The sequence below is a fragment of the Vulpes vulpes genome, chromosome 4 (genome assembly GCF_048418805.1).
Source record: "Vulpes vulpes isolate BD-2025 chromosome 4, VulVul3, whole genome shotgun sequence".
Taxonomy (NCBI): Eukaryota; Metazoa; Chordata; class Mammalia; order Carnivora; family Canidae; genus Vulpes; species Vulpes vulpes.
The window spans coordinates 3,587,223-3,645,396 of NC_132783.1; the positions used below are offsets into that span (position 1 = coordinate 3,587,223).

General features: G+C 49.5%; 1 protein-coding gene across 2 annotated transcripts; it reads left to right on the plus strand.

The window, feature by feature from the left end:
* Positions 1 to 1,350: 1,350 nt before the first annotated feature.
* Positions 1,351 to 57,853, plus strand: SETD7 (SET domain containing 7, histone lysine methyltransferase). 2 transcript variants are annotated; one of them, XM_072755201.1, is made up of 9 exons: positions 1,368 to 1,548; positions 9,749 to 9,878; positions 23,268 to 23,469; positions 27,451 to 27,640; positions 34,012 to 34,093; positions 36,731 to 36,848; positions 40,289 to 40,446; positions 56,196 to 56,317; positions 57,706 to 57,853. In XM_072755201.1, exons 1-8 carry the CDS (start codon positions 1,509 to 1,511, stop codon positions 56,275 to 56,277), a joined length of 1,002 nt encoding a protein of 333 aa, XP_072611302.1. In that variant the 5' UTR covers positions 1,368 to 1,508; the 3' UTR covers positions 56,278 to 56,317; positions 57,706 to 57,853. The 2 variants fall into 2 exon arrangements, with proteins under 2 accessions (XP_072611303.1, XP_072611302.1); XM_072755202.1 differs by lacking the exons at positions 56,196 to 56,317; positions 57,706 to 57,853 and adding an exon at positions 44,781 to 50,378 and having other exon boundaries at positions 1,351 to 1,548.
* The last annotated feature ends 321 nt before the right edge of the window (positions 57,854 to 58,174 follow it).

The window sequence follows — 58,174 nt, forward strand, 5'->3', positions numbered from 1 at the left end:
GGCCACGAGGCACCTGCCGGGCCTTCGAGCGGCTTCTCCTGCCTGGTAACGGGCCCGCTGCCATTTGGATTTGCTGAGTTTCTGCATCACCCGAGCCGCCTGACAGTCCCGAGGAGGGTGGGAGCCCCGGGCCCGGCGGAACCGGCTGGAGGTCCCCCCGCCCCCGCCCCCGCCCCGCCGCCTCGGGTCTGGGGGACCTGCTCAGGGATGTGATGCGGCGACGCAGGCCACCTGGGCACCTGCGTGCCGCCCCCGTGCAGCTGCGGGTGGCAAACCGGGCGAAGCGGGGCGAGAGGACGTCGAGGCCGGGGTCGGGGCCGCTGCCCTGCTCTTCCGAGGCCGACCCGAGGCGGGGCGGGGGGCGGGCGCCGCGGGCTTCCAAGCTGCCCCCGCACAGCTGGAGCTCGGGGTCCTGGGCCCCCTCCAGGGCGGTCCCCCGGCGGCCCAGGGTCCCTGAGCTGCCCCCGCACAGCTGGAGGTCGGGGTCCTGCCCCCACCCCCCGAGGACGGTCACCCGGGGGTCCCCCGAGCTGCCCCCGCACAGCTGGAGGTCGGGGTCCTGCGCCCCCCCCCCCCCGGGTCACGGAGGTCCCGGGTCCCCCAGAGGCCCCCGCACAGCTGGAGGTCGGGGCCCTGCCCCCACCCCCCCGAGGACGGTCACCCGGGGGTCCCCCGAGCTGCCCCCGCACAGCTGGAGGTCGGGGTCCTGCCCCCACCCCCCGGATCACGGCGGTCCCTGAGCCCCCGAGCTGCCCCCGCACAGCTGGAGCTCGGGGTCCTGCCCCCACCCCCCGAGGACGGTCACCCGGGGGTCCCCCGAGCTGCCCCCGCACAGCTGGAGCTCGGGGTCCTGCCCCCACCCCCCGAGGACGGTCACCCGGGGGTCCCCCGAGCTGCCCCCGCACAGCTGGAGGTCGGGGTCCCCCCCCCCCCGGTCACGGCGGCCCCCGCGGTCCCGGCCCCCGCGAGGCGCGCTCGGAGCGCAGCCCCCAGCAGAAGCGAAGGGAGGGCGGGGGGAGGTTGGGGGTCGGGCGGGCCCGGGAGCCGCAGTCCGGGGAGGGCCGGGAGGGCCGGAGCCGTCAGTCAGCCGCGGGGGGCGCTCCGACTCGGGCCGGGGCCGGGGCCGGGGCCGGGTGATGTCAGCGGCCCGCGGCTCCCTAACAAAGAGGGCGCCTCTCCGGGGAAGCGGCGGCGGCGGCGGCGGCCCCGGGGCCGGGGGCTGGGCGGGGGGGGCGCTGCGGCAGCGGCTTGGGGCCGAGCGCCTGCCAGGGCTGTAGGGGGAGGCAGCGCGCCCGCCCGCCCGCCCCTCCTCTTCCTCCTCCTCCTCCCCCCCCCCCTCCCCCGGAGTCTCCGGGCTCAGCCCCAGCGCTCGCTCCGCCGCCGGCAGCACCGGCTCGGACGGGAGGCGGCGCGCGGCCCGGAGCAGGCGCGGCCCGGAGCAGGCGCGGCCCGGAGCAGGCGCGGCCCGGAGCAGGCGCGGCCCGGAGCAGGCACGGCCCGCAGGCGCCATGGACAGCGACGACGAGATGGTGGAGGAGGCGGTGGAAGGTACGCGAGGCCCCGGCCCCGGGCAGCCCCGGGAGCGCGCACCGCCGGGCGAGGCGCAGGCCGGGCCCCGGGCGCCGGGGCGGGGAGGGGGAGCGGGCGGGGGAGGGGACACGGCGCCGCGGCCCGGGGTCCTGCGTGCGCCCTCGGGCTGGCGAGCGCGGCCTCCGCGGGGCCGGGGGCAGGGGGCAGGTGGCGCCGCGCAGGAGCATCCCCGCCCCCCCCGCCCCCCCCCGGCTTCCGCCCGCCGCCGCGACCTGCGGTGACCGCGGCCGCCCCGGGCGCGCCTCCCTGCGGGCGGCCCCGGCGCAGCGCTCGGGCCGAGCCGGGCACGTGGCAGCCGCGCTCCCCGGGCCGAGCCCCCTGCAGGCGGCGGGTCGCGCCCCCAAGCCCGGGCCTGCGCGCGCCCCCGCCCCGCCCCTCCCCCGCCCCGGGCCGCCCGGTGACACTTAACTTTCCGGAGCCCCCGCCCGGGGCCGCGTTCCCGCCCCTTCCCCCCGGCGCCCCTCCCCCGACGCTCCCCGCCACTTTGTTTTGCTGACTTTCTCCACCTCTTTTTTGTCTTTCCCCCCTTCTCCCCCTGCTAGTTCCAAAAAGCGAGGTGGGGACGTTATACAATGTAGCTGTTTTAGCAGCTTTTGCAACAGCGAGGCCTGGGAACCCCTCGCCCTAGCGCGTTCCCCTCCTGATGCCCCCACCCCCACCCCCACCCCACCCCCACCCCCACCCCAGACGGGCTGCGGCGCCCTGGGATCCCGGGGTGTTTTACACCCAAGCGACCAAGCCGGTCAGGTGAAGCTTCGGGTGCAGTCTGGCCTCTCACTCGTGTGCCCGAGTTGTGCCAGGGCCCAGGAAAACAGGCAGCGCTGTACTAGGAAGGCGTAAGGGCCCCGAGTTGTCGCTGCCTTGGGGGAAGAAATCGATTTTTATGGTTTCATAAAGCGTGATTGACCCCTTTTGCGGTGATCTCGAGGTCTTAACGGTGAGATTAAGTATGACAATCATGATTCCGAGTTCTCTGAAAGATGCCCATCCTGATGGAACTGCTGGAACTTACTTCTTCACGCGGCTTCCGACAGTTGTGGTCTTATTTTCACAATGTTGTGAATTCACCAAACTCTCCAGGAGTTAAAGCCGACCTTGGGGGCTTATGGAGACATTGGCGGAGAGAGGGTCTGTTGGAAGCCTTGGTTTGATTGAAATGATTGACCTGTTGTTGTTCTTTCATGTCATGAAAAGGTCAGTGAAAAATGTGAAATGTCCTCTTTTCAAACCCTTAGAGCCTGTTCTCAATCTTCAGAGTTTACTTTTATTTGTAAAAAAACTCAGTGCAAGCCCTCGCTCACGGGCGGCGCTCCCCAGGTTAGACCACAGTCCTTTTTTGAAGCTGTTGAGAAATACAAGGCCCACTTGTCCGAGGTCCCCGGATTCCTTGCAGAACGTGAAGAGGCAGCTGGAGACCTGCATCTGCTCTTGTCGAGGTCGGCCGCTGGGTAGTTCTTTACACAAACGAGGAGGCATCTGCTCGGTAGGACGAGCCGTGTATACTATGGTCCCAAATCAGAATATGCTTGTGAGTGAGAGGGGCCATTGCTAATACTGCTGCTGGAACAACTAGGTTAAGCCTCGAGTGTTTGGGGCAATCCAGGACACTTGTCACTCGGTTGTACCCGACAGTAAACAGTTAGTGTAGCGCAGAACCTTGTAGAGTCCTTACAAGCATCCAAGGCTCCAACTCCGTGTCTGGAGCGTGTGTGTGCACACGAGGGGAAGTGTACCAGTGGGCTTTTCTCCAGCCAGTGTGGGCCTTTGTGGTGTCATCTGTGGCGGTCTTTACTTATCACCTCCCAAGTGCCCGGGGCTGGTAAAAGGCTAGTCTGAACATCTTGGTGCTGAAGGCACCCCCCCTGCCTCTCTCCGTAAACAGAGCCTCTGGCCTCCGCAGTTCAGCTGTCTTCACTGTTGTTACCATCGCTGCTCTAGTTGTGTAGTTCCTGTGTTCAGGCTCTACGCCCAGTGCTTCACACACACACACATTATCCACTCAGTCTTATGAGACGGGGCACTGCTATTGGCCTGATTTTACAGAGGAGGAAACTGAGGCACCGAAGAGTTAAGAATGAACTCAGGGACACTCCTCGAGGTAGGAGACAGGCTTAGCCCTCCAGAACCTCGCTCCACCCTACCTGTCTCTCTACATTTTTCCTATTTTTTTATTTTTATTTTTTTATTTTTATTTTTTTAAAGATTTGTGTATTTATTTATTCATGATAGACATAAAGAGAGAGAGGCAGAGACATAGGTAGAGGGAGAAGCAGGCTCCATGCCGGGAGCCCAATGCAGGATTCGATCCTGGGGCTCCAGGATCGGCCCTAGGCCAAAGGCAGGCGCTAAACCACTGAGCCACTCAGAGATTCCCATATTTTTTTTTTATTTTTAATGAGTCAGTCAAATAGACAAAGTCCTTGGTAACTGAGTTTGGAAGCAACGGCTCAGTATGATGTCACCCTGTATCACTCCAGAGCTCGGTTCTGACAGAGTTCAGGGACTGACTTTCAGAGGAATGTATTTGGGGAAAGAGAATCCAACTTGCAGCCTCTCCAACAGGCACCCTTTTTCCTCTTTTTCTTGCTCCTTAACAATTTACCCTGGAGAAGAAGTTGGACTCTGCAGGTCTAGAGCTTCAGTGTTGGTTCTGTGTCAGGGTAGAACTGTGGCCTGGGTGAGGTTCTCGCCTCTGAGCCATGGATCCCGAGGGGAGGTGGGCGGTGGAGGGAGGATCTGTTTACTCCCGCTGGCTGGCCCGGAAGACAGCAGGCCCCAGGCCTCAGAGGGCCCGAGACAGCCACCTGAGATCCTGCTGTGGCTTCTTAAAATCTCTCCCAGGCTTATTGGTTCGGTAGGAAGTGGTGTTTATTGCTAGATTTATTTCTTTGACTACCCATAGATAACAAAGATGAATACAGTGTGGCCCCTAATATAATTTTAAATAAGTGTATCATATCCAAACAGTTGAACTGTGCCGGGTGAGAGGAAGTAAAAAATTATTTCCAGCCTGGGGAAGTAGATGGAGGCAGATTTCCCAGAAGAGGTGGTGCGGAGTTGATTCTAGTTGAGAGGGGACCTCGGGGAGTGACCAGGTTGGCACCCGGTAGTTAGGGAGGCGCGTCTGGTTGCTGGTCCTCCGGCTCTGCCGTAACAGGGACTAGGAGAAAAGTGGACGGTAAGACAGGGCAAGAGCCTGTGTCACTGGCTAAAAAAGAGGATTGTGTGCTGAAAGCGATGGAAGGCCACGGTGGCCTTGTAGAGCTGGAAACGACAGGATCAGAGCTCTGCTCTGGGAGGATGAACCAGCAATGGTGAGCAGGAGAAGGGATCACCTAGAAGGTTCTTTGAAGGAATCCAGATCCGTGGTTAAGCGGGCAGGACAAAACGGAAAGGCTTGGAAAAACAGCAGCCACTGAGGAAGAATACTCAAAGAGAGGAAATATCAGAATTTCCAGAACAAAGGAGCCAGAACGAAAACAAGCAAATCGGTGTTCCGCTGCCGCAACCTCCTCAAAATATTAAAAATAATTTTAGGGCAGCCCGGGTGGCTCAGCGGTTTAGCACCACCTTTGGCTCAGGGCATGATCCTGGAGGCCTGGGATCGAATCCCATTGCGGGCTCCCTGCGTGGGGCCTGCTTCTCCCTCTGCCTGTGTCTCTGCCTCTCTCTCTCTGTGTCTCTCATGAATAAATAAATAAAATCTTTAAAAAATATATTTTTAAGTCCCTCTAATATCTTATCCTGCCCATCTCTAATAAAGCTGGCTGGTGCCCTGCACTTAGGACAGATAGGTGCTAAGTGCACTGATAGCACCCGTCCCCGTGTCCACGCGGTCAAATTCTGACCCTCGCAACTAATAGTTGGGCTCTGACAAAGAACTACCCTCAAAAATCAAAGTATGTTTTTAACCACCAGTGTAAGTGCATCATCATGAGGGCATGTTCCTTGCACTGAAGAGAGTAAGTTTGCCTTTTGCTAGTAGTACTTTTTAAACGCAGTTCTCTTCTACAAAACCAACAAGGCGTGGAAAGGTCTCTTGTTGCGAAGGAAACACACTACACACACACACACGCACACACACACACACGTGCATGTGTGCACACACGCCCTACTCTCCGATCTCCTGTGGTAAGCCTGAGGCCTGAGCAGCCAGGCGGCTGACCCAGAGGGAGGGAGTTTCCTTGCTGAGATGTACCACCAGCGCACAGAATACAGGCCTGGCTCTCATCAGGTCAGGAAAAAGGCTCAGAGGTAACTGGACGGGGAAATGTTAACTTTCCGTCTGTTCAGTAGAGAATGATCCTTAGCACAAAGTGAAAAAGTAAAGGTATGAGACTGTTACCTTTTTTTCTCTAATCTCTGTAGATACTTAAAATCATGTTGTGGACAGATCGATGGCACACGAGCTGGGACAGCATTGTCAACACGGAACAGCCATTCACGTGAATTTTCCTGTTGTTTGAGTCTGGGGTTCAACCTCTGTGGAGGGGGATCTGGCCCTGACGGCTGTTGGCTGACGTGGAGCATTTTACAGATTGACCTCAATCAGAGCGAGGAGGACTAGGGTTTCTTTTTGAGTTAGGTAACGCTTGGAAGGGATAGGAATTTGCACCCACGACATGCTATTGAAGTTCCTGGTGTTTTTTGTTTTTGTTTTGTTTTTGTTTTTTTTTTAGAACTATCTTAACTCCAAAGGCTTCTCCTACTTCTCCTCCTGGGTCCCCAAGATGCCTGCCTCTTGGGCAATACCTGCTTCCACCAGCAGCAGGGAAGAAAGGGCATGCTGCTAGCTTGCCCTTATCTGGAGAGAACAAGACGGAAAGAATTGGGGCAGGGGCTTTTGATATTCATTAGCACATTCAGAGTGGTTCATGTGTTTCTTGAGTGCGCAGCATGGGCTTCCTCAGATGAGGAAATAAGCTTGGAATGTGGGACATTGTTGTGAGGTCTAGTTGCTCACAGGAAAGGACGTCAGCAGTGCCAGATGCCTAGTAGGTATGCACACTTCTCTCTTCTCTCCGTAGCAGCATCCCTCTCCATTAAGTGACTAATCCTGCCCAGACAACTATTCCATGATGCTGTTATCCAAATGGTGTTTGAACAAGAGCCGTACCAGACTTGCCCTAGAAGCACGTGAATGTTGAAAGGAGACGTGAGCGCATAACAACCCGGTCTCTTCTCTTCCCTGCGTTTCTTTCTCTTGAAAGTCTCTTTGTTGTTGTTATTGTTTGGGTTGTGTTAGACACAAAGCTCCACCTCTTAGGAAAACCACTCTGGGCTGTTAGAGATTCAGGGTGGAATTCTCGAAGGATCACAGCCTTGAATTTCCAGCTCCTCTTTAATTGATCCCATTAATTGATAACATCGTCCTCCTTTTGGAAAGAGGAGAGGAAAACAGAACCACCACGCCAGCAGGAGGGTCCTGCTGCGGACTCAGGGAGGGAGAGGGAAGAGCACAGGCCCACATCTTTCCGAGCACTCGGTGTGGCCCAAGACAGGGCTCACATTCTCTATTCCTCTCGCATCCAGAGACCCAGAAGGGGATGAGACGCCTCTTCATGGCCTGTTGAAAGACACATTGACACAAGCATCCTTCATGGAGTGGGATTGATGTTTTTGCTTTTATCTCCATTGGGATTAGGGCTGTCCCTCAAGTGCTTTTAGCATGTTACACGACACTTTAGATTTTTCTCTAATTTTCCACCGATGGGGATGCACCTGTGAGGCTTTATTCCAAAATAGGACAGGTGGGGATCCCTGGGTGGTGCAGCGGTTTGGCGCCTGCCTTTGGCCCAGGGCGCGATCCTGGAGATCCAGGATCGAATCCCGCGTCGGGCTCCCGGTGCATGGAGCCTGCTTCTCCCTCTGCCTGTGTCTCTGCCTCTCTCTCTCTCTCTCTCTCTGTGACTATCATAAATAAATAAAAATTAAAAAAAAATTAAAAAAAAAAAACAAAATAGGACAGGTGAATAGGTGGTGAATGAGGGAAGGTGGAAATCAGTCTTTACACCGGATTCCCCCACACACACACCCCGTCCCCTTAGTGCTCATGTTTATCATAATCATTCTCTTCATCTAAAGTAGAACAACAAATTTCATCAAACGTTAACTTTTTAAAGTCTGAAATGTGTGAACTGCTTTCTGTGGGGAAAACATTTTCAACTAATTAGTAAACACTTCGATGTAAGGCTAACATGATTCTGATAGTTATACCTAAATCATAATAAGTAAGATACTAGATTCATAGAAATGTTAATCCCAACATTTCATAAGAGAAAGCTTTTAGCTCTACACGGAGTGTTTTTTTATTAAAAGAAAAAAGTGTAATTTATTTCAATGAGAGAAATGTCATCAGTACATAGTTAGAAAATAATTGTCCAAATTATTTCATACGACTTGAGTATCACTGAATATGTCATGTATAGTTAGTTTTTGAGGGAGAAGAAAGCAATTATGGCCTAGTTGCTTTCTAACCATTAATTTCCTGCCCTTTGTAGAAATAATTTGTGTTAAGAGGAAAGGAGCCATATCGATTGTGATTTATTTGTCGTGTTTTGTTGTAATATTCTAGGTAATTCATTCTATACAGAGTCAGATGTCGCAGTAAGACAGTGTATTTGTTCATTGTTATTTTATGTTTGTGTAATCAATAACAAATTAAGAGCTTTTTTGTTCTTCATAACATTTACTTAACCTCGTCTAAGGGATGACTTTTTTTTTTTTTTTTTATCCTGTTAGAAGGAGTCATTTTAGGAGACTAAAGCGTTCATTGTGGTGATATGGCTTGTGTTCTCTTTTATGTCTGTGAGCCCTCTGGAAGTCCCATGTAAGTGTTAATGTCCCTGCATTGCACACCGTGTTTAATGCTTTCCTACCTTTTTCATCCACGACCCAGGTTGTTAACCCAGGAAAAAGCCAGGAGATTAACTACTGCCTTCATTCTCACCCACCTCCATAAAATTAGCTCACCAGAATAATTGGGGAGACACCAACGAGGTGACGTCTGGGTTTTGTGAATTATGTAGATCATGATAAAAGCCTAGATATTGACTGTAAGTATAAATAGTGGAATAGAATATACCAGTCTGTGACCCAGGAAGGACCAGCAAGTTAAGGCTCACAGTGTAATAAGAGCTGCGGATGTTCAAAATCACTGTTTAGACGGCCCTGCGGATACTGCTAGCTGCGTTTAAAGCATCACCCCTCTGAACATCGTGGTACGGGGTATACGACAAGGTTATCACTGAACACTCAAAGCTGAAAGACACTAAAGGAAAGCAGTAGGTTCAAGGCTAAGCTCTAGTTCAGGCTTAGAGGGACTCTGAGTTCACGTGTTAGTACAACCAGGTGTATAAACACTACGGCAGTTTCAGAGACGTGGCCGTGTCCCTTGTTCTTTGAGTGTAACAAACAGCAAGCAGTAAGGGTTTTCTTTTTTCTTTTTTTTTTTTTTTTAAGATTTTTACTTATTTATTCATGAGAGACAGACACAGAGAGAGAGAAGCAGAGACACAGGCAGAGGGAGAAGCAGGCTCCATGCAGGGAAGCCGACGTGGGACTCGATCCCGGGACTCTGGGGTCACGGCCTGGGCCGGAGGCAGGTGCTCAACCTCTGAGCCACCCAGGGGCCCCGCAGTTAGGGTTGTCAAAGGTCGCCCAGCTAGCGGTCCCCCACATGCTCCTGTAGATGAGACGTATGGTCGTGTTGTACTTCCCACCATTAGAAAACTTAGTGCAAAGACCGCGCACCTTACAGGAGATGATCGAAGGCGCCACCCGAGTCACATTGCAGTTAAGCAGGAGAGTTTGAGGGCATCAACTGCAGATTTGAGCACTGCTATGTTGGGAAGTTCTTGGTAAGTTGAAGCATGCAGGTGGCATTACCCGGAGGCCCTGTAGGCCCTGGGAAACGGCAAGCTTATTTTTGGCTCCTCGTCTACAGCGTGCTCTCGTCCGTCTGCCGTGGCCCCCATCTGTTCACAAAGTGTGCGCAGCAGACACGTTGATCCTGCTGATGCAGGCGGAGAACCGGGGGCAGTCACCCTCCCCCAAGGCAGGGAGGGGGCCTGCGGCTGCCCGGGGATCTTGCTGGAAGGATCCGGGCGCGGGAGTGCATTGAAGTGCTGAGGTGTGCCTTCTGCTTCCCTTTCTCCAGGGCACCTGGATGACGATGGATTGCCACATGGGTTCTGCACGGTCACCTACTCCTCCACGGACAGATTCGAGGGGAGCTTTGTTCACGGAGAGAAAAACGGACGGGGCAAGTTCTTCTTCTTTGACGGCAGGTAGCACTCACAGTTTTGTCTTGTCCTGTCTTGTTTGGGGCAGGGCCGGCTCACTTTACTTGCAGGGATGATGCCGATGAAAGGATTTAGGTGGAGGTTTTGGTACAACTTCTAGAAAAGGCAGAAGCAACCCCAGCAGGTCTGCACTGCTTGGGGGCCTAAGGAAGTCGCTCGCCCTGCTGTGGGGAAGCCACCCTGAGGCTTGGGCCCCCTGGGCTGCCCTTGACCCCGCTGCTGGGTCGTGCCGCCTTCAGGGAGCTCCCATCACGCATGGGGTGGTGGCTCAGCTCACCCAGCCTGGTGGCCGTCTCACCTGCTGGCTCAGGGGATGAGTCTCCATGAGGTCACTGCACAGAGCCCAATTTGGACAGTTCGGGTAGTGATGATTTCCCCCTTTCTTTCGAGTCTCCGCCGTGCAGTCCCTCTCCCTCCCTGATGTCCGCTCCTGGTTCCATCGTACCCTGAAGGACCAGGGGGCCACCTCGTGGGTTCTGCAGCTTCACCATTATCCCAGCTTGTTCCCTATCCTCGAGAGATGGGCCAAGAAAACGGTCAGCAGGGCTCTTGAAAGCCGCATCATCCCAGTTCCAGCAGTGAGGCCGAGGCGCCTTGCAGGTGGGGAGCGACAGTAGAAGGGACTCTCTCTTGCAGAAATAGGTGGGCCTGTCCTGGCGCAGCTTTCCAACCAGGACTCTTAAGCTGTGTCTGCTTCAGAAACAGAGAGCCACCGGCGGCGATTTATTTCTCTAGATTTAGAGGAATTCGGAGCCCTGGGAGGCCTGCTTCCTCTCTGCCCGCCTCCCTGGGGAATATGGAAATGCAGTTGGCTGAAGCAGGTTCTAGGATTCTGCAGGGATCAGCTCTGCTTCTGAGCTCTGGGTGTTGGTGAGAAGCCAAAGCTTCCTCAACCACTGAATTCCTTTGGGAAAAAGAATGTCTAAGCTGACAGTTCAAGGGGGATCCAGGAGCGGGCCTGGGCCCCGGAATAGATGGGTCATTCTATAGAATCATCATTCTGTAAATGAAGTGGGTTGTTTTTAAAGTTTTTAACAGTCCTTTAGGCTCTCCATTATCTGATAAAAGGAGGAAGAAAGCGCTACTAACCCCCCATAGAACTTGTGTAAAAGTTCATTTTCGTTATTGATCCCTACCTTCTCTCTCCCATTTGCTCCACCTCCACACTGCATCTCTTACTAGCAGAGCTTTGCTTACAACCTATACATTTTTTTAAAAGACTTCATTTTTATTAAGCACTCTCTATACCCACCGCGAGGCTCGAACTCACAACCCCGAAATTAGGAGTCACACGCTCCACCGACTGAGCCAGCCAGCTGCCCCACAAACTGCACATCTTAAATGGCCAGATACTTCCCTGCACTGCCTTTCCTTTGCCCTGCTGTGGATATTCGGTTGACACCTGAGTCCCACACAGGACTCTTTCAAGATTTGGTATCAGTGCTTTCTTTTCTCAAGATTTTTTTTTAAAGATTTTTTTATTTATTTATTTGAATAAGAGATTGAAGAAGGGAGAGGGAGCACAAGCAGGGGGAGCGGCAGAGGGAGAGGGAGAAGCAGGCTCCCCCACTGAGCAGGGAGCCCAATGGGGGACTCGATCCCGGCACCCTGGGATCCTGACCTGAGCCAAAGGCAGATGCCCAACCGACTGAGCCACCCACGTGCCCCTACTCTCTCACGATCCCTTTAACCTGTCCAGAGGGAAACTTTTCTTGCCTCATTTTCAGAGCAGTTTATTTATACCTTTTTTCTGGGAAGTGTTCCTCCTTACCTCATGCTGCAGTTATTCTTTTATTCACTCAACAAATGTACACTTATGTAAATATCTTATTTCCTCAATAGGACAGAGGTTTCCTTGAGGATCGAATCTCTGTCGTCTGTTAGGCTTCCTGGCACTTTCCCTTAATTTGATACTTAAAAAAAAAATGTCTATAGCTAAGTGAGTGTGAGAGCTGAGAAAAGGTGGCGTTCACCCAGAACACCCATTCCACTCCCACCACACACACACACACACACACACACACACTCATGCTTTAAATCTGGTAGTTTGATGATCATACCCGGTGATTGACTGACTCTGGAGAAACAGTCCAGCAGGTTGGGTTGATTTTATTTATTTTTTTATTTTTTTATTTTTATTTTTTTAGGTTGGGTTGATTTTATTTTTTTTTATTTTTTTTTTTAATTTTATTTTATTTATTTATGATAGGCACACAGTGAGAGAGAGAGAGGCAGAGACACAGGCAGAGGGAGAAGCAGGCTCCATGCACCGGGAGCCTGACGTGGGATTCTATCCTGAGTCTCCAGGATCGCGCCCTGGGCCAAAGGCAGGCGCCAAACCGCTGCGCCACCCAGGGATCCCGGTTGGGTTGATTTTAATGTTGGGTTCCCAGACCTGACACACAGTGTTGAAGGGCCAAACTGATCTCGTGCACCAGTATGGTACAAATGAGCTCTGTTAGCCCCAGGATACTGATCCTGTTGGCCCTGGGGGAGCTGAGTGGGGCCTGACGCTTTCCGAGCCACTCCCCATGTCGGGGCAGTCACTTCTGGCTGCAAGTAGCTTTCTCCATTTCCCCCTGCAGCCAGGTGCATATGCATCACAACATGAAAGAGCTGAAGCACCAGGTCAGGTTGAAACATGAGGCCAGTGACCATCAGTGGAATAGAAATACATCCATTGGGTTTTTTTGTTTTCTTTTTGAGGCACTAATTCACTAGTTTTCACATGTACCACTCAAACATCTGTAGAGACTTAGGTCAGATAGTAGAATCAAACAGTGATAGTATCAGCAAGGACCCCAAGAGGTGACCTTTGTTAACCTCCTTCAGATAGACTGGGGTTAAGACTCTGAGGAGAGAGTCAGTACCCCTGCTCTTATGACATGTGATGTAGCGGTATGGTGACGGGTTCTCAAAAGGTCACTGTCACCCATTTTCTTTTTCTTTTCTAATTTTTTAAAAGATTTTATTTATTTATCCATGAGAAACACAGAGAGAGAGGCAGAGACACGGGCAGAGGGAGAAGCAGGCTCCCTGAAGGGAGCCCAATGTGGGACTCGATCCCAGGACACCTGGGTCATGACCTGAGCCAAAGGCAGATGCTTAACTGCCGTGCTACCCAGGCGCCCCTCACCTATTTTCTTAAGCCCAAATACTGATAATATTATGAGACATCTGCTGAAAGGATGTACCATCAACATTAGTGAGATAATCTTATGACTGACAAAAGGCCATGGAATCCACTAGGTCTTTTTAAGGAGGGTGCAAGATGTGATCATGGAGAAGTCAGCTCTTTCTCCATGGAACAGTACTTTAATTTACATTTGTCTATTAATTTTCCCCCTGTTACTGCTCCCCATTTTTAGGGTCTGATGTTTTGGGTAAAACAAAGTGGGTCCCTATGCTTTCACTGCCAGACAGGAGGGTTTAGTCTGCAAACCCCCCCCCCCCCTCCAAAAGGCTGAAATCAAGATCTTAAAATAACAGATGAGGAAACAAAAAGTTTCTGTTAGGGTTTTTAAAAGCTGTCCAAACCTGTAATGCTGGCTTATGTTCCCATAACATAACATGGTTTGTTTGGAATCGCCAGAACTTGTTCTCATAATTGCAAAGTGTAGGATAGAAAATCTGGCCTGGTGCATTCTAATCTTATATGACACCTGCCCCTGGGTGTGGGATTTTTGTAACCCACTTTGCTGAGGTACAATTCACATACAAAAAGCCCTACACACCTAATATACGCAATTTGATGAATTTGGAGGTAAGCATATACTCGTGAAACCATTACCACAATCTGTGCCATAAGCTGGGTATATTAATTTTTAAGAGGGTTTTAAACATATAAATTTATATCAGGGCAATTCTAGAGTCACTTTTCTACTCTACATAGCATATGATAATCCTGAATAAGAATTTTAAATATTGAGGGTGGCTCGGCGGTTTGGCACCTGCCTTTGACCCAGGATGTGATGTTGGAGACCCTGGATCGAGTCCCACATCGGGCTCCCTGCATGGAGCCTGCTTCTCCCTCTGCCTGTGTCTCTCTCTGCCTCTTGCATGAATAAATAAATAAATAAATAAAATCTTTAAAAAAAAAAAAGAATTTTAAATATTGAGATCATCAGGAAAAAATGGCCCTGGTAAATTGTTTAACCAAGTTCCTAGACAGAAGCAGACTATTTTTAAATCGCACATGTAGCAAAATACTTGGTAGGATAACAAACTTTAAGAACTACACTAATGTAAAATGTGAACATGCCTCCCCCTTTTTTATACCGCTACCACCTACATCACCAAGGTGACCACCGTTGGCAGAGAATTTAAGCATCTTAATTAAACATATTCAAGGTAAAATAAGGAAATAGCTCTCTATTTCTAAATCAGTTTAAATAGCCAAAATGAATATGGTACGTTACTATTATCTCAGCCTCAAAATGCTTGCTAGTTTTGAGATCTTCATCAACAGTTGACCTCTCCTTTATTAATATGTTGAAATATAGAACAGAAAAATTTATTAAAACCAGCTTATCAGAACCTAGATTCTGATAGATAGGTTATTTACCAAATAATTTATCTCACAACCTAGGAATGAATGGGAAAACTGACCTTATTTTTTAAATTGTCTTTTCAAGCAGTTCTGTTTTTCCATTTTCAGCCCCCTTTGTAAAGAAATGAGGAAACTGTCCTAAGCCTAAGATTGGGTCATTGGGACTTAACGTCTGCTCTGGTCCTGAGATGAAAGCATTGATACAGGGAGGAGAAAGGGATCTGGAGGCTTGGCTGCTGTGGCTCTGGAGTCTGTCTGGCACCACTGGACCCGCTGGAGTACTGGGAGGGTTGGGGCTGGGGAATACATATTATGAGAATATTTAGTATGCAGAGTATTTTGATGTACACACCTCTAATTTTTATACTAATTCCCAATTCTGGGTGTTCATTTTAATGCACTTCTTCCTTAATTGTTCTCGTTTCAACCAAGATTTATGGATGTAAAGGCAATTTTATAGAACTTCTAGAAATTTTACAATGGTAACAAGAGAGAGGCATTTCAATGCAGCTTGGCTATGGGCTGGGTAATATTAGGGAACTGTGTGAGTTTTAGCCTGACTGTGAGATAAAGGTGAGTTTATTCATTTAAGGTTTTTTGAATTATTATTATTGATGCTTCCCCTTGATGTGCCAATTAGATTTCAAAGTATTATTTACTACTCCTGGTGTTGATTTTCTACACTGATGTATCTAGTTAGGGCTTTTCTAACATATCATTGGCCAAATTAATCTAAGCAAGGCTGACCATTTGATGAGTCACTGAGAAAGGCCGACATTTCCCAGGCCACAGGCCCATGCACGATTTCTTGCGTTTGGGTTTTTCTTTTTCTTTTCTTTTTTTTTTTTTTTTAAACATTTTATTTGTTTATTTGACAAAGAGAGAGAGAACACACAAGCAGGGGGAGCAGCAGGGAGAGGGAGAAGCAGACTCCCTAGAGAGCAGAGAGCCCAACTGGGGCCTTGATCCCAGGACCCGATTATCACGACCTGAGCCAAAGGCAGATGCCCAACCAACTGAGCCACCCAGGTGCCCCATTGTGTTTGGTTTTTTGAAAGTACTTGGTCACAGTTCAGGGAAACTAGAGTCGGAATGGACTTCTGAAGTCATGTATTCCAGCCTCCCACACAAGGCAAAAGTCCTTTCTATGTTCCCAGTAGTCATCCAGCTTCTGCTGGAACCAGGCCCAACAAAGATATTTGTCTGTATTCTAACAAACTGTTCTGATTAAGACAAAATTTTTTGTGACTTGCACAAAGGAAAAGGAGTGGGGGGAAAATGGATATTTTTGAATACCTGTCATTTGTTCAATGCTGGACACGTTCCCTTCTCCCTTCACAAGAAGTGAAATAGGCTGTAGCATCCTATTTTACGAATGAAGAAACTAAGGCACAGAGTGGTTAAATAACTTGCCCAAGGTCACCTACTCCATCACCTCGGGGCGTAGAGCTGAGATTCCAGGGAAGGTGAGCTCAATTCCAGAGCCCTCCTCTTCTCACTGCACCTACCACTCCCCTCTAACAAGACCAAGGAAATAGCTCTGACTCTGGCTTGCTTGAAGTTTACTTGAAGTCACTCATTAGCTAGAATTATGAACAGTTCAAAGGAGTGCTGGGGTGAATGAATTTACTTTCTTTGTAGGAGTTTGAACAACTTTGGTAGGAGCTTGGCAAACTGATGGAAAGTCAACCTGAAGACTCAAGTCAGAAGAGCTCTGATCTAGTGAACTTGTTTCCTCATCTGTAAAGTGGGGATAATTAGACTGACTTCTCCACGTTGTTGTGAAGATTGAATGAGAAAACCTGTAAAGACCTTGCAGAGTAGAGGGTACCTAGGTGGCACATATGGGGAAACATGGATTTTTTTTTTGTATAGCTCTGTATCTACATTTTTTCCAGCTTTGTTGCGATACCGACATACGATATGTGTAAGTGTAAGGTATACGACATGATGATTTGATACATTTATGTAGTGAAATGATGACCACGATAAGGTTAGTTAACACCTCCGTGCTCTAACATAATTACCTTTTTTAAATGGTGATAATATTTAAGATCTACTCTCAACAACTTTTAAGTACACGATATGGTATTGCTAATTATAGTCATCAGGCTGTACGTGAGATCCTCAGAACTTACTCATCTTACAGCTTGAAGTTTGTCTGCTTTGAAGAACACCTCTTCAGCCCCCAGCCCCAGCCACCACCATTCTACTCTGTTTCTATGAGTTAGGCTTCTTTAGACTCCACATACAAAGGAGGACATAACAATTTTTGTCTTTGTCTGACTTATTTCACATAGCATCATGCCTTCAAGCTCAAGGACGGATTATTATTATTATTATTTCTCCCTTGCTGTTATTATTCATTGATAACAATGGCTAGCAGCTTTTCTTAGGATTATTTATTCATTTATTTATTTATTTATGTTTAGACAAGGAGAGAGGGGAAGGGGGAGAGAGAGAGAGAGAGAGGCAGAGGGAGAGAGAGCCCCCGGCAGACTCCCCACTGAGCACAGAGCCCAACAAGGGGCTCCATCTCACAACCCAGAGATCATGACCTGAGCCCAAATCAAGAGTCAGATGCTGAACCGGCTGAGCCACCCAGGCGCCCCTTAGGATTTCTTTTTAGAGAGAAAAACTGAATTTCACTAATTGCTCCTCAAAAATTTTACTATCTTGAGCCTTTATAATAATCAGATCCTACAGACTCACAGATCTCCTAAAGGATAAAAAAAAAACCTCTAAAGATAGACAAGACACTGTATTACATGGAAGCATGATAGTGCTTCATTCAGCTTGCTTATCACACCTTGCAAGAAGGTGAAGTTTCTCTCAGATAAAGCCTGAGCAGATGGTTTGGGTTTGTTGTGGATGTTCTTCTTCTTTATGGTTCCTTAGTTTTCAGTATTTTAAGAGATAATATAGGATACAATACTATATGTCAGTTGCATCTCAGTTTTTTAAAAAGATAATATATATTGTCATATAAAATAATGGCTCAAATGTTTTAATATTAAGAGTCACACTTTAATGTGGTTAGAAATGGCAGAATTAAGAATTAATTGGTAGAGGGATCCCTGGGTGGCGCAGCGGTTTAGCGCCTGCCTTTGGCCCAGGGCGCGATCCTGGAGACCCGGGATCGAATCCCACGTCGGGCTCCCGGTGCATGGAGCCTGCTTCTCCCTCTGCCTATGTCTCTGCCTCTCTCTCTCTCTCTCTCTCTGTGTGACTATCATAAATAAATAAAAATTGAAAAAAAAAAGAATTAATTGATAGAATTAAGATTCATTTAAAATTTCCCTCTTGGTTCTTCTATTATAACAGCCGACAAAAGGAAGGGAACACAGTAGAGGAAGGGAGCAGAGTTCATGCCTCATGAGGCGAAAAGCCTGAAACATTCTAGGCCCCAGAGTACCGAGGAAAAGCCAAAGCTGTCAAATCTCCTAAGAGGACTTTGGTGTATTCAGATATTAAAGAGAATCTTAAAATGATGTTACAGTAATGTTTGAGTAAAATTGAGATTCATCAGTTTAGGTAAATAATTATAAAAATTCCCCATTTCTTTTTGAGTTAGATTTCCTAATTTAATTTATTACTGGAATTTTAACTACAAGAGCTTTGATAAAACAGGTAACAATAGTCTGTATGTATATGTACAGAAAGAATTTTAATTAAAATTTATGTTTTAATTTTCTCTACATTTTCTGGTTACTTGACTCAGATGCTGGTGCCAGAAAAATCTAACAGTCGAAAGATCATTTTTGAAGTTTCTTAACATACTAAAGAACCTGCCAAGATGTTGAAAGAGACTTCAGGAAATACCAGTCAAGAGGACTGTATATAGAATGATCCCATTTTTATTAAAACAGCAACAACAGAGGTGGGAAAGTGCATGATACATAAATGGGGAAAAAAGCTTTAAGTGGTATATGCTAAACTGAACAAGAGGAGTGGGAATTTCTACTTTCTACATCTTTATAGTACTTGGTTTGGTTTTTGTTTGTTTTAACAACCAATACATGTTACTTTTTTCACTTAAAGAAGCACATTTATTCCATCCTTGTGCCACACAATGGGTCATTTCATAAGTTATTCCAGACCGAGGAATCTTCCTTGCCCCTTTTTTTTTAAGTAGATTTAAAGCAGTTTTGGTAAATTTCTTTGACTATTCTGGTATCTCCTAACTATTCCCCTGATGCTTTTTTAAGCCCAGTTTCTCAGTAGAAAGCTCACCATCATACCCATGAGTACTCATGCATAATCATAACTTTTACTTATGGGAGCAAACACTATGTCCCAGAAAAAAGAAAGTACTCCCTGCACTTGAGTAACATTGTTACCGTTGTTATGTTCCCTCTCAGTCTTCTCTTCTCAAAGCAAACCAGCCCAGTTTTCATTTCGGTTCTTTCATTTAGGAAGTGCCACTTGAAGTATGTTAGGGGAGGGATGCATGGATGGATAATGCCTAATTTGTTCCAACAAAGAGCTTACAATCAGGGCACCTGGGTGGCTCAGTGGTTGAGTGGCTGCCTTTGGCCCAGGGCATGATCCCGGAGTCCCAGGATCGAGTCCCACGTGGGACTCCCTGCAGGGGATCTGCTTCTCCCTCTACCTAGGTCTCTGCCTCTCTCTGTGTGTCTCTCATGAATAAATAAAATAAAATCTTTAAAAGGGGGGGGGGCTTACAGTCTAGTTAGTGAAATAGGACATATAAATTGACCATCAGTAAAGACATGGAAAGTCCTGTGATGGGTCATGATGAGGCTCTGATGAGAAATATGGACTGGTTGGGGAGGTCAGGGCAGACTCTGGGGAAAGCAGGGCTCCACGCCGGGGGGTGGTCAGGAAGGTTGGGTAGGCTCTAGTCAAGCCAGTAAGAGCAGACTTCCTCCAAAATGTACCCCTCAATCCGATTTCAGCAAGGATTAGAAAGCTACTTGCATGCAGCTACTTCTCAAATAATCTCACATGTTAACAATGTAGTGGTCACAAAACAGCGCCTTTATGTCAGTTCCTTTTTTGAATAGAAAAATGCCAGGGGCTTGAGAATATTCATTACTATCACAAGGTTATTTTTGTTTTGAATTTAAAAAAAAAAAAAGGAAAGAAAATGTGACCTCAGGGATTTAAAACATTTGGTTACATACATTTTAAAGGAAAAAACAAGAATCACATAGTGTGGGAGCTAAAATATAAAGAGGTGTGCCCTGTGGGTCCAGTGAATAAATTCATGTGAGCAGGCAGTTCTAGAACGGGAGCTCCCCGAACAGGGGGCACTAGAAGGGGAGCCCGCAGGGGGCTCTAGAAGGGGAGCCCTGTGAGCAGGGGGCTCTAGAAGGGGAGCCCGGCGAGCAGGGGGCTCTAGAAGGGGAGCCCATGTGAGCAGGGGGCTCTAGAAGGGGAGCCCTGGAGCAGGGGGTTCTAGAAGGGGAGGCCTGTGAGCAGGGGGCTCTAGAAGGGGAACCCGTGTGAGCAGGGGGCTCTAGAAGGGGAGCCCTGCGAGCAGGGGGCTCTAGAAGGGGAGGCCTGTGAGCAGGGGGCTCTAGAAGGGGAGCCCATGTGAGCAGGGGGTTCTAGAAGGGGAGGCCTGTGAGCAGGGGGTTCTAGAAGGGGAGCCCTGCGAGCAGGGGGCTCTAGATCAGGAGCCCTGCGAGCAGGGGGCTCTAGAAGGGGAACCCATGTGAGCAGGGGGCTCTAGAAGGGGAGGCCTCTGAGCAGGGGGCTCTAGAAGGGGAGCCCATGTGAGCAGGGGGCTCTAGAAGGGGAGGCCTGTGAGCAGGGGGCTCTAGAAGGGGAGGCCTGTGAGCAGGGGGTTCTAGAAGGGGAGGCCTGTGAGCAGGGGGCTCTAGAAGGGGAGGCCTGTGAGCAGGGGGCTCTAGAAGGGGAGGCCTGTGAGCAGGGGGCTCTAGAAGGGGAGCCCTGCGAGCAGGGGGCTCTAGAAGGGGAGGCCTGTGAGCAGGGGGCTCTAGAAGGGGAGCCCATGTGAGCAGGGGGCTCTAGAAGGGGAGGCCTCTGAGCAGGGGGCTCTAGAAGGGGAGCCCATGTGAGCAGGGGCTCTAGCAGGCCTCTAGAAGGGGAGCCCCAGCAGGCCTCTAAGAGGGGAGCCCCAGCGGGCCTGTGGCGGTCAGTGCAGGCGGAGGCGCGGCCCAGGACGAGGGTGGGCTCCGGGGCGCCGCAGGAGGGAAGCCCCAACGGGCATCCGCACCCTGACAGCCCGAGCAGCTTGTCCGCCTTCCTCGGGGACGGGGGGCTTCCGGGGCTTCCGAGCCTGCCCTCTGCGCTGCCCCGAGGACCCCCCCATCACAGGCGTGGGGGGGCGAGCCGTTGCCTGGAGCAGCCGCGGAGAAGGCCGTGGCCAGCCTTGCCCCGGGGCGCCGAGAGGTTGCACCTGTGCACCTTGGTCACCTGGGCTGGGAGGGAAGCCGCCGTTTGTCCTGTTCTGCGTCGGCGGGTCGACGGGACAGACTGCCGTGGGGGGCTGTGCGCAGTCCAGGGGGACCAGTAAGGTCCAGGGCACCCACTTAAAATGGCATCTCAGGGGATCCCCCGGTGGCCCAGCGGTTGGGCACCTGCCACTGGCCCAGGGCACGACCCCAGGGTCCCGGGATCGAGTCCTGCATCAGGCTCCCTGCAGGGAGCCTGCTTCTCCCTCTGCCTCGGTCTCTGCCTCTCTCTCTCTATGTCTCTCATGAATGAATGAATGAATGAATGAATTAACTTTTTAAAAATGGCATCTCAGATAAGCAACGAAAAGTATTTTAGATTGTAGGCCACTCAGTATTAGGGCCATATTTATACTAAAAAACAACCTGTGGTTTATCTGCACCTGGACCCTGACCTGAGCCTGGCCCTCCCACGGGGAAGACAGGGGAGCACATGGCCGTTTGCACCACTGCACTGTTGGGTCGGTTGATTAGCGGTCCTTCCTCAAGGTCGTTATTATTTTTATTTTTATTTTTATTTTTATTTTTATTTTTATTTTGTGGCCATGCAGGGAGTCCAGTGGCCCTCGAACCGCATGAATTCCAACCTGGCTGATAGAGAATTTGGATTGTTGGTGCAAGGGCTGTGCTAAGGTGCACTTTGTCCTCTTCATGGATTTACTCAGCCTGTTGATCGTCAGTAGTGCAAACAAACCCAAAAGCGAGCTACTCCTCTCCCCGGGGGCGCCCCACAGTGTAATTACGGTGCGATCGGAGGCCACCGTTATGGGGTTGTGCTTCTCATTTAATAATCACGATCATTCTGTCTTCTGTAAGCGAGACCGGACTTGCCGGGCACAGCCCAGTGCAGCCCCCGAGGCCCCATGGCCTCCGTCTCCCTCGGTGCACGGTGTGTGCCCGCCAGCATCACCCCCCTGGGTGCCCCCTCGGGCTCCCCCCTGGTGCTGGCTCCTCAGAGGGCGCCCTGCAACTGCTTGTGGGCGCAGTTCATGATAACCCAGGGAATGCTCTCTGCAGATGTTAAAATAGACTCTTTGTCGCTGAACATTTTAAATTTAAAAAATTATTTGAGGGACACCTGGGTGGCTCAGTGGTTGAGCATCTGCCTTAGGCCCAGGATCCCGGGATTCCGGGATCGAGTCCCACATGGGGCTCCCTGCAGGGAGCCTGCTTCTCCCTCTGCCTGTGTCTCAGCCTCTGTGTGTGTGTCTCTCTCAAGAATGGATACATTAAAAAAAAAAAACTTAAAACATTATTTGAGCTGCTCTTTCCCTTATTCCAAACTGTAGTACACAGAGGGAATCTGGGGGTAAAGATCATTTCATTGGACAGTGGTCCTTGAGAAACCAATACTGAAAACATACTGAAATTCCCAAAGTGTTTTAGGAGGAGGGAGAGAGAGCAGGGCGGCGGGGGGCAGGTTCTTGTGAATTCACCACGAGCAGCACCCCGTGAGCTTTCTTCTGTTGAGCGGAGGGGTCTCCACGCTATCAGGCCACTGGCCATGTTAGCAAGGGTCAGCCTGCAGTCGCCACACTTGCCCCCAATTACCACGATCATGTACATACACACACACGCACACACACACATGCACACATGCATGGACCTAACTAAATCCCCATATATCAGGGCCCCCTGGGTGGCTCAGTGGTTGAGCATCTGCCTTCAGCCCAGGTTGTGATCCCAAGGGTCCCGGGATCGAGTCTCGCATCGGGCTCCCCGCAGGGAGCCTGCTTCTCCCTCTGCCTGTGTCTCTGCCTCTCTCTGTGTGTCTCTCATGAATAAATAAATAAAATCTTTTTTAAATATCCCCATATATCATCCAAAGAAATGGAAGAGACTCTCTTGGCTGGATATCAGTTATAGTTGTCCTCCATAAGTAATACATTCATGCCTTAAATAAATATGTAGATATTTACATTCTGAACCAGTTTTGTATTATTAGAGACCACTGTATACAAGCCATCTGAAAGGGCTTGAAAACCCAATAAAGTCTGGACTTTATTCTCTTGAGAGAGTAAAGCGTGAGTGGTCTCTGTGCAGTGGGCAGGGCCCGGGGTTGTTTGGCATCTTTGCACTGAAAACATAATCAGATGAGGCTTGTGCTCAGTTTCCACCTGTGGCTTTGTTCCTCTCTCTTTCTGCTGGCAGACACAAAGGATTGGTGGGACCTGGGAAGTTAAGAATGAGCTGTCCCTCTGTCCCCAACCCTACCCATATCTTGGGAGTGTTTTTCCTAGCGAGCCAGAGGATTCAGGAGATGCACTGAATACGGGTCAGCATCGAAACAGAGCTGGGCATGCAGTTCCTTGCATGTGATCCTTTCTTCTAAGAGTGGACTCACAGTCTGACTGTTCCCTTTTGTTCTCCCTTCTCTCACAGCACCCTGGAGGGGTATTATGTGGACGACGCCCTGCAGGGCCAGGGAGTGTACACTTATGAGGACGGGGGCGTTCTCCAGGGCACATATGTAGACGGAGAGTTGAACGGGCCCGCCCAGGAGTATGACACGGATGGGAGATTGATCTTCAAGGGGCAATACAAGGATAACATTCGGCATGGAGTCTGCTGGATATACTACCCAGTAAGCCTGGTGACTGTTCGTCTTGCTGGAATGTAACGTGTCTTAACCAATTTTTCAACTCCTCGCAATAAGGAGTGAAATGTGTTCTCTATGTTAGAAAATGTGAAGCTGTGACACCTGAGAGTTACAGGAGCTGGAGCCACTGGCTCACGAGGTGTGCCCCTCGCTGTTACCTCTACGCACTCAGATGGTTGAGCCTCACAGCTACTGCTCATTCCTCTTCAAGGTTGTTTTGGAAAGGAACAAGTAGTCCTGATTCAAGCAAATTGGGACAAAATGGCTTTATTGTGCCACTAATAAAGACAAAAAACATACGCCTTTCAAAAATATTCTTTTAGTATATAGGGTTGCCATTCATTTGGTTCTGGTTCTCATGCAGGAGAACTGATCCAGCGGTCTCCCATCTTCTGGGACTTACCGCACTGTCACTACTTGGTTTTACAGCCCGCCTCCCCACTTTATAAGCGATTTATGGCTTATGTCGCTTAAATTAAGATGATAAAAATGAACTTGCCTTTGAGTATTCGATAACATCTTCCAATATTTCTGGAGTTCACCAGGGCAAAATGATGTGCAAAACCCATTGGGTTGGAAATTAATGCTCTCGTTGTTGTTTGCATTTCAAATATCCCATCTGTCATTAGTGAATTTCCAGAAAATGTCTCAGGAAATAGACCTTAGAAAATATTTTGCCCAAGATTTTATTTTTGACCGGGCACCTAGCTGGTTGAGTCCCTAGAGCATGCAACTCTTGATGTTGGGGTCATGAGTTCGAGCCCTGTGTTGGACGTAGCTCTTACTTGAAAAATAAAACCAAAAAACTAAAACTAATAATAGTAATGTTTTATTTTGTCCAAAGCTTAAGGCAAGATACGATACAATTTTTCTTACTCTGAACCCTATCTTCTTATGAGTAAGAAAATGTTAATAAAAACAAATGATCTAAAAACAAAACAAAACAAAATGATCTATTACATGTGTAACAAGAAAAGTAGCCCCAGCTAAATCTCCTTATTCTCGTTCTTTAAAAAGAAGTTATAAAAAATAATAAAATAAAATAAAAAATAAATAAAATAAAAAGAAGTTATACTCTAGGAACAGGGCTTAAGGAAAGAATACTGGAAAACATTTTTAAAATAATTACCAAAGCAATTACATATGTTCTTGGTAGGCTCTGCAGTAGCTCAGAAGTCCCTTTGGTTACCTGTCAGGTGAGCAGGAGAGGGATGGGTGGAGGCACATAGCAGCTTAGGAAGATTGAGACTTCCGTTGCCTCGTGAGTAGGCCAGTTGAGCATCCTGCGCCCTGGCCCTGGGGATCCGCTGATACAGTGAATCATGAAGTCAGAGAAAGTGGAGCCCTCTGCGGGAGACTGGGTGTAGGAAAGAGGCAACATAGGGACGGCCGGATCCTCCTGTTACCTGTCCTCTTGCCTGTGACTGTGACCAGTTAGCGTCTCTACAAGACACCAAAGATGCGCCAAGGTAAATGGATCCGCATCACTCAGTGTAGTCGCGTCTTGAAACCTGAATGGTACACCTATGTTTTAGCATTTGGTGCTAATTATTACCTTACTAAATACCAAGAGAAGACTCTGCCTTATAAAAGAAGCACCGGGGAGTTTTACACTTTCAAAAATAACTTGGGAGAAGGTGTGCTGTATATAGGGTATCTGTTGGCAGTCGAGGGGGCTAATTGCATCCCTCTTCTCTCTGGATTGAGAATCAGCTAAAACCTGTGTCGGTAGGTGTCAGAGGCCAAAATGTGGGTTTCACTATGGCAGTGTTGGACTGGAGATGTGATGTGGACCCCACGTCACAATGAGCCTCTGTACCTTGCCCCTCTGAACGAAACCCCTGGACCAGCTGCAGCTAGAGAGCTCTAGAAAGTTGCAGATCTTGCCCGGGGAGCATCCCCAAGGACAGGGCAGGGATGGAGATGGGAAGAGTCGCAGCCTGCAGGCACCGACTGCTCCCAGGACAGCACGAGTGAAAATATAGCAGGACCCCTGGGAACCGCAGGGGTCAACCCCCACCCGCTAAAGAGATGGGTGTCAGTGGGTGTCAGAGCCTGCCTTCTGACTAATCAAGTGAGTGATTCCTTCTCCCATGAAGAGGAGCCAGCGAGCAGAGGCGGGAAGGCAGCAGCTTCCTCCCCGACACTCCCTGACACAGCAGACAAGGACGCGTTTGTGACATAGAGTCAAAGCAGGAACAAAGGGAGGAGAAAGAGTGACTCGCCCTCCGGTATTCATCAGCTTGCTCTCAGGACAGCTTATTTCTTTCAAAATTTTATCTTGGAACAGTGATGCTGCCAAACGTTTTCAGTTTGAAATGTCTACCTCCTTTTGGAAATAAAAGCAGGATCTCCGCTTTATCATCCTAGACAAATAAATTCACTGCCTCCCTGACCAAAAGTTTAAAGTATTTGGGGGGGGGGGGGAAATGTGAGAGGCCGGAAAGAGAATTCTGTACAAATAACTAGTAACGTTGGCTAACATTAGTTACGGCAGGTTAGAAGCACAAATGCTAAAAAAAAAAAAAAAAAAAAAAAGAAGCACAAATGCTCTAACACCCTTCAACTCTCATCACCCCTGAAAGTCTAAAGGCAGATCTTGCAAGAAAGTATCATCCACGTTTCTGCTCGCTTATTAAGAATTAACTCTGGGAGGAGAAAGAGCCATAATATAGCTCTAATGCACTTTCTGTCCGTTAAAAATGCTGCCAAGTATTTTTCTTTCTATGAAAGTGCTGTGGTTCATTTTTGAATTTATGACCTGTTTTCTTCAAAGGGCAATTAGACTATGGTGAGCTGTAGAAATCAGGTACCTGATGTTATTTATTCCTGCTGTCTCTCAGTGAGCAGCATTTGGGATCGCTCAGAAGTCACCCTACACCGCCGACTTTGAGTGGCTGTTTCTAGAACCTTTGAGTTGGAGAAATAACCAAGCTTTTAGAGGATGTCATGGCTTTACTGTTGTTATATTGAACCCACAAAGGTCTCAGATTTTCAGTTATACTGTGAAGACCTTCTGCATGGGTGGGGGGGGGAATATCCCTTACACCCTAGATTCAATGGTTTTAAATCATTTATTAGATTATTTTTTGGTATCCCCATTCAATTCAAAAAGTATTTGTGGTTCACCTATCATGTCCCTAGCACTTACCAGGATACAGAATTATACTTTAGGCCTCCGCCCTAAAGTATTTAATGACTCTTAGGAATGAAGGCAAGTGACAGTTAAACAGGAAGCACAGCTGGCTCCTCTCCTGGAAGGCCGCAGAAAGGAGCAGTAAATAAACAAAGAGGGAAGAAAGAGGTGATGGGGAAGGGATGGAATTTAGTTGATTTTTTTATTTTATTTTATTTTTTTACTATTCCTTCTAATGCCGTAAAAAGTGACAGTGTAGGATTCTCAGGCAGTGTCCAGAAGTCCTTTGGCTTATCTTTTAGGAAATGCAGACAACTCTCTTTATTCATGTACACTAAAGTTAATTCTTAAATACATTTGAAGTGAAGATTTTCTTAATCGACCAGAAATCCAAAATCCAACATGGAGAGGTGAGATGGTACGAATAGTCGGTAAAACCATCTTGCCACAGATCCTCATAGCATTTGATATCGGCCCCAAAATAACACTTAGTTACGTTCCCTTTAAGTATTTGTAACTGATACTACAAATACAACCCATTTGCTTCTTAGATAACACACCAAAATAGTGTCAGTAGCTTGTAAGGATTATGAAGTGCAGCTCAGATCAGGCTTCTGTGCTTCTATGTGTAGCTTCTAGCAGTTTACTTGTACAGGCCTGGATGGGGAGGTACGCATCACGTTTTTCTCACCCACGTGAAAGCTCCGGGTTCTTAAACTGTTGCATTAGGGCCACCAATGATGGGAGTGCACAAGAAAAATTCCTTGAAGTCGTGTCCTATAGATAAATACTACATGTAATATTTTCTGGCTTTTGGTTTCTCCCATCAGGATGGAGGCAGCCTTGTGGGAGAAGTAAATGAAGATGGGGAGATGACTGGAGAGAAGATCGCCTATGTGTACCCCGATGAGAGGACTGCACTTTATGGGAAATTCATTGACGGAGAGATGATAGAGGGAAAACTGGCTACCCTAATGTCCACCGAAGAAGGAAGGCCTCACTTTGAGCTGATGCCTGGAAGTAAGTTGGAGCTGCTTCAGATGGTTGCTCTGATTCCAAAGCAGGCTGTTAGGGCATGGTTAAGAGAAATTAATTTCTTTGTCTAGTTCACTTTAATCGTGTATTAATCAGCTTTGCTGCATAACAGACACCTCCACACCTCAAATACGGGTCTGCTGACGAGCTGTACTCCAGCTGGTATAGGCTGGGCTGGGCTGGGCTGGGCTGGGCATGGCTGGACTGAACGCGTCTTATCATTTTACATCTTACACGTCTTAATTCTGGGGCCCAGTCTGAAGGGACTTTGGTGAACTGAGTCAAGATTTTCCCAAGTGGGTCACAGAAAGCCAGGGCATGAGCAGACGCTGTGTTGCTTCTGAAAGCTTAGCTTGTTGACTCAATGTCACTTTTGCCCACTTTTTAAACGTATAACACCCAGTGCTCACCCCATCAAGTGCCTCCTCAGTGCCCGTCACCCAGTCACCCCATTCCCTCAGTCCCTCCCCTTTTGCAACCTTTTGTTTGTTTCCCAGAGTTAGGAGTGTCTCATGGTTTGTCTTCCTCTCTAATTTTTCCCCACTCAGTTTCCCCTCCTTCCCTTATGGTCCCTTTCACTATTTCTCATATTCCCCGTATGAGTGAAACCATATGATGATTGTCCTTCTTCGGTTGATTTACTTCACTCAGCATAATATCCTCCAGCTCCATCCACATTGAAGCAAATGGTGGGTATTCATCCCTTCTGATGACTGAGAAATATTCCATTGTGTATACAGACCACATCTTCTTAATCCATTCATCTGTCGATGGACACCGAGGCTCCTCCCACAGTGTGGCTATTGTGGACATTGCTGCTAGAAACATTGGGGTGCAGGTGTCCTGCCGTTTGACTACATCTGTATCCTTGGGGTAAATCCCCAGCAGGGCAATTGCTGGGACGTAGGGTAGCTCTATTTTTAACTTCTTAGGGAACTTCCATACTATTTTCCAGAGTGGCTGCACCAGCCTGCATTCCCACCAGCAGTGCGAGAGGGTTCCCCTTGCTCCACATCCTCTCCAGCATTTGTGGTTTCCTGCCTTGTTAACCTTAGCCATTCTTACCAGTGTAAAGTGGTATCTCATCGTGGTTTTGATTTGTATTTCCCTGGTGGCCAGTGATGCGGAGCATTGTCTCGTGTGCTTGTTGGCCATGCGTATGTCTTCTCTGGAGAAATGTCTGTTCATGTCTTTTGCCCATTTCATGACTGGATTGTTGTTTCTTGGGTGTTGAGGTTGATAAGTTCTTTATAGAGCTTAGATACCAGCCCTTTATCTGATATGTCATTTGCAAATATTTTCTCCCATTCTGTAGGTTGTCTTTTAGTTTTGTTGACTGCTCCTTTGCTGTGGAGAAGCTTTATATCTTGACTAAGTCCCAATAGTTCATTTTTTTAAAGATTTTATTTATTTATTTTTATTTATTTATTTATTTTTTATTTATGAGAGACACAGAGAGAGAGGCAGAGACACAGGCAGAGGGAGAGGGAGAAGCAGGCTCCATGCAGGGAGCCCAATGCAGGACTCGATCCCGGGTCTCCAGGATCAGACCCTGGGCCGAAGGCAGGCGCTAAACCACTGAGCCACCCCGGGATCCCCTTACTAGTTCATTATTGGTTTTGTATCCCTTGCCTTCATAGATGTTTCTTGCAAGAGGTTGCTGTGGCCAAGTTCAAAAATCAGCCCGTGTTCTCGCACAGGATTTTGATGGATTCTTGTCCCACACTTAGATCTTTCATCCATTTTGAGTTTATCTCTGTGTATGGTGTGAGAGAATGGTCCAGTTTCATTCTTCTTTTGCCTGCTTTTCATCGGTCAAAGCAGGTCACGCAGCCAAGCCAAATAGCAGTGAGATGGGGAAATAGATACCATGTGTTTCAGTAGCAGATGCTAAAAAGTCACTTGATGAAGGCATAACTATGTAATTCTAATACAGGGAAGAAGTGAAGAAATGGCAGCAGTAATCCAATGAATTTCAAAAGGTTAGGTCTCAGAAAAAAACTGAAGTACAGCTTAATGGTACTAAAGGATCAAATTAGGTCGATCTCCAGGTTGATACAAATTGTAAAGTTGATTCAGTCTGAGCTCTGATTGGGACAGATAAATGCGTGTTGGCATCCCCTGCCGTCTTCAGAGCCCAGCATCCTCACGGGACACATACTGGATACATGAGTGAGCCCAGTGGAATCCATGTTAGAAAAAAATCCTGTTTCCTTTAGGAAGTACAGTAGTGCATACTAAACATTTTTTTCTGAGTAGAGAATTATTTATTATAGAAAGTCTGGAAAAAAAAAGGGGGGGGAAACCAAGATTTTGTATTTTGGGTGGCACAGCAAAAGAAAGCTGTTTGAATTGGTCTGATTCCTTGAAAGCAAAATATGCATCTATGTGCACTCTAAGGTTATGCAGAGAAAAAAAAAAGTAGATAAGATAGTAGTAGATAAGTCTATGCAGGAATAGTCCTAAATAATATTTTGCTATTTGTGATCTGAAGGAGAATCTCCAGAGGAGAATGTCCAAAAATAGGAAATCTAGCATTTACACTTAGGTCCAACTTGGTTGTTTTAAATGTCTCAGTTTTTGTTTTTTTAAGTTAAAAATTGAGGCAGCCTAAATGCAACATGGGATTCTGGATCAGATCCTGGAACGGAAAGGAAGCATTAGCGGAAAAGCTGGTGACATCTGAATAGTCTGAAGTTTAGTTAATAGTAACGTAGCTATGTTGGCTTCTTAATTTTGACAAACACACCAGGTAACAGAGGAAGTTAACATCACAAGAAACCATGAGGTTTCTTGGTTTTCTTCCCATGAGTATTGCAGTGCTCTGTTCCATCTTTGCAACTTTTCTGTAAATTTAATATCATCCCAAAATGAAAATTTGGGGTTTTTTTTAATTGAAATTAGTAATCTTTGCACTTCAAATTCTAATATCTGTGCTCTTCGCATATGTCCTGAAAGGAGACGGCCCTACAATGTTTAGAAGGGAGGGGACCTGGGCCAGGGGAGGATCCCAACTGGTGATGCCAATTTTAAAACTTCAGAAGCAGCAGCGTGTTTTAGTGCAAGATCCGTGACCTTGAGCGTCCCCTGATTTGTGCTCCAGCTTCAACATCCACCATAGTGGTCTTGGGCAAGTTATTTATCCCTTTGGAACCTGTTTCTTCATTCTTCATTCTTCATGAATAGACAGAGACTGGCACCTAGTACACAGCACCGTGACCACAGTTGCTGTTGGGCCGCCTGGGTGGTGAGTTGGGTAAGCAGCTGCCTTCGGCTCAGGCCGCGATCCCAGGGCCCTGGGGTGGAGTCGCCCGACGGGCTCCCTGCCCGGGAATCTGCTTCTCCCTCTCCCCTGCCACTCGGCCTGCTGGTGCACTCGCTCGCTCGCTCGCTCTCTGCCAGATAAATAAATAAAATCTTAAAAAAAAAAGAAAAAGAAAAAGAAAGAAAGAAAGAAAGAAAGAAAGAAAGAAAGAAAGAAAGAAAGAAAGACACTGTTATCTTTACATCCTTCTTGGTGTGAGTAAGCAGCAGATTTGGGGAAGTGAGGGGGGAATTTTCAAAGGGTTCGTTTGCTTAGAACTCCAGGTCGTAACCAGCAAGCACCCTCGTCACCTTAGCTTAGGGCTGCAGACAAGGTGGGGAGGAGGCGCAGAACTCCTGCTAAGGTGCCGGGATGCCTTCTAGCTTCAGCACATGTTGAACGGTTTGGGTTTCCCCAGGCTCAGGAGCCCTGGCTGCTTGGGGTGCCTGGGTGCTTCTGGCCCCGCCCCCCCCCCCCCCCCCCCCCCCCCCCCCCGTCACCATGAGCTGGGGCAGGGGCGGGGCCCAGGCCTTCGGGTGTCATGCCTCCATGTGGTCCAGGCTGGGGACAGGGAGGAAAACCGTCATGCACACATGGCACCCAAAGTCCTCCCAGCCTGCCCCCCGCCGACCTCTCCCACCACCCCCTTTCTCCTTATGCTTCTGGAACCGCAGGCCGCTCTGCTTCCCCGCTCGCTGCAGGCCGATCTCCTCGCCAGGGCTCAGGCTGGCTTGCTTCCTGCCTCCTCTCTCCACCTGTCCACGAGGAGCTCCTTCCTGCGGTCATTCCTGTCCCGTCCTTAAGGCTCGGCTGGTCCCTTAGAGCTAACGTCCGTCGAGGGAATGAACGAGCGCTGGGCCAAGGGCTTGTATGCGTCCCCGAGGAGAGGAGAAGTGAGCGTGGGCCCCGTTTGCCCAGGACGCAGGCCAGCGTGGGAGGAACAGGAGGCCCGTGTGTGCTGGAGGAGGTGGCCTCGGCCCCTGAAAGCGGCTTCCCCTCGCCGCCCCCGCCCCGTGCCTGCAGCGGCACTGGCAGCTGGCGCTGGGGACTTCGTGATGGAAGGGTTAGGCCGGGGGGGGGGGGGGGGGGGCACAGATTTTCTGCACAACAGAGCATGTACTTCACAGGAAAGTTTGGTTGGAAAGTGGGTTGCTTCTTCCTTAAACTGACCTCCTTGGGTGGTTTGTGCGTTGGGCCGCTACCTGTTTGCTCTCAGGTGCACCCGTCGCCCTCCTCCCGCCCTGCTTTTGTGGCGGGGGCTGCTGCGTCTTGCAGGCCGCATGGCCCAGGCTCCCGTATAGGTTTGGCCACAGGGAGGCCCTGGCCAGGGGCACGACGACGAGGGAAGGAGTCGGAGTTGCCTCTGTGTGTCCAGCAGCGTCTCCAGCAGTGGCCTCTGTCCTGATGGCATCTCCCGCCATGAAGGCCCCCCCAGCACCCCAGCTTCCATCGGGCGAGCCCAGCTCTAGAGCCCCAGGCACCCCCCCCCCCCCCCCCCGCTCTGTCCCTCTGGCTGAGCGTTATATGGCTTCCAACCCTTGCCAGGCTCTGGGCTCCTCCCGGGCCCCTTGGGCCTCTCAGTTCTTCATGTTCTAGAAAACCAGTTTCCTGAGCGAGATTCTCTTTCAAATACACAAACGGTCTGTTTCCCAGCAGACTGATTTGGATTGCTTCTTCACTTGGTTTGACACATCCATTTGGGTTTTGTGACTATACCCAACAAACCCCAGAAGGAGGACCTCATAACCACAGAGGAGCTGCTTAATGGGATTATCTGTGGTGCCTTGGTGCCTGAAAGAATTTGCAGGAGTAAAGCCCTTTGATTCTAAAATATGTTTCTTGGGGCAGCCCGGGTGGCTCAAGGGTTTAGCACCACCTTTAGCCCGGGGTGTGATCCTGGAGACCTGGGATCGAGTCCCATGTTGGGCTCCCTGCATGGAGCCTGCTTCTCCTTCTGCCTGTGTCTCTGCCTCTCTCTCTCTCTCTCTCTGTGTCTTTCATGAATAAATAAATAAAATATTTTAAAAAATAAAATAAAATATGTTTCTTTACTTATTAGGCGTTGGAGCACCTGACGTCGTCACTGCGCCCTGGGAGGATTCTCGGGGGCTAATCCTTTGCAGAGAACCAGTGTGAATTCTAGAGCGGTTGTATACTTTAGTGGGTAGAATGAATTACTAATTGGCTTCTGAACCACCTTGATAGAAATAAGACGACTTTGTTTTTGCTTTATCAAAAGCAGTTCTGTTCCTAATTCTGGTGAGGCGAGTGTTTATTTTTAGCGAAGGGGACAACTGCCAGGGCTGGATGGCTGGAGTCTACGGACTGCTTCTAGTAGGAAGGAAACCACAAGAGAATTTTATTTTATTTTTATTTTTATTTTTTGAAGATTTTCAAATTTATTTATTCACGAGAGACAGAGAGAAAGAGACGCAGAGACACAGGCAGAGGAAGAAACAGGCTCCATGCAGGGAGCCCGACGTGGGACTCGATCCCGGGTCTCTAGGATCACGCCCTGGGCTGAAGGCAGCGTTAAACTGCTGAGCACCCCCCCACCCCGCCGCCTGCCCACGAGAACATTTTTTTTTTCACTTCAATTTTTTATTTTTATTTTTTTTTTACATTTTTTTCACAAGAACATTTTATTTATTTATTTTTATATATTTATTTTTTTTACAAGAACATTTTAAAACCATCCTCCAACCCGGTCTGACCAGAGAGCTCTCAAAATTTCATGACAAAGCATGTTCTTGATTAAAAACTGTAATCACACGAGCATTTTGTAAACCGCTTGAATAAAGAAAACTCCAAAAGCAAAAATGGGATTTTTGAGGCATAGGTCTGATGGCTGTTCATGAAGACCTAAAAATAAAACTCAAAGGCAAATCTAACAACCATTCGTTTGTATTGAAGAATTTATTCTAGTTGGTGTAACCTGAGTGGCATTTTTCATCACCTAAACTCCTTCTGTGCCAGGAGTACAAAGAGATGCTGTGAAAGCCCTTCCCTAACTGTAATCTCTAGACTGAGATTTGTTCCATTTGCTTTTCAGGCTCCGTGTACCACTTTGATAAATCGACTTCATCTTGCATTTCTACCAGTGTTCTTCTTCCGGACCCATATGAGTCAGAGAGGTAAATTTTTTTTTTCCTTGTGGTTTGAATGGCATTGTTATGGGAAGTCAAATAGCCCGAAAGGTGGAAACTAATTCTCCTCTGTGGCTCTCTGAGCAGAAAAAAAAAAATGTTCATATATCCTGATGAAGAGTGTTTTTATGCTTATTTAGAATCTGTCCCGGTGAGAGTTTCTCCACCTGTAAAGCACAGAGCAGCCAGGTGTCCGTCCCAGAAGGAAACGTCTACGTCTAGAGCGCCGTCGGGCCGGGCAGCCACTAGGCCCGGCCCAGATGTCCCCTTTCTTGGGGGCCCTGGTGCAGCTGAAGCTGCAGCCACATGCTGGCCTCTAGGGGAGCACCTCGGATGTTACTCCGTAAGGCTCTAGCCTGGGCAGGAACCAGGATGCCTCCCTCACCAGCCCAGCTGAGGGGGTCTGGACCACAGCCTTTAGTCACTAAGGGAGAACAGGTGTGAACGAAAGACGGTAAGAAGCCTGAAAACATTCCAGCTCACAAGTGACAGGCTTCTGATTCTATGAGCTGGCTCCCCAAGTGCCCAGGCCCGTTCCATTTCCTCTTCTCCGGACTCCAGGTCTCCGTCCTTGGTCATTGGTATGACTTTCTCTGGTACCCTCCTCCCCTAGCAACTGGCCTGTTCGTGCGGAAGAGTGACACCTGCAGTTGGTTTTCTCTCTGCCTCCTCTTTGTAAGCATGGCTCACAAAGGAGGACTTGCACCTGGGAATCCCTCGGTGGCTCAGCGGTTTAGCACCTGCCTTTAGCCCAGGGCATGATCCTGGAGTCCTGGGATCGAGTCCCACGTTGGGCTCCCTGCGTGGATCCTGCTTCTCCCTCTCTGTCTTTCATGAATAAATAAAATAAAAAGAAGGACTTCCTTCACTTTTTCTTCTGTTTCCACCTGAAAAATAGGCCTCTTCCCTGGTTGAACGGACAGGGCGCACACCACAGCATCCCAGTGAATGCATGCCTTCTTTCCGGATACAAAGCCCTGCTCCATTTACAGAGGGAAGCACAGTAGCACGATTTTCACATTTATCAGTCTTTTTTGCTACTGTTGTTGTGATGATGCTGTACAATGGGACCCTCAAAACTAGCAGTGGTTTAGGGGCACCCGGTGGCTCAGCGGTTGAGCATCTGCCTTAAGCTCAGGGCGTGATCTGGGTCCTGGGATCGAGTCCCGCATCAGGCTCCCCACAGGGAGCCTGCTTCTCCCTCTGCCTGTGCCTCTGCCTCTCTCCCTGTGTCTCTCATGAGTAAATAAATAAAATCTTTAAAAATAAACAAATAAAATAGGCATAGGATCCATGTAATAAAAACTAAGGATGCCCAGTTCCACCAGAGTCATTACATCTTAGTGCCCAAAGAACTGAAATAGTTGTTGATGGGGCATGTGCTGGCCTAGTAAATCCAGTTCGGTGATCATGGAGTGCTGTTTTCTTGTAAACCAGGGATTGGCAAACTTTTTCTGTAAAGAGCCACATTGTAAATATTTCAGGCTCTGTGGGTCTCTACTGCAACTGCTCAGCTCTACTTCTGCAAGCCAAAGCAGCCATAGACACTAAATAAATAGGTGTGGCTGTGTTCCATAAATCTCTATTTACAAAAATGTGCAGCTGCCAGATTTGGCCCAGGGGCCATAGTTGGTAGACCCGTTATGAACTGTTTTGTTGGGAAGTGCTTACTGGGTATGTCTTACTGTTTGTCACTCTTCAATGTGAAAGATTCATCTTCGGGCTTAATTAAAATGGTCCTCCCCTCCTATTTGGCATTGACAGGCTCGGGTACAGCTTTAATTATCTTGGAAATGTTTTACTTGTCCAGGAAGACAGTGAAACTACTCATTAACTAAAAACATAATTTAAAAAAATATAAAACCTTATATCAAACACTGAGTTGCTTTATGAATACAGTGAAACCACGACCCCCTCCCTGGCCCCATGCAGTTGAAAATCCACATTTAACTTTTGATTCCCCAAAAACATAACTACTAAGAGCCTCCTGTTGACTGGAAGCCTCACGAATCACGTAAACGGTTGATTAACACATATTTTGTATGTGATTCGTTTTATACACTGTATTCTTACAATAAAGTCAGCGAGACAAAAGAAAATGTTAAGAAAGTCATGGGGGGAGGGGGTGCCTGTCTGGCTCAGCCAGTAGAGCGCACAACTCTTGATCTTGGGGTTGTGAGTTGGAGACCTGCGTTGGGTAGAGAGATTACTTAAAAATAAAACCTAAAAAAGTAAAATAAAATAAAATAAAATAATAAAATTAAATTAAATCAAATCAAAATAAAACCTTAAAAAAAGAGAGAGAAAAGAAAGTCATAAGACAATGACATTTGAAAAATTGCATCTAAATGGACCCGCACAGTTCACACCCATGCTGTTCTATATAATAATCCCCATATTAGTGAGCAGATTTTAAACACCACTCTGAAAAGATACATGAGTGCTAATTCTTCCATTTTCAGTGCCAAATATTGTGATTTAACTTTTCTTCCTTCCTTCCTTCCTCACGGGATTCCTATGAACTGATGCTTTGGGTTCAGTCGCCTTACTGGTATTTTGGTGGTTGATGTAAAGAGTGACAGATCAAACTAAAAGAACCATTATTTGACTCTTTTTTCTATTTAGGGTTTATGTTGCTGAATCTCTCATTTCCAGCGCCGGAGAAGGACTGTTTTCAAAGGTAGCGGTGGGACCTAATACTGTTATGTCTTTTTATAACGGAGTCCGAATTACACACCAAGAGGTGAGTGGGGTGGAGGTGGAAAATGGATTGGTTAAAGGGCTCGGTTTCAAACACTCCATTTTCCTGTTAGCCCCTTTACTTTCATATTCGCTAGAAGTATGAAGAATAAAGTCTTTTTTTGTAAAATTGATGGGATAATGTCTTATCGCAGTCTTTGCTGTAGCAACATACACTGGGGGCGCCCAGGTGGCTCAGTCGGTTAAGCATCTGCCTTGGGCTCAGGTCGTGATCCCGGGGTCCTGGGATCGAGTCCTGCGTTGGGAATCCCTGCTCCACAAGGAGTCTGCGTCTCCCCCTCCTCTGCCCCTCCCCACCCCCATTTGTGTTCTCTCTCTCTCCCCTCTCCCTCTCTCTCAAAAAAATATATAAAAATCTTAAAAATACACTGGGTGACCTATAAGCAACAGAAATTTATTTCTCACAGTTCTGGAGGCTGGAAGTTCAAGATCAGTGTATCAGCAGAATTGGTATCTGGTCAGAAACCGCTTCCCGGTTCATAAAGGGCTCCCTTCTCATTGCAGCCTCACGTGGCCGGAGGAACAGGGGAACTCTCTGGGGTCTCTTTTAGGTTTCACAGCTATTTTATAGAGAGTGAGAGGCACCCGTCAACGAGACAGCAATTGCTTTGTACTGTCTACACCCAGTGTCTGAAAAAAATGGAGATCCAACCGGACTCTGTCAGTAATTAATCTATGACCTCGCACAGGGTGCTCCCTAGGAAGGCCTCCTACTTCTGTTTGTGCAAAAGTCCTACAGTAGCCTACATCCAGCCAGGAAGGCTTCTATTGCCAAAAAAAAAAGCTAAAAATAAAAAGCTAAGAATCATCACCTCTTGCCTTTAAAATACAATCTTTGTTATGTTTTCCAGAATTCATAGGTGTTTTTTGTTTTCACTTCTTCACGTCACAATTACCTTCCTGACACGTCCGCTTGAGGACAAGAAGGCCGCTGCTTGAGCCTGGCTTGTAGTCCCCATCTGGGCTCACTTGCATTACACATATGGGACCTGGGCATGTTGCTCATATCCCTCAGTCAGGTCCCCCCCTTTTCACTTACTGCTGAGGGATGCTAAGGGGGAAATGCCGTGAAACAATCCAGTTTTTGCCCCTTCAGAGGCATCATACAGACAGAGATGGCTTGGCACCCAAACTCAGTACCCCCTGGTGACGGCCGGGCCTCGGGTCGGCCACCTGGCAGTCAGGTTCAGCGTATGCAAGGTGGCTCAGACTATTGCCATGCGGTCTGTTAATTCTAACATTTCACAGAAGACAAGACGGAAGCCCAGAACGGGTGAGCCACTTGCCCAAGGTCACAAATACGGGAACTAGCAGTGTACAAGCAGGATTCCAAGTAGCAGAATCGGGCTCGGGGTGGAACTCCTGCTGTGCTGTGGATGTGAATGAGGCACCGTCTTTGCCGTCTTTGCCCTCATGGCATTTACATCCCGTTGGGGAGGGACGCCTGGGTGGTGCAGTCAGCTGGACTCCTGTTTGGTGCAGGTCCTGATCTCAGGGTTGTGGAATCGACCCCTGCATCAGGCTCTTTGCTCAGTGGGGAGTCTGCTGGAGACCCTCTCTCTCCTTCTCCCTTTGCCTCTCCCCACCCTCGCTCTCTAACGTAATAAATAAATCTTTAGATCCTGTAAGGATATAATAAAAACACACAGCTAACGGCAACGTAAGGTAGATGGCACCAAGTGCCAAACATCAGTATCCTGTGACAGGCCTGGGATATTAAGACCCAAGAAGATTTTTTTCACTCCCACCCCTGCTGTATCCCCTGCCCCTAGAACAGTGCCTGGAGTATGATAGGCACTCAGCAAATATTTGTTGAATGAATATCAGATACAAGTAAGAGCATCGTTGTCATTTAGGGACAGGAGAGGCAGCTTACCTCTGGGAGTCAACAGTTCTATATAAAAGTGTGATCCGAAAAAAAAATAATAATAATAATAAAATAAATAAATTTTAAAAATAAATAAAAATAAAAGTGTGATCTGAAAAAAATAATGATTAAATAAATAAATAATAATAAATAAAATAAATAAATGAATGAATGAATGAATAAATAAATAAATAAAAATAAATTTGTAATCCGATGGGCGCCCAGGTGGCTCAGTCAGGTAAGCACCCAGCTCTTGGTTCCAGCTGAGGTTGGGATCTCAGGGTCGTGGGATCGAGGCCCGAGTGGGACTCCGTGCTCAGCGCAGGGTTGGCCCGTCCCTCTCCCTCTGCTCTTTCCTCTGCGCTCTCTCTCTCTCAAATAAATACAGTCTTTAAAGAAATTGTTTTTAATGTAATCCTGCTTGCTCCAAAAAACTGCTCTGCTGACATCACCAGGTCCTGGGGTGTGGGCTGGAGTGGGCAAGTGGTTTGGAGAAGGGAAGCCTGTTAGCGCACTGCAGAGTGAGTCCCGTTGTAGCCAAGAAAGCGCCGGTGGTAACTGGTGACGCTGTGGCCTGGTTCCCGTTGATGTTCTTATTTTTGTTTTTCTGTTGCCTCGTCTTCTTCACAAAGGGAGGAGGGTTGAAGGGATTTGGGTGTTGATCTGAGAAGCAGCTACAACCACAGGAGGTAGGAGCACCCCACAGGCTCCCCTGACTCTGGGCAGCAAGAGAGGGGATGACCGCCCTGCCAGAGATGGCACAGGGGCCACCATCCAGAGCAAGAGGGGGGCAGGAGCTCCCAGGAAAGAGGGGGCGCTTGTGCGTCTGAGGGGACCATCCTACAGTGAGGAGTCCCTGGCCCAGAGAGCTCCAAAGGACAGAGGCAGCCTGGGGCCTTTCTGGCACTGGGCTGTATCTAACCTGCTAGCAGATGCCGTCAGGTGTCCCGGGAAAGCAGGCCCTAAGTGGCTGACACTCTGCTTGCTTTGGACTATTTTATTTTATTTTTTACTATTTTTTTTTCAAAGATTGTATTTATTTATTCATGAGACTCACAGAGAGAGACAGAGACACAGGCAGAGGAAGAAGCAGGCTCCATGCAGGGAGCCCGACGTGGGACTCGATCCCAGGACCCCAGGGCCACGCCTTGAACCAAAGGCAGATGCTCAACCACTGAGCCTCCTGGGCATCCCTGCTTGGACTATTTAAAAAACAATCAGACGTGTAAACGTTTGAGTTTGGTGTTGGAGGGCTTTCGAGGTGACAGGCCTTAGCCTGAAGAAAGAAACAACCGAGGGCTACCTGGTTATATTTTCGTGGGTCTTTGTAAGAGACTCTAAGTCCTTTATTTCACGTGAGGGGAGCTGAACTCCGTACCTAGCACGTGGAGCTGGCTGGTGCTCCCCCACCTGGCTCTCCCCATCGACGGCCAGAGGGCTGCCGTGGGTTTTTTCATGTACGTGAAACGGAAGGATAAATGAGTTCGTACTGCTGGTGTTCCCTGAGGTGTGGGGAGAAGGGCCCCCTCTCATGTTTGCTTTCTCGTGTTCTGCAGGTTGACAACAGGGACTGGGCCCTTAATGGAAACACCCTCTCCCTCGATGAAGAAACGGTCATTGATGTGCCTGAGCCCTACAACCACGTGTCCAAGTACTGTGCCTCCTTGGGACACAAGGCAAATCACTCCTTCACTCCTAACTGCATCTACGACATGTGAGTATGACACCGAGCTGCCCAGGCCGGACCTGGGCCCCAACCGCCCGGGCCCTGCGACTGGGGAGGGCATGTCAAAGCTGTGATCCGGCCCCCAGGATGGCCACTCGCTCCGAGTCCCCGAGGCTCCTCTCCTGGGGGGCTTCACGGTTATGACCTGAGACTCAAGAATCCCAACAGCCCCTTCTCTGGCCTTGGTAGGCTCACAGGTGCCAAAGGGCTTAGAAGAGTAGAAATGCTGTGGAAGTAGGACCCTTTGTGGTTGCTGTGTCGTTGGTGCTTTTTTTGTCCCGGTCTCTGGAAAATGAAGGGTGGTGTTATTTGAAATGTTAGAAAAACTAAAATTAAAAAAAAAAAGAAAGAAAAGAAAAACTAAAATTATTCTGCATGAGGGAGATGAGTGAAGTGTTTTACGTGAAAGGAAGGAAGAAAATAAGATGCTAACCTAGAGCATGAGGTCTTGGTGTTGGAAAAGACCGATAAAATCAAGAGTCCCCATTACTCAACAATAAAGAGGAAAGAAATACTGTCACATGCGACAGCGAGGACGAGCCTTGAAAACGTTACGCTGAGTGCAAGACACCAGCCGCCTAAGACCCCACGGTGTATGATCCCGTTGATAGGACTTGCCCGTCACCGCGGGATTCACAGAGACAGGGTGCAGAGCTGTGGTTTCCCCAGGGAAATGGGGCTGATGGCCAACGAGAATGGGGTTTCTTTTGAGGGTGGCGCAGTCTGCTAAAAAGTAGGCAGTGGAGATGGTTGCCCACCTGAACCCCCCTGAACTGTCCACTTCCAGTGGGTGAATCCCAGGGCATATGAATTGCATCTCGACAACGCGGTCATTTTAAAAAGTCCGGTAGTCCTACCTCCTGGAGTGTGAGCCTCCCCTTCCAACTGCTCGCTGATCCCAAACTTGTTGTAAACCTCCATTGATGGGGAGCTTCCTGTTGTGCACGAGGGCGGCTATTGGGACCAACTGAAAGAGGTATCATGAAATTGGCTTTCGGGCTCTGATGGTTAAAGTGTCTTTCCGTGGAGGGAGCCCAAATGGCTTTCCCCGTAACGCCCCTAACATCCTGTGCCCCTGTTATTTCCCTACGCACTCTGCCAATCTGTCTTCCACACAGTGGCCCCACAAGTATTTTAGGAGTTTTCATATATGCCCCCCGGATGGTCTCCTCCCAAAGTCCAGGGTCTGTTCTTGAAGGGTACGGTTGGCATGCCTCGTCCCGTCGTCACCGATCCCCTTAGCTCAGCCCGAAAATGCCAGGCACCCCCAGGCGGCTGCGTGCAACCTTTTCTGCTCGGTTGCAGCCTGCCGTCCCTCCGTCTGTCGCTCGTTAACGGAAGCAGGATCAGATCGTGCGCGGTGAATCTGTAGGAAAATGGCCAGGCTGTGCATGTCCCTCCTCGCGTCCCTGAGACGCCTTGGAGATTGTTCGGGCAGGGAGTTGCTCTCCTCGGCAGCCGGCAGCAAGGACTGAAGCTACGACCTGTTTAAAGGGCAGGTCGAGGTGGCAAAGGACATGTGTCGTGCCAAACGAGACCGACACTGGTCCTAACTCCAAGGCCTTCGTGGCCACCGTGAATTAGGCCAGAGCATCGTTCCAGGCTGCACGCAGCTGACCAACCACCCTTTATTTTATTTTAAGATTTTATTTATTTATTCATGAGAGGCAGAGAGAGAGAGAGAGAGAGAGGCAGAGGGAGAAGCAGGCTCCGTGCAGGGAGCCCGACGGGGGACTCGATCCCGGGACTCCAGGATCATGCCCTGGGCCGAAGGCAGGTGCTGAACCCCTGAGCCTCCCGGGGATCCCCATTACCAACTACCCTTTAAAGCGGTGCTAACAGTGACAAACCTACTTAGACTACTCTTTTCAGCCAGATTAGTTCTATGATTTCATTGCAAGGATCCATTTTTTTCTCACCAAAGAGAAGGGCGCACAAGGAGACGAGGGAGGGGAGCCGTCTGTGCAAAACCAAGTCCCTGCACCCCTCAGGGTTATTTCCTTCCAGCCCAATGAGAACGGTTAGTTATTGGGGAAAAATAGGAAGACTACCCTGAAAACACAGTAAAATGTAAAATTCAGATACCAAGTCATGGCATTCTTTTGCTTGGACCGTCACTGGTGTGATCGTGCGCACTTGGACATCAGCCCAGCGATGTCCCCATAGAAGCTGCCGCCCGGCGCAAAATGCCGAGTGGGCGAGCAGACAGGGACTACCGCCCCAGGTGTGACGGACACGCGGACCTCGCAGCCACGGCGGCCAGGTGTCCCTAGTGGCCGTGCCCTAGGGCCACCGGGGAGAGTGAGCACCCGAGATTGGGTTGTTTCTTTGCACTCTGTCCTTTTTCTACTCTTTGAAGATAATGACGATAAGCAGGAAGCTGCCCGTAAAAGAGGATTATACCAGAAGCACAAGCAGGCTTCTACGGAATTTCGTCAGTATACGAGAAGATTAGCTACAGCCCCATTCAGGGGGATTATCTTTTAATGCAGTATTTTAATTTAGAGGGATCCCTGGGTGGCCCAGCGATTCAGCGCCTGCCTTCAGCCCAGGGCGTGACCCCGGGTCCCGGGATCGAGTCCCACGTTGGGCCCCCTACATGGAGCCTGCTTCTCCCTCTGCCTGTGTCCCTGCCTCTCTCTCTCTCTGTGTCTCTCATGGATAAATAAATAAAATCTTTTTAAAAATTTTTTTAATTTAGAGACAAAGAGCTGTGATTTTTTTTTTTAAGATTTTATTGATTCTCGAGAGGCAGAGAGAGAGGAAGAGGGGAAAGCTGGTTCCCTGCAAGGAACAGGACTGGATCCCAGAACCCCGGGATCACACCCCGAGCCAAAGGCAGAGGCTCAACCACTGAGCCACCCAGGCGCCCTGCAGAATTGTGATTTTTAATTAGGAATTCCCGAATCCCTGATTCGCGGATGTGTGTGATGGAGCACAGCGTGAGGAGTCTGTGCGCATGCCCGCTCGCACACACATGTGCACGCGTGGTCACTAGGAGAAACTGAGTCCTGGCTTCGTGCCAGGGACCGTGTGAGGTGCTTCACCTGTGGGGCCCTGTCTCTCCCAGTGACACCTCTTCCACGACTGGGATTGCTGAAGGAAAGTGAGGAAAGTGAGATTCGGGGAGACGGAAGTGAGCCTTCCCAGACGGGGCGGTCATAGTGCGTGGATCCGGGGTTCACACCAGAGTCTCTGATCCCAAGTCACGTGTCCTTTCCAGGCAAGATGACACCCAAGTGAGGTGGACACAGACGCCCCCTGGGGTGCGGGCGAGCTTGTTTGGTCCTTTGTCCTTAAGCCACAGACAGGCTCCTCCCCCACCACCAACAGTAGGAACCAGCCAGGTACTCAGTGTCACGGCCCATGTGCCGATCTAACTCAGGGCCTGGAAACTTCTCCTGCAGCATCTCGATGTCCTTTGCTCAAAATGTGACTTTATAAATGAATGAGATTGACTTGACCAGATGCATATAGAGATAAAGCGAATTTCTTTCTGGCCATGCCTTACACGGGCCCGTTTCGGGGTTCAGAAGCTGGCAGGTGAGCTAAAGCCGTTGTTCCTCATTTATCTGCTATTCTCCAGGCAGGGGTTGTAGGGGGGAGCCAGGCCGGGAGCCTCTGGCGGAGGAACAGGCCTAGCGCCAGCCCTGCCTCAGGTTCCGGGGTGCTGAGGCTGCTCCCTTCGCAAGGTGCTTCACAGGGAAATATTTAAAAAGCAGCTTGGCAGAGAGGTTAGGTCTAGGCTTCGCTCCTGGAAAGGAATCTTCGTCTACTTTTACGCCAGAGGATGATAAATGCTTCCTCTGTGGGTATAGGGCGGAGCACAGAGTTCTTTGCCTTTGCAAATCCAGGAGGCTCTTCCTTCAACCTCCCAAAGCGCCCTGGTGAAGCCGTGCCCACAGGTGCAGCCCGGTGACCCGATGCTGCGGGCCAGAGGAGCTGGAGTGTGGACCGGCTCTGCTGGATCCAGTCGCTCACGAGGCATAGGTTTCCGTTGTTGCCCGTGCGCTTGGGATCCTAAATACAGAGTGTCCTGTGTGGTCAACGAGGCAGGGGGCACAGTGCGTATGAATCACCCACAGGTGCTGAAGGGCAGACCCCGAGCCAGCAGGTGTGGGGGGGGCCGACCTGCGCCTCGATGGGCAGCGCCCAGGTAGAGCTGGTGCTGGCCCCCCTGCAGGCCACCCTGGACGTGGTGGACGGTGGCGCCCCGGGAAGGGCTCCCGGTGATCCCTCCCCCTCCCCTCCACCCCCCACCCCCGGGCTTTGCCTCTAAGCTCCCCACGGCCCTGCAGTGACCGTGCGCTCTCCATGTCTAGGTTTGTGCACCCTCGTTTCGGGCCCATCAAGTGCATCCGCACACTCCGAGCCGTGGAGGCAGACGAGGAGCTCACGGTTGCCTACGGCTATGACCACAGCCCCCCGGGGAAGAGCGGGCCTGAAGCCCCCGAGTGGTACCAGGTGGAGCTGAAGGCCTTCCAGGCCACCCAGCAGAAGTGAAAGGCTCCGCCCTGGGCTTCGGAGACCCCGACTAGAAACTCGGATCTATGCACTACGTTTTCCGACAACGGGACAACCAGGGACTGCTCGTGCTGTGACATCACATCCTCTCACTCTGCGTTAGCAACGACTTTCTCTCGCATACTAACTAGGTTTGACTGTATTTCTCATGCCAGATTTAAAATTAGCTAGCCTCGCAGCAGCGTCCTCCCGAGAGGTATTGTCGAACACTTGACACAGACGGCGTGATGTTCTTGGGTGGTTCAAGTCTAAATCTGTACCACGCTCAGATGCCAAATGATTAGACTGAAAAAAAAAAAAAAAGGGAAAGGGGGCTTTTCGGTCATTTTTTAGCCGTGGTTTTTCCACGGTGTTCTTTCCCTACGGTCGACGTAAAGTGTGTTTTCACACTTGCGTACGCGCCGTACGGAGGGTAGAGAATTACTACATTTTTACTCTCTAAATGTAGTATAATTCGCCTTTTAACCTTTGATCTGTATCTTGCAATAGAATGGCTTCGTTTTTTTTTTTCCCCCAGCGAACAGAACCCCACTTTTCAACCCGTTTCACCCCTCGGTCCCATTCTCTTAGATCTGTCTTTTACAAGAGAAGAAAAACTTCCAAATGGATTTCGTGTCCGTGCCAGTGTGTAGGTCTCTCTGGCTCTTGCTATGATCATTGTTTCATTATTATGTCCTAATATAAAGAACTGGCTCATAGGGCCGGGTACTATTATAGAACTATTATTCTCGCATGTAAACAAAGATACCTTTGCTTTAAGATGTGAGAAGAGATGAATTTACTTTGCGTGCATTAAGTTATGGGAGAGTTGTAATATATACTTTTAAGAAAGGAGAGAAGGAAATTAGTATTTCTAAGCAGTAACCGTGGCAATTTTGCAATATCTTCAATTAGTGCTAGTAATTTCTTCTCCTCGGGTACACACTAAATGTACATAACCTAGAGCAGTCTGGCTTGTGGCGCAGTGCATTGAATTCAAAAGTCAAATCGCAAGCTAGGATTCTAACGCAGAATTGAAAAGTTGGGGTTGGGGGGGGGTTAATCGCTACTGTTAGGAGAGACATACCGATCACTAGGTGCAAACCAAACCTTACCGCTACCGACTCTTCATTATTGTAATCTCAAAGCACTAACCTGCTTCAAGGCCTCGTGAATTAAGAGCAACACCTGTGTAGTTTGCAAGCAACGGTGTCAATAGCATTTCAGCCCTTTTGCAAGCCATGTGTAATCACAACTGCAAAAATCAGGAGAAAACCCCTGTTTTTTAGTTTAGCTACTTAGGTGTGTGACGTATCTGGGATTGCTCTGAACGGAGTCTGAGAGTCTGGGGCTTCTGTAAGCGCCCTCCCCACGTGCCGTGGCCGTGTCTTCTTCCGAGGCCTTGACAAGGCCGCCGGGAGCTGTGGACAGAGCCAGTCGCTCCCACCCGCAGCTGCCAGGGGTGGCACCTGTCGCCCGAGCCACTTGGGTCTTGAAAGCTAAAGCCTCCCAAGCCGCGGCCGCCGGGGAGCTCTGGCCAAGCGGGGATCGCTTGCTGGGAGCGAGACCAGTAAGGAAACGGGCAGGCAGGAAGTTTGCTGGTTCTGGGCAGGTACACGTCGATCTTCGGAAGACTTTAACCAAAGTGCTTGATCCGGGGCTGCCCCGCTCAGGTGGCCCCTGGGCCCACAGGGCCGCCCTGGAGACCGGGACGCAAGGGGCCCTTCCCTCCTTTGCAGGCCCAGGCTTCCCGGAGCTCCCGTCTTCAGCAGCGACCGCCGCGCAAGGCCAGGCCAAAGGGTGCAGCGGGGGCCGGGGGGAGCCCATGGTTCCCACGTGGGGAGTTGTCAGGGCTGCAGGGGGCACGGGGGGGGGGGGGTTGAGATGGCCGCGCCGCAGGACAGGAGGGCCTCATTCTGGAGAGAGAGACCGGTCCGTGAACTGTGACGGCGGGCCCAGCTCGGGGCTTTCGCTCAAGTGCGTCCCAAGGCGAGTGGCTGAGCGTCTTCAGGAGCAGGACGGCCTCCGGTGGCCCCAGGCCCTTGGCTCGTGAGGCCGGGCAGGTGGTGCTGCCCCAGCGGCGGGGATTCCATTCCTGCCGAGGCTGCAGTGGGGGGTGACTTCCATCCCGGGGGGTGGCTCTGATCACCCCACTCGGATGGAATCCATCCGCCTTTCCTTCTTGTCTTTCTTTGGCTACAAGGGCTCCAGGGGTTGTAGATAGGAGTGAACCAGCCCGTGCGTCTTCAGTTAGACGGTGAAGGACGGCTCTCGGCCTGAACCCCAGCAGTGTGTGTGACCTTCAGACAAGTCGGAGGAGACAGCCCCCTGCCCCCCGCCTCTCTGCTTGTGCCTTCTGGGCTTTTCTTTCTCCCGCCCCATCTCTCTGCCCTCTCCCTCTGGGGGTGACAACGCTGACGTCGTGATGCCCTCCGCCCCCTCCATCCCTGGCCCGAGTGGCTCTCCTCCCCGTGTGGACTCGTGCCTCTGCCCTGTGTCCTCCCCACACACCCTCCCGGGTGGAAGGCCTTGTCACAGACAGGAACCCGGGGTGGGGAGGGGGACCCCGAGAGTCCCCGCATCCCGCAGGTAGGTCAGGACGTCGAGAGGCCCATGAGGTATCAGGGCGAGGAGGGAAGGGCCTTGTTCACTCACCCGGCGGGGAAGGCCTCGGGGTGTCTCATGCGACAGCAGCTTTACGTGGTGGAAGGGAAGGGGTCACGAGCATGGTGACCTGAGCAAGGGCCCTGTGGTAGGGAGTGGAGAGGGAATGGCTGCCCGGGCCAGCCCTGCGAGCCTCGATCTTTCCTGAGCAGCTGCCCTGTGACAACACATTAGCTCGAGTTAGGGTCGGGAAGGGGAAGTCCTCCGTGGGAGCATGTCCCCATAGGGACCCTTGGGTGGCTTCTGGGACAGCGGGGGGGGAGGCCCGGGTTCCTGCCGCAGAGCAGGACGCGGGGAGGCCTGACGTGAAGGGGCCAAGGTGGGGGCCCAAGGTGCGTCGTGGCTGTTCCTGTTCTTCCTTTAACCTTCCTCCTGGTCGCCCCGAGAAATGAGGCCAGAAATTCGTTTTTCAAGACCTCTTTGAACCCCATGGGGGGGGGGGGCTTGTGTTAAATGTACTTGCCCCCCGGGGGTTCTTCACACTTGAAAAAACCGATTTCCTGGTCACCCACAACCTAGAAGGGCCAACGCGGGGGCCGGTGTAACCACTGACGACATGGAACCATTAAAACGGCAGCAAGTGTGAACAGCGAATTCAAGGGTTGGCTTCTCGGTGAGACAGTACGTGGCACTTTAGAAACTTTCCTTTAATACGTAAAATTTTAAGTCACTCACTGCAAAGTGCATTTAAGATCTTCCAAGAAGGTAGACGTTTCCGTTTCGCCTTGTTTTGAAAACCGTTGCCTCAAGTTTGTGTCTTACGAGTAGTGGTTTAGAACCCAGGCCTCTTTTTTTCTTTAAAAAAAAAAACAAAAACAAAAAAAAACAAAAAAAAAAAAAACAAGCAAAACTATGTTGCAAGACTGATCGTTGTGACGTTTCTTTGCCACAGATCAAAGGTTCGCAAAATAATCTTGAATTTACATCTACTTGAGGTCCCTTGACTCGGTGGTTTTCTCTTTGACCTTTCCCTTCCGGAATTTGGAGCCTTGGTGTCACTTTTTTTTTTTTTTTTTAATTTTAAAGATACTAAATTCTACTAGTTTTGTTTTGCCAAATGTGTGCATACATATTCAAAGCAATGAAACGATTTCAAGCCATACAAATACCACAGGGACGGAAACCCTTTTCACAAATTTTAATGTGTTTGTATGTAAATAGATGTTTGTATGAAATATTTTCATGGTAGAATGAATATATTTAAATGAAGTTGAATTATTCCAGTGCTATTTAAACAAATTAACGAAATTTTTGGTGAGAACTCTCTGAGTCTATTGAGATACACAATGCAAGATCAATTGTGATTTTTAAAACTCCAAAAGCCTACCCGTGACTCTGACTCGCGGCAGCCTGCGTGCGTCGTGGCACCCGGCCCGGAGCGAGCTGGTAGGCTTCCCCAGTGCCTCAACCGCTTCCTGGTGGAAGTTAGGTGCTCGTGGAGGTGGGTCCACCTTTACGTGACATCACTCCGGCCTCCGAGGGCCCGCGAGTGAATCAGAGGCATTAGAGACACTGGTGCAGTTATCCGGAGCACAATTTCTTTGCAGGGCAGCAGAATCAGACGCCAGGCGTGGCCGCGTGCACCCGGAGCTGGGTCTGCGGCCGCCCCCACCGCCACCCTTACTGCCTAGCCACACGTGTCAGGGAGGCTGCCCTCGGTGGAGTTGGGGTTCGGACCCCGGGGTGGAACTTCACGGTCTTGCCAGCAGGCCCTGCCTCCTGACCTCCGCCTCACCCAGAGGAAGGGGGACGGCGCGGCTGGCAAGGGGCCCATTTCTCAGCACAGTCCATTTCCTGTCTCAGCTCTGGGAGACTATGCACCGAAGCACCAAACTTCCAACCAGAGAGAGACGTCCTCGGATAACGCAGATCCCTGCTTCCTCTGTCTGTGACTTGACACACTGTTGTTAGAAGTCGTTTTAATATCAAGACCAATCACATCTCTGGGACATACCTCCCAACTCTCCTGACTCTTACGTTACTAGAACACCCCTCTATAATGGTATGCAACTTGACTGGGTTGTTTTGGGGTTTTTTGGGTTTTTTTTTTTTTTTTGGTTTGGTTTGGTTTGGTTTTTTTTTTTTTCCCCCCTCTGCTTTGGTCCTGGATATAATGAAATGATAAATAACGACAAATTTTCACTGTGTATACTAGCAATATGTACACACATGCCAATGTATCTTAACATAGCGACTCGGTTACATTTTGGGTTACTATTAATTAACCTCAGTTCTTGTCTTGGGAAACCACAGGGATGTGTAATGCCTGCTTATCACTGAGGAAATTAGGTTCGTGGTCTGAGCTCCCTCCTTCAAAAGGTTTCCTCCTGGGTTTTCTATGTTCTCTTTTTATCCTGAAATGCATTTATTAGGTTGTGAGGTATGTTTAAGGATTGGACCCTAGGGGTGTGCTTTCAGCATTTATTGCAACCAAAAGTTAACCCCATCACAGTTAACAAAAGATTGGTCTTTCGTGGAATCTGAACTAAATCTATGAGCCTTATTCAATATCTATGATTCTATGATTTTTTTAAATTATGGGAAATTAATGAAAGATGTTTACATGAATAATGTTTGCCCTTACTGTGTTATGAATGAGTTTTTTGTAGTGTGTCTGGGTGCATGTGCAAGAGAGTAGGAAAAATGTTTCTGAAACAAAACTTGACAAATATTTGTAATGAAAAGTAAATTTAAAGATTGCTATAATTGCGCTATAGAAACAATGCAAGTATTAAACAAAATATACAATCATCTGTCGTTGTCTTCCTCTGGTCATTTAGGGCAGAAAGGCAGTGACTTTCTTTTTCTTTTCTTTTTTTTTTTTTTTTTTTTTAAAGGTTTATCTATGTAAGAGAGAGAATGAGCGGGGCCGGGTGGCGGGGAGGGCAGGGGGGGAGGGAGAAGTAGACTCCCCCTGAGTGGGGAGCCTGGCTCAGGGGCTCGATCCCAGGACCCTGAGATCATGATCTGAGCAAAGGCGTCTAGACGCTTAGCCAGCTTAGCCACCCGGGCGCCGCATTATGGCATGTTTACCTTTATGTTTAAATTACTAAGCAAGCTTTACATTTTGAGTTGTTTCAAAATATTATTAGCCATTTACCATTTTCAAAGCAGGAGAAGAGAGGAGGGGTGAGGAGGGGCGGGGTCTGGGATGGCTGGGAGATTTATATTTATTTAGCATGACTCCACATACACCTGTGAATCCAAAAGAATGATCAACATCGGCCCAAAGGGTCTAGTGGATTGCATAAATGTTAAGGGTATTGAATGTAAGTGAAGTGACCGGGGAAAGAGCTGAAGGATGGGAAGCTTCAGCTCATGGTTTAAAGAAGAGAATGGGAATTTTATTAAACGTGGTAGATTTTGGCAATCTTAGGACAGCTTTGAGCAGAGGACACCGGAACTCCTTTATTCCTCCCCAGTTCACAGCTGATGTTCCCAAACTCACCCCTACCACGTTCCCAAAGAAGAGGAGCCCACGACAGATATGTAAAATCGTACTTTGCGACCAGCTGCACCCCGTGCCCAGGGACCCAGAGCGGGGGATCCCAGGAAGCCAGGAGTTGCTAAGGGAGGCACATTTGGGCATCAAGCAGGGGAAGCAGCCGTGGGACCTCCTGCTTTACCCGCCCCTCCCTCCCTCAGTCTTTGATTTTATCACACTTCCTTCCATCCAAGGAAGGAAAGGGAAGCAAGGAAGAGGACTAAATCCAAACTGACGCTGGATCGGCTTCATCACTTGGATGGGGACACATCCGTACGTGGATCTTTAAGGCAGAGCTTTACCTACCGACACACAATATTAGTATTCTTGCTCCCTGAGGGAGATAGAGGGGGGTGAGATTAAAATTTTAATGCAAATGGGGTAAGTCTGAGAAGCTACAGTCTCAAAAGCAAAGCATCTGGCAACTTTTCGGGCCTCAAAACTGGTGTGGAGTCAAGGGGGGTAGGATAAGCTAAGGTGAGGAAGATTGAGACCAAATTATTTTATTTTTAATGATTTTATTTATTCATGAGAGACACACAGAGAGAGGCAGAGACACAGGCAGAGGGAGAAGAGGGACCAGATACAGGACTCGATCCCAGGACCCCGGGGTCATGCCTTGAGCCCAAGGGAGATGCTCAACCACTGAGCCACCCGGGTGCCCCAAGACCGAATTATTTTAGTCTCAGGAATTGTCGCACATATGCCTCTCACTAAATCTCTGTCTTTAGGTATTAATGTTCCAGACTGTTCCACTTCCTGGTTCATCATAAACTCGAAATTATTTCAGTGGCCATCTCCAGAGTTGGAGAAGTCATCCAGAAGGATTTTATGCTGTGCTCAACATTTTTTTCACGATTCTATTTAGAGAATTGTGGAAAAAAAGAAGCACAAGAGGGAGGAGCTTCGGAGGCAGACGAAGAAGCCGGCTCCAGGACTCCATCCCGGGACCCCGGGATCATGGCCTGAGCCGAAGCCATACAGTAAATGACTGAGGCACCCAGCTGCCCCTGTGCCCGACGTCTGACTTCAGCCCAGCATCCGACTGCTGTGCGGTGGTTCAATAAGGAAGCTCTGCCCCAAAGCTATTTTAGAAAACAAGTATTGCCTTTGCCATAAAAGGATAGTGCTAACTCTGCAGCAATGTATTGGTGGTGGATGTTTTTCTTGGCATTTTGTTGCTTTGTGAAAACCTAAAGCCATGGTTTTGACATCAGAGCTTGCTTCTTATCGTGTACATGGAAAAAGATGAAAAAAAATAGAAAAAGATGCATGGATTTCTCTAGCTGGCCACTAGGTCTTTACTTCAAGGTAGCAGAATGCTTCCAGCTTCAGGCCACGAAAACCCAACTCAGTAGGGCCTAAGCACTAAAGATTCATCAGCTCACATAATAAGACCCCCACAGAATGGGACACCGTTGAATGGCCCTGGAGCTGTTGAGGCAGCAGCCCCGCCAGGTCCTTCCATCTCTGGCTCTGCGGTCAGGCTCGCCCCCAGGGGCCGGCCCCCCTCACACTCACAGCATGGCTGCTGCAGTCCGGGACATCACACCCACCATCCGGTACGTGGAGAAGGGGGCTCTCTTCTCTCTACCACTGAGGAAATCTAAGCAAATCACTGGCAAGGGCCGTGGGGTGCCATGACTCTCTGAGGGAGGCACAGGGCTGTGTGGAGAAGCGTGGGTGGCCGGAACCACGCTGGGGCTTTCCCAGCAAGAAGAAAGGAGAAATGACATTTGGGCTGACCCCCCACAGCATGTGCCTCGTCTGCAACCCAGGTTTTTATTTCCTTCAGAAAAGAAAGGAGGTTCGACTCTTTAAATAAATAAGTGGATTTTTAAAAAATTAATTCACATCCATTTAGAGGATTCTCAAGTGGTGGGAGTGGGAGGGCTTCTACGAAGATTCATTTGGGTAGAGTTCACAAGGCGGGTTTAGATATTTAGATGATTTCTTAACAGCTGGGTAATACAGGTGCTGCTATTATCCCATTTTACAGAAGGGGAAACTGAGGCGCAGAGATGTTAAGTGACTTTAGTCTTTTTTTTTAAGATTTTATTTATTAAAAAAAAATATTTTATTTATTTATTCATGAGAGACACAGAGAGACAGAGGGGCAGAGGGAAAAGCAGGCTCCATGCAGGGAGCCCGACGGGGACTCGATCCCAGGACTCCAGGATCAGGCCCTGGGCAGAAGGCAGATGCTAAACCGCTGAGCCACCCGGGGATCCCCAAGTGACTTTAGTCTTAATTGAGTGATAGCCATGGAAGGCGTCCTCCCTTCCCTTGATCATTTGCTTGGCCAACCAGTCCGCTGCGGTCCCCTCCTCCGAGCCAGTCGGTGGGACATCCAGACCTGCTTCCCACCCCTTTCTGCCCAGATCCGGGACTCCCACTTCCGCCTGCCTGGATTTCAGTTGCAGCTTCTCCATCCCGGCTCGTTCCCGACCTCCACCCCATGAAGGCCCATCGGTGACCAGGCTTCACCTTCCTGCCTGGCCTTGGTGGGACCTGGGCAGGGGGCAGGGGGTGGGTTGGGGCATGTGCTGGAAGGCTCTACAGTCAGACCGGTCTTTTGCTTTGTACTTTTGGTTTTTCCTATTTTCCCCCATCCCTTCCCCTCTCCCTTCTGGCAATGACTAGTTTGTTCCCCGTATTTGTGAGTCTGTTTCCATTTTGCTTGTTTGTGTTGGGCATGTGTGTGTGTGTGTGGTCTGGCTTGATTTTTTCGATTCTATACGTAAGTGAAATCATACGGTATTTGTCTCTCTCTGCCTGACTTAGGTCCCTTCACCTAATACCCCCGGGGCCATCCCTGTTGTCACACGTGGCGGGACTCCACTCTTGGTCACGGCCGAGTAGTGTCCCAGTGTGTCCGCATCCCTCTCTCCGTCGTCCATTCAGCAACCTGTGAGCACGTCGGGGTTTCCGCATCCTGGCTCTGGCAAACGATGCTGGAATGAGCAGGGGGGTGCATACGTCTTTTCTTCTTTTTTTTTTTTTTTCATGTGTCTTTTCAAATTAGCGTTTTGGTTTTCTTCGGATAAATACTCAGAAGTGGAATTGCTAGATCACTTGGTAATTCCAGTGCGATCCTTTGAGGAATTTCCGTGCCGCATTCCACGGCGGCTGCGGCGTTGACCCTCGCACAGGGCCCAAGGGTTTTCTTTTCTCCGCATCCCTGCCCACGGTTGGTTTTTTTCTCATCTTTTCTGAGACAAGCCCTCCTGGTAGGTGTGAGGCGATGGCTCATTGTGGTCTTGATTTGTATTTCCCCGCTGCTTGGTGATGCTGAGCATGTCTTCCTGTGTCTGTTGGCCATCTGGGTGTCTTCTTTGGAGGAATGTCTATTTAGGTCCTCTGCCCATTTTTTTTTATTGGAATGTTTGCTTTTCAGTCGGAGTGCTTTTATCGGCTTTGCCACAGGTGACGTTGGGTTTCCAGTCGCACTCTAGCAAACGTGGATAAAACCACCTGCACAGGGTTGCTTTGGAACCGAAAAGACGGAGTGATGCATGCTATGCTCCCTCCTCCCTGTTCCCTCCTCCACCGCAGACACCTGCACCTCCCTCTTTTGTTTTTTAAAGATTATTTATTTATTTATTCATGAGAGACACAGAGAAAGGCAGAGACGCAGGCAGAGGGAGAAGCAGGCTCCATGCAGGGAGCCCGACGTGGGACTCGATCCCAGGACTCCGGGGTCACACCCTCGGCCGAAGGCAGACACCAAACCGCCGAGCCACCCGGGGATCCCATGCACCTCCCTCTTTTGAAGTACGGGGCTGTCTCCCCTTAGGGACCTGTGCATGTCCTCCTCCCAGATAGCAGCCTGGCTCCCTCCTCCCTCAAGCCTTCACTGGAAGAGGCCTTCCCTGGCCGCCCACCTGCAACCCCCTCTGCCCCCCAGACTCCCCAAAGCAGTTTACCGTCCTTTCTCTTCTCTGCATCCCATTGTCCCCATCCTACCATGTAACGCGGTCGTCGGTGACGCCGTGGGCTCCAGGTGGCGTGGGTGTCACCCGCTTCATTCGCGGTGGGTCTTCACCAGCTGCGGAGCAAGCGCGCAGGAAACTGAGCGAACAAGGCCCGGGAGACAGTAGATCGCAGTGGTGAACAGAACCTTGGCAATCACCCCGCTCCGTCGTGCCCTGTGTGACGTAACTCCTCTGTGCCTCAGTTTCCTTATTCATAAATTCGTAAATCTTACGAGTTTTGTAAAAAAAAAAAAAAAAAAAAAAAAGATTGTGTTTGACCCGCGGGGGCCCTACTGCTTCAGAAGCTTCCAGGCACAGCCGAGGCCCTGCCCGGGAAGCTCAGCTGACTCTTCGGGACCTGCCCTCTTGGGCCCCCTTGTCTGGGGCACCTGGAGGCCGCCGCCAGGTGTGCACTGCACACTCTAGACTGCACATTCCCGCTCCCTTCTCAGTGACAGGCTTTCAGGGAGCAGCAAGGGCATCTGACCCGATGCATACAACCAGGCTCCCAAGATTGGATGTGACAATGACTGTGCTAGGGTCTCTTATTTTAAGGCTCATGCTCTGTTTGCTCACCTGTTCAACATCCGTTTCTTAAGCTTTGCCTTCGAAGGGTCACGATTCCAGGACATGAACAGCTCGGCCGTGAACAATAACAGGTCCCTGCCCGTGGAGCCTCCGTGTGCGGGGTCCCTGGGCAGGGAAGGGCCATCCGTGCAGGGAAGTGCTGCGGGACAGGGGAGGGGGAAGGAGTGTGGGAAGAGGGGTGCAGGGGCCAGATGGGGCAAGAGAGATCGGGGAGGCCTCCCGAGGAAGGCAGAGCACAAACCAGGGGGTCTGGGGGGAGTTTCTGGATGCAGGAGGGGCTGCAAGGAGCCAAGGCCTGAGGTAGGAACTTGCGTGGAGTGTCCAAGGGCAGCCAGGAGGCCAGGGTGGATGGCGAGGGCAGGATGGGGTGCACAGCTCGACGCAAGAGCAGGAACCCAGATCCCTGGGGCCTCAAAGCCACGTGAAGGACTTTATGGATTAAACCGGAGTGTGATGGGAAATCGCCAGATGCCCTGAAAGACTTTTGTCTGTTTTTAGAAACAAACCAGCTTTGTGTAACTTAGTTTCCTACAGGTTCCAGAAACACTTCGGATCGTCATTGCTGTTAGTCCATCCACTGGAGTACCCTGGGCAGAGAGCGGTTAGACCTGCAACAAGAGGACTCTATCGCTCTGGCCGCTAACAGGTGGGGAACAGACTGCAGCGAGTGTGGGGCCAGGTGACAGCAGGAAGAACTAGATGACGGTGGAGGGGAACAGAAGGGACGGGACGAGGGGTTGAGTCTCAGACATCCCGTAAGGCCAAAGACAACAGGACTTGTGGAGACAAGACGTGGGGTTGTTTTCCAAGGTGTATTTTATTATTATTCGGGTACAGTGAGGCCGGCACGACAGAAGACAAGCGCCACTGAAAGATGGTTGGGAGCCTGGGTGGCTCAGTGCTCAGGGCGTGACCCCGGGGTCCTGGGATCCCCCGTCGGGCTCCCTGCAGGGAGCCTGCTTCTCCCTCTGCCTGTGTCTCTGCTTCTGTGTGTGTGTGTGTGTGTGTGTCTCATGAATAAATAAAATGTTTTAAAAAGAAGAGAAAAGGGATCACTGGGTGGCTCAGTGGTTTAGCTTTTGCCTTTGGCCCAGGATGTGATCCTGGAGTCCCGGGATCGAGTCCTATGCAGGCTCCCTGCATGGGGCCTGCTTCTCCCTCTGCCTGTGTCTCTGCCTCTGTTTCTCTGTGTCTCTCCTGAATAAATAAATAAAATCTTAAAATAAAATAAAATAAAATTTTTTTAAATTAAATTAAAAATAAAAAGAGAAAAGAAAGACAGTTGGTTACTCACAGCTCCCAAGGGAGCGGGAGGGCACCCCGTGGCGCAGGCGCTGCCGGGGAGGCCCCACAGCGGGAAGGCTCACTGCCAGGCCCAAGGGAGCAGGGGAGACCGTGGACAGGGACCTCTATCATGATTTGGGGGGAAGGAACAGGCCAGGCAGGGTGAGCAGCCCTGGGACTGACTACTTGGGTAATTTCAGCAGCTCTGGAGGGCAGGAGGGGCGCCTTCAGCTGCCCTGGGGGACAGCAGCCTGCCGGGCAAGAGCCTGCAAGGGCCGTGGACGAAGAAGCTGGTTGTTGCGCATGTAGGAGGCATGAGCCGTTTGCTGTCTCCAGGAGTTGTAGCCCAGGTGGCCAAAGCCTCACGTGTCCAATGACAGGACAAAAGGACACGCTGACACACTGGGAGGTTAGGAGTCGAGGCCAACGCTGAATTTTGGTGTAAACAACTGCAAGGATGGGGTGACCGCTTGCAGACTACCTTCTGTCTCTGTCTCCACCCCAAGCCACATGCCCTCTCCCCGGTTTTCACCTCTAGGCCCCAAACCACCCAGTCATTCTGCATGGGCAGCTCCCTCTGTGGTAAGGGCCTGGTAGCCTTCCCGCCTGAAGGGCTGAACGCCAGGCTTCAGCACTACGGGGGCACTTGGCGGGATGAGCACCAGATGTTATGCTGTATGTTGGCAAATTGAACTCCAATAAAAATAATAATAATAATAATAATAAAAAGGACGGTTTAATACATTTCAGAGACCACGTAACCCCTGTGCGGATGTCTAGCCCCAGCAGCGGGTTGGACTCGACTGACCAAGTGAAGACACAACGTCCAGGGCTTTCTCAGTTTCCGCATAAGCCCAGGTGTCAAAAGAGCCAATAAAACGTTTGAAGCCTGCAGTCAGTTTTCTGTAAAACGTGGGTTATAAACTCATTAGTCCTGAATTAATCTAATCTTGTACTTCCCTGGCCCATCACTTCTTTCTCTCTCTCTTTCTTTTCCTTCCTTCCTTCCTTCCTTCTTTCCTTCCTTCCTTCCTTCCTTTCTTTTTCTCTCTTTCTTTTTCTTTCTTTTCTTCCTTCCTTCCTTCCTTCCTTCTTTCCTTCCTTCCTTCCTTCCTTCCTTCCTTCCTTCCTTCCTTTTTTTATGAGTCAACCATGAGTTGTGAGAGAGTCGTGGATCACCAGGGGACAGAGGTCACCTTCTAGTGAACCATACACACAA

Bases quoted from the DNA above. Each gene is read 5' to 3' on its own strand.
- SETD7 (XM_072755202.1), top strand. From the start codon at position 1,509: ATGGACAGCGACGACGAGATGGTGGAGGAGGCGGTGGAAG. The intron at 27,641-34,011 runs GTAAGTTGGAGC...TTTGCTTTTCAG, and splicing joins CTTTGAGCTGATGCCTGGAA to GCTCCGTGTACCACTTTGAT. The intron at 34,094-36,730 runs GTAAATTTTTTT...TTTTCTATTTAG, and splicing joins GACCCATATGAGTCAGAGAG to GGTTTATGTTGCTGAATCTC.